General features: G+C 36.3%; 1 protein-coding gene and 1 non-coding gene across 3 annotated transcripts; one reads left to right on the forward strand and one right to left on the reverse strand.

The window, feature by feature from the left end:
• Positions 1–14,309: 14,309 nt before the first annotated feature.
• LOC140865047 (uncharacterized) lies at positions 14,310–46,125 on the reverse strand. Of its 2 annotated transcripts, none has more exons than XM_073269546.1 (9): positions 45,991–46,125; positions 45,479–45,559; positions 45,165–45,214; positions 44,846–44,923; positions 44,663–44,720; positions 44,537–44,586; positions 14,638–14,746; positions 14,506–14,567; positions 14,310–14,367 (listed from the first exon to the last, which is right to left on the reverse strand). In XM_073269546.1, the coding sequence occupies exons 1-9, from the start codon at positions 46,072–46,074 to the stop codon at positions 14,325–14,327; spliced, it is 615 nt and encodes a 204-aa protein (XP_073125647.1). In that variant the 5' UTR covers positions 46,075–46,125; the 3' UTR covers positions 14,310–14,324. The 2 variants fall into 2 exon arrangements, with proteins under 2 accessions (XP_073125647.1, XP_073125646.1); XM_073269545.1 differs by lacking the exons at positions 14,310–14,367; positions 14,506–14,567; positions 14,638–14,746 and adding exons at positions 43,713–43,991; positions 44,130–44,191; positions 44,269–44,377.
• Positions 46,126–60,578: 14,453 nt separating this feature from the next.
• Positions 60,579–60,685, forward strand: LOC140870100 (small nucleolar RNA R71). Its single transcript, XR_012147080.1, has one exon. It is a non-coding gene; the product is annotated as a small nucleolar RNA R71 (small nucleolar RNA).
• Positions 60,686–72,089: the final 11,404 nt, after the last annotated feature.

Here is a 72,089-nt window from a genome sequence, read left to right on the forward strand (position 1 = left end):
AATTTCAAGTCACAAATTCTAATCTCTCCCCAACCATCCACTATTTAACCAAATATATATAATATTCTTCCTTATTTTTAATTATAATGATATCATATTATTATCATTCATTTGTGTATGACCAATAACAATATTATGCTGCATGTTTACTAGCGGCAAAGGTTTCATTGTCATAAAAATAAATAAATAAATAACAATATAGGATCGAATGTTTACCGTTTTACTAAAAATTATAGTTGGTGGTAATAGTGCAACTCAAATATTTTAAATCGACAGCAGCGCAAGAGTCATAGTTCAATCACTACTCATCATATATAATTATTGCACCTCAACAACAATCTTTTTCATGTAATTTACATCTTATTATTGTGTCTCTTTTAACTGATGCATAAATCAACTATCTATTTTCCATAACAACACAAATTAAACACTCTTCTGCTTGTTCATGAGTAGTGCCGCTAGCAAAGACACCAACAAAGGAAGATCAACATATATAGATATTGTTAAATAGAAATTGGATTTGCAACCATGAAAAAAAAGGACAAGCAATACGAATGAGGTGGATCACTTACAATTAGCTAGGATTTGTTACTTGTTAACGAATCAAGTCGGCTCAAAAAATATTTACTTACTATGTGAAATTATTGAATCAAATACAAAATTGAACATGGTTGAAATTTAATTTCTTTGAGTTGAAATCAAACTCAAATTACTTTGTTCGATAGTTCATATATCGCACAAGATCTTTAATATTTTCTTATTAATATAATCACAAAATAAATTTATATTTCAAAATTTTCAAGTATTTATTTTCGAGCAATAATTTAAATAACTTGCGAACATGTTCAAATATTTCGAACATAACATGAACTTGAGCTCTAATTTGAACTGAATTTAGCAAAAAAATATTAAACTATTTTAACTTCAAATTGAGTTTGAGTTTGAGTTCGAATATATCTAATTCGAGATTTAAAATTTTCTTCATATTCAAATATACAATATAAAATGAGATTGTGAAAAAAAAAAATGAATATTTTAAAATCATATTTTTTTCACCAAATTTCTCTGTGAAATATTGAAGATACACACTTCTTATCTATAAAATTTTAATAGAACCCCAACTCTTATAGTCTTATACTATAGACTTGATATTCTAACCTAATATTGTAAAAAAAAATGGTTGTTTATATGTCATAATAAGTTAATAACGCATGTTCAATAACTTGTGGTGACAAAGGTTAAATGTGAAATTATTAGAAAAATGTTGTTGGGGTTCCTATTAAAATTTTACAAGGGAAATTGTATATTTTCAATAGATTACAGGAATGTTTGATGCAAGAAACTCTTTTAAATCATGAATAGACAGACCTTTCAATCACAATTTCAAATTTCATAAAGGAAAATACAAAATCCCCCATTTATTCAAATGTGCACCATTTTAAAAAATTAATAATAATAATATTTTTTATAATGAGTCGATCAAACCAAAAATTCATTTCAAAAAATTGATCTATATAATATCATAACCTTTTTTGTTATTTGATAAATGGTTTCAAATAACAATCACAAGACAAGAGTTCGATCTAGGATCATTTTGTTTGAAGAAATTTCCTTTTGAATAAATAATTTTATATAATTTCGATGTTGACTTCCAATGTGCATTCCAAAACTTATTTATTTATGATATGATTAACATGTGTGTTATAAAATGGTGCACATAATATTTTGAATATTATGTCAAAACGTTATTTACACTTTTTTTTAAACTACGTGATTTAGACTTCACTCTTTATTAAATTAAATGCACTTCGTATTTAATATTTGTATCATAAATTGGCACTGATAGCTTTAATAATTAATAATTGATTGTTAATATTTTTAGTAAATTTATTAATTTTCTTCATTCCTAAAATAATTACACTAATCAGTACTCAAAAGTTTATGATCTTGAAGTTGTCACTTTTCTTTTCTTATTGCACAAAATAAATATTTAAAATACTATAATTAAATTAATCGTTACTTTTATTGCATACTAATTTATTTATTGTTTTTAAATTTTTCTAAACAAGCCTTACTACGTACACGTACGGTACATCCATACATTTCTACTATTTTATTTATTGTATAGAGTGATTTCAAATCATATAGAATCACAAATGAGACATCTTCAACTTTGTAGAATACAAAAAATTCCAACAAACTCATTAAGATGATCAAAATTTGCAAACACCAAAAAGGAGACAAATTTACTTTTACTATAAATAGCTTGTAGTAAAAATATCATAAATATTTCACCTTTTATCCAAATGAGATGAATCATATGTTCAAACTCATCTACACAAAATTCGCAACATGTTTGATGTTTTATGGAAAGTCCAATTCGGTCGTTTAAGTCATCAAACATGTCAATTAAAGAAGGGTTATGGCTTGAACCATGAAGGAGACAACAAGTTGCCAACTTGACTATTAATCCTATTTGATATTTATGGAGTCTTGGAATCTTGCTCTCATTTGGCATATAAATACAGGCGTTGTACTAGTTTTGAAGGTGGAAGAGTGTGAAGTTCCTCATTTGTAAAATAATTATTGATCACAAATTCTAAATTCGATAAACACCATCCATATTCCAACAAAAAACCAAAAACCCGTATTACATCGACAAACATCAAAATCAAAATTAATTTGTCAACTTATTATAAAAGCTCCCAAAAACGTCAATTTTCCGATCCTATTTCTAAAAGAACACATAAAAATGGTTCAAAATAGGAACAATAGTGAAGAATTAAAGAAAAATGAACAATATTCAAACGAAAAAAATGAATAAGGATTTACAAAACTCCAACACCTAGAGAACCTGAGAAGACGACTTTCGTACTTGAAGCAGAATCCACATCTCGCCAAGTTGAGAAAAAATAGTTCTAAGTATTTTTTGTGGCGCCGATGTAAGATTTTTGGGAGTTTGTTAGATTTACTTTACTCTCATTGAAGAGGAGTAGTTGGAGCGATAAATTTGGGCATTAATCTCAAGCCAAAAAAACCCAAAAAATAAGTAATTTTAAGATACTTCAAGGGTAATTTTGTTCGAAACTAAAAAGTTTTTTCATTTATCTATCTATCAAAAATCTTATCAAACACAATATTATTTTATCATTATATATTATTTTCTATCTCAATCATTATTTTTATCATTTATGTATTAATCATTCAATAATCTCATCAACCGAACCAAACGTAGCCTTAATGTCAAGGTGAAAAAGTTTCATTATTGGTCAAGTAAGATTGTTTATATTTTGTATATTCTTCTTTTATCTATTTTTCTTTTTACTAATTAATCTTTATTTAATTGTAGATATAATTTTGAATGATTTATTGCTATCTATTTACATTAAATATTTGGTACCTTAAAAGTGGTTACCTTGATTTGTTGTTTAATATAATACAATAAATACTACATTATTATATACTATAAATATATATATATATCTAATTATAATTAAATTATATATTTTTTTTAGGCGATAGCGTGGCTCTACCGATTGTTCTAAATGAAATATATAATTTAATTAACTTAACACTAGCATTTACTTTATCGCACCTAACATTTATTTTATTACATCTAACATATTAAGTCAGATATTTTATTTTGACGATAGCGTGTCTCTGTCGCTTGTTCTAAATGAAATATTGTGGTTTAATCTAACATTTACTTTTATGTTAATATTTTTGCATTTATATATATAATTATGGTACCATATATTAAATATCGGTTAATTTGGTATTTATATGGTGGAAACTATATTATATGATATATTTGTTTAAATATTTAATTGTTCTAATTGTACTATGGTTATTTCAGTTTTATTTATTTATTTTTGTTAAAAAATCTTAAATAAACCAATAATAAACCTTTGAGTCTTGACAATTTTATAATTTGTGTACTTTAAATTTTATAGTATTTCCCAGAGCCGGCCCTGGTGCAGGGCCTACCAGGGCTTCTGCCCAGGGCCCAAATATTTTGAAAAAAAAATGAGGCACAAAAGTTTTAAGAATATATATATATATATATATATATCAAATAAAATAATTTTAAAATTAGTCTATAAATATATATATATCAAATAAAATAATTTTAAAATAAGTCCATTACTCCTAAAATTTATATTTTCAAAATCTTTTTTGTCAATCAAAATCTAACTTTATATCTATAAAAAAAATTTCACTCCATGAACTTTTCGTGAATAGAAAAAATCTTGCGACACTTAAGTTTATATATTTACAATCTCACGAAAATCTTTCTTCTTATTGGTTTAGGTTTGTTAATTTTTTATTATTTTTATTTAGTGCTTTGTGGAGTAATCATTTTTTTAAATCTATTATGTTCTTTAATTAATTTCTTAGACATAATTTTGAGTGATTTTTTTATGGTTTGATTAAATTGTTGTGTATTTTTTGAACTTTGATGGAAATTTTTTGTTCCTTAATTAACAAAATTTTATTTACGGATCACAATAACTCAAGATAGACTAAATGGATAATTTTTTTTATGAATTGCAAAGAAAATTCTGGAAAATATTGAATGATGATATAATTGATGATTTTTCCTTTAAAAGTGCATAAAAAAGATACATTAAATGAGTTGGTTGTGTTGTATTTTTTTAGGTATATATAATATTATGAATGATGTAAAAGTTTTTTATTTTGGATGAATTTGGAAGAAAATTTATTGATCGAAAGATAAACTTGGGGAATAATTGATAGGCTCGCCCAGGGCCTCGAGATAACAAGAACCGGCTCTGGTCTTTCTATATATAATCTATAATTGTTAAATTTAAACTAAAAACATCTTCTCTGTGGATCGATCTCGTACTTACAAATATATTACTTGCAGACAACCTACACTTGAGTGAATTACAATTTAAATAGTAGCAACTAGCAATCTAAAAGAATAAAATATTTGTTTTATAAAAAAATGGTTATAATCAGACACTCTGTCTTTAGCCTTCAATTTCGGCATAGTAAAATTTCATCTGTTAAAAATAATTTAATTTAATAAAATATTGTTTAATATTTATGTGTGTATGCCTCCTCCATTTGCAAGACAACAACATCGAGGCAGGCAAAACCAAATTCTTAATTAATAAATAATTATAATGATACTTAATAAATCAATTGAATTTCCAACATATTTTGCTTGTTATAACTAAATGTGTAAACGAATTAATCGAGCCGGTTCGCAAATTTTTCTAGTCGACTCGGTAAATATTTGATTTTATTAATATAATATAATTATAATATATATATATATATATTTCGAACATTTTCGAACATTCGAGATTTTTGAACCATAATATCCAAGCAATAATTCGAATAGTTCAAAAATAGGTTCGAATATTTCGAGCCGAACTCGAACTCAAACTTTATTTCTAGCCGAGCTCAAGCCAAAATATTTAAAATTTTCGAGTTTCGAATCGAGCTCAAAATCGAATATACTTAATTCGAGTCGAATTCGAGCCTTAATTTTTTACTATTATTTAAATCGATTCAGTTAATTTGTACCTCTAATCATTTATATGAACTCAGCGGTCAAAAAATAACAGGTAGGAGAAAAATGCAGTTTATTATGGTCAACTCAAATGTCCAGTCATTGCTTAAACACTTCCAATAATAGCATGCAACCGTTACCAAGTTCTTTGACAATTTGGGCGTCTGTCGGTTATTTGTTTTGGACCCAATTAAATTGGTCCAAGCCCATTAAGGTAGATTGACCCACATCAATTGTCTCAATTAATTTTAATGAGTCTAACAACCTGCAAGCAAGAGGAAATCGTGGCTGGGGTCGGAATCAAAAATAAAGAATTGGCTATATCAAAAAAAAAAAAAAAAAGAATTGGCAGCTTTAAAAAGCCTTGCAAATTTCAAATCTTTATTTTTCATATCATTCCAGTAGATTTTGCTTAGGCTTCTTGCAATTTAATTTCATTTTCCTGCAAAGTATAGTATTTTCATGTTTATTAGGATTTCTCTTGATTTTGTATTTACATAAATCACGTTAGGAATAATAATTATATTATTTTAGAATATACATAGATATTTTTGAAACAATTTGATGCAAAATATAGTTATTTATACAAATTTAAAGAATCAAAAAGTATATTAATAGCAATACGATAATTCGTATTTGAATTAATAAAATTATATACAGTAACTAACAGTCTAAATATGAATAAAATGTTTATTTTATTAAAAAGGTTATAATCAGACACCTTAGCTTTAGGCATCAATTCTGGCATGGTAAAATTCCATCTGTCAAAAATAACTTAATTTAATGGAATATTGTTTAATGTGTATGCATGTGTATCCATTTGCAAGACAACAACATCAACGCACGCAAACCAAATTCTCGCGTTCCAAAAGATGCCAACAAAAAGGGGTTTTTATTTAATAACTTGATTGTAAATATTTTCATTTCTCACATAATTGGATTTCGTTTTACATCTATAGAAATCTCCCCAGATTATAACTTGCAGTAACCCAGATTCCATTTTAAGATAATAATATGTTAAATATGATTAAGGGTTAGTAATTAATTGATTCTAGAGTTTAATTTGGGCTTTTGACTTTGAGCCGGATCGGAAGCTCCGAACCCAGATCAGAAGCTCCGATCCCAGCCACTTCGGAAGCTCAGCGGAAGCACCGAGATCGGAAGCTCCGATCCTGGAACGGACGTTCCGATCTCCAGCTGCCAGCAATGCTCGATGACTCAGCCGCGAGTTTTGACAAGTGTTGAACGTAGAGCAGATCGGAAGCTCCGATCGCCCGATCGGAAGTTCCGATCCCGACGTGTCACACATGCACGCAGTGAGCTGGATCGGAAGCTCCGATCCTGAAATCGGAAGTTCCGATCCTGGCCGAGAATTTTGCCTATAAATAGGGCTTCTCAGATTCATTTCTAAATACGAATTCCCGAGTTTCTTTCTTCAGTTATATAGTGTGAGATATACACTTGAGGACCCTATCGGTTATAATAGAGGTTCTGGAATAACCAAGGTGTGGTTATAGTCATCTGGGACTAGCGACTTCAAAGGGCTAACTATGGACGAAGATATGGTCCGGGAATCTATTTAAGTTTTGGGAGTACTTATTAGCTTAGTTAAGGCTTATAGAATTTATGTAGTGATACGGTGAACTTTTGAATATAGGCTTGGAACCTAAGATCTTATTATACTTGAACTAGCCTAGAGGTACGTACACATTGACTGAGATTGTCAGCGAGTATACATGTTTATATGTTGCATTTATTTGGCATTATTATATGGCATGATATATGATTTACCGCTTTTTATATTCATATGTCATGTGCATATACACATTGAGTCTATACCTTGTTATACCTGACTATAGAGTCGCTCAGCTCTATACTCGATAGTCTGTCACTAAGAGTACCGCGATGGCGGGGGCGTTTATGTCTGTCTACTCTGGTGTACTAGACGAGTGTGGTTGCACCCAGAGGTTGATCCGTGCGGTGGCAGCACTCATGTGGCGCCGATTCTGAGCATGACTTTTCAGATGACCCTGTACCAGTCATCATGTTGCATGCATTATACACATATGTTTACTCATGTCTATGTACTGGGCGTTAGCGCTCACGTCCTAGTTGTTATCTTGGACACCCTATTCCATGAGGCAGGTCGCAGGATGGACAGAGCTGGTAGTTCAAGGCAGGACTAGGGAGCAGGAGCCTTGAGGATTTTATACAGCAGGATTCGATATAGCTGTATAATGTTTACTGTTTAAAGATTTCGATTTGGTTGTATCACTACATATTTAAGCCTGGATTATGTTACTAAGCTGATATGTAAATTATGGTTTTGTTTCCGCATATTTTACTCTGTTAAGTTATTTTGCTGTATTAAGTTTAATGCATGCTATTAGTTGCCAGTTAGTAGGTGATACCATGCAGGGTCACTACATTTTTGGTATCAGAGCATGCTTAGATTTTGGGATTAGTACTTGGGATTTAGTTTATTCTTGAGTAATTCTTGCGCATTTGGGATTTTAATGTGCAATTTTTTTTCAGGATATGGCTGACGAGAGTCACAGTAGTGTTGGCCAGGGAGGTGGTCATCATCATCGTCATCACCGCCATCATGATGATCGACATCGTCATCATGAGGGTAGACGTCGCTACTCTATCAATAAGTTCATGCAAATAGGACCGAACCCTTGGTGGGAGGTGAGAATCCTGAACAAGCTAGAAGTTGGATGTCTAAACTCGAGAGTACTTTTCGTGCTTTTGATTGTACTGAGGATCAAAAATTGGAAGTTCTAGAATTTGTTCTAGAAGATCGAGCACGTTTTTGGTGGGATGCCAAAGCTGCTCAGGCACGTACTGAGAGAGGACAGGTGACTTGGGGGGATTTCTATCGAGAGTTCCAGAAATTGTATTTTTCTCCGGCTGTTCGCCAAGCACGATCTATGGAGTTGCTTACTCTGAGGCAAGGATCAATGACTATTGATCAATATCAGCAATGATTTCTTGATCTGCTACCTTTCAGTCCTCATATCAATGAGAGTGATGCGTCGAAGTATGATATCTTTCTACAAGGTTTGAACCAAGATATCTACTCACAGGTTGTCGTCTGTGATGACCCGGTATCTTTTGAGACTTTGGTGAACCATTGCCGTCTTGTGGAGACTAGCAACAGGCGGGCACAGTTGATGATGCCAGCACAGCCTAGTGGATCTTTTGAGCCTCGAGCTCAATCTGTTGTGCAATCTGGACCTACGTCTTCTTCTACTCCTACTACTTCATCTGGATCTCGTGGTTCATGAGGTATGTTCCGTTTTGGGAAGAAGAAGAAGAAGGAGGAATTTTGTAGCCATTGTGGAGGGAAGCATCCTGCAGCTTCATGTCGGAGAGCTACTGGTGCTTGTTATATTTGCGGTCAGCAGGGACATCTGCGGAGAGATTGTCCTCAGCGCATGGGTTCTGCTAGTGGATCGGGATCACAGGTTGAATCTCAGGCTTCTATTGTTCCACGTCAGCAGCCAGCACCATAGAGTTCTTCTGGTTATCGTCCCCAGACTCAAGGGCAGGTGTTTGCTCTGTCTCAGGAGCAGGCTACAGAGGAAAGCGATCGCATGTTGGCAGGTACCTTCATGTTATGTGGTATTCCTGCACTTGTATTAATTGATACTGAAGCATCGCATTCCTTTATTTCTAGTCGCTTTGTTAAGAGACATAGATTACCTTATGTATCATTAGATATTGATTTAGTTGTATCTATTCCGTTGGAGCAAGAGATAGTAACTAAGCGTCTAGTGATGGGTTGCCTTCTGGAGTTTGAGGGTAATGTGTTAACAGCTAATTTGATGATATTAGCGATGGCAGATTTTGACTGTATCTTAGGAATAGATATGCTGACTTTGTATCACGCTACTGTGGATTGTTATCAGCGTCTGGTACAGTTTCATCCGGATGAGGGTGATAGCTGGTATTTTTATGGTGAGGGTGCGCGACCTACGATGCCACTTGTTTCGGCTCTGAAGGCATGTCATGTCTTGGACAGGTGGGGAGGGCTACCTCATCTATGCAGTTGATATGTCCACGAGTAGTATGGGTATTGATCAGTTACCGGTTGTCAGCGAGTTTCCTGATGTATTCCCTGATGAGATTCCTGGTTTTCCTCCAGTGCGAGAGGTTGAATTTGGTATTGATTTAGTACCAGGAACTAAGCCTATATCCCGAGCACCTTATCGTCTGACACCTTCAGAGATGAGGAAATTGAAACAGCAGTTACAGGATCTACTTGATAAGGGATATATTCGTCCGAGTGTTTCTCCGTGGGGAGCACCTGTTTTATTTGTCAAGAAGAAGGATGAATCGATGCAATTATGTATTGATTACAGGCAGTTGAATCGTGTTACCATCAAGAATAAGTATCCTTTGCCACGGATTGATGATCTGTTCGATCAACTACAGGGTACTTCTGTTTACTCGAAGATAGATCTGAGATATGGATACCATCAAATGCGGGTACGAGACTCAGATATATCTATGACTGCTTTCAGGACCAGATACGAGCATTATGAATTTTTGGTAATACCATTCGGTTTAATGAATGCACCGGCAGTCTTCATGAATCTGATGAATCAGATATTTCGAGAGTATCTGGATAGATTTGTCATCGTCTTCATTGATGATATTCTTGTCTATTCTCATGACAAGGATGAGCATGCACAACATCTAAGGATTGTTTTACAGACGTTACAAGATAAGCAGCTGTATGCAAAATTAAGCAAGTGTGAATTCTGGCTTGATCGGGTAGTGTTTCTCGGTCATGTGATTTCTAATGAAGGGATATCTGTTGATCCTAGTAAGATAGAGACAGTGCTGAACTGGTCTCGTCCGACGACGGTTGCTGAGATTCGTAGTTTCTTGGGTCTAGCTGGATATTACCGTCGGTTCATCGAGAATTTTGCACAGTTGGCAAGGCCTTTGACACAGCTTACACGGAAAGATGTTGCCTTCATATGGTCCTCGGATTGTAAGGAGTCATTTCACGAGCTGCGTGGACGTCTTACTACTGCACCTGTGCTAGCTCTACCTTCTGGATCAGGAGGTTATGTTGTCTATACTGATGCCTCTGGTCAGGGGTTAGGATGTGTTCTGACACAGCATGGACATGTTATTACCTATGCTTCTCGACAGTTGAAGACGCATGAGAGTAATTATCCAGTACATGATCTCGAGTTAGCCGCCATTGTATTTGCGCTCAAGATTTGGAGGCATTATCTTTATGGCGAGAAATTTGAGATATTCACGGATCACAAGAGTTTGAAGTATTTATTCACTCAGGCGGAGTTGAATATGCGACAGAGACGCTGGATGGATCTTCTGAAGGATTATGATTGTGAAATTAAATATCATCCAGGTTCTGTTAATCTTACTGCTGATGCCATGAGTCGGCAGGTGAGACTTTCTGCACTTCAGACTAGTGAAATATCTCATATGATTCAAGAGTGTTATTCATTGAGTTTTACGCTCAAGCACAAGAAAGGGAGAAATGGGATTCGATTGTATACTATTCTATCTGAGCCAGCATTGTATTCTCGGATCAGAGATGCTCAGATATCTGATGTTAAGACTCAGCGTTTGGCACGTTTAGCCAATGGAGTTAATACATCTGGATTCCATTTTCAGGCAGATGGTTTATTGTGCTTATCTAATCGATTGGTTGTACCTAATGTTGCGGAGCTCAGGAACGATATTCTATCTTAAGCTCACAGGAGTCGCTTATCAGTTCATCCTGGAAGCATGAAAATGTACAAGGACTTGCGAACTAGATTCTGGTGGAAATGGATGAAGAGGAGTGTGTATCAATTTGTTTCGAGATGTTTGGTTTGTCAACAGGTCAAGGCTGAACATCGATGACCAGGTGGATTACTGCAGAATCTTGAGATTCCCGAATGGAAGTGGGAGCACGTGACTATGGACTTTGTTACCCACTTACCTATGACTACACGTCAGTGTGATGCTATCTGGGTCGTTGTTGACCGTTTAACGAAATCAGCACATTTCATTCCTTATAACCGGGAGTATTCTTATGATTGCATGGCACGTTTATACATCCAGGAGATAGTGCGATTACATGGAATTCCAGTGAGCATAGTCAGTGATAGAGATCCGCGATTTACCTCACGTTTTTGGGGTAGTTTTCAGGAGGCATTGGGTACCACTCTGAGTTTGAGCACTACATATCATCCGAAGACTGACGGGCAGTCAGAGCGGACGATTTGTACGCTAGAGGATATGCTACTTTCTTCTGTCATGGATTTTGTCTTATCTTGGCAGGATCAGTTACCTTTGATCGAATTTGCCTACAATAACAGTTATCATTGTATTGATATGGCACCTTTCGAGGCATTGTACGGTCGACGGTGTCGTACTCCGTTATTCTGGGATGAAGTCGGGGAACGACAAGTCGAGGGTCCTGAATTGGTGCAGCAGATTGTAGACAAGGTAGATTTAATCAAGCATAGGATCAAAGTTGCTCAAAATAGACAAGCCAGTTATGCTAATATTCGCCGCAGGCCACTTCAGTTTGAGCCTGGTAAATATGTGTTTCTCCGAGTATCACCTTTCAGGAAGGTGATGAGATTTGGCGTGAAAGGCAAGTTGTCTCCTCGTTTCATTGGGCCTTTCCAAATACTGGAAAAGATCGGAGATGTTGCATATCGTTTGGCTTTACCGCCAAATCTTTCCAGTATACATAATGTTTTTCATGTGTCGTTGCTTCGACAGTATATAGCTGATGAATCTCATGTGATTCAGTCTACTGATATTCAGCTAGAGCCAGATCTGTCTTTTGTTGAACGACCAATCCGTATCCTAGACAGGAAGGAGAAAGTTCTTCGGAACAAGACTATACCACTTGTGATGGTACAGTGGCAGCCTCGAGGCGTTGAAGAAGCAACTTGGGAAACTGAGAGTCGTATGCAAGCAGAATATCCTGAGTTGTTTGCTTTGTACTTTTGATTTACCATGTAAGATGTAATTACAGTTGTTGTAATAAAACATGGTTTGATGTTTCATATTGTTATCTTGATTTGTCTTTAGATGTTATTTCGCGGACGAAATATCTAAAGGTGGGGAGAATGTAGTAACTCAGATTCTATTTTAAGATAATAATATGTTAAACATGATTAAGGGTTAGTAATTAACTGATTCCGGAGTTTAATTTGGGCTTTTGACTTTGGGCCGGATCGGAAGCTCCGAACCCAGATCGAAAGCTCCGATCCCAGCCACTTCGGAAGCTCAGCGCAAGCACCGAGATCGGAAGCTTCGATCCTGGAACGGACGTTCCGATCTCCAGCTGCCAGCAATGCTCGATGACTCAGCCGCGAGTTTTGACAAGTGTTGAACGTAGAGCAGATCGGAAGCTCCGATCGCCCAATCGGATGTTCCGATCCCGACGTGTCGCACATGCACGTAGTGAGATGGATCGGAAGCTCCGATCCTGAAATCGAAAGTTCCGATCCTGGCCGAGAATTTTGCCTATAAATAGGGCTTCTCAGATTCATTTCTAAATACGAATTCCCGAGTTTCTTTCTTCAGTTATATAGTGTGAGATATACACTTAAGGGCCCTATCGGTTATAATAGAGGTTCTGGAATAACCAAGGTGTGGTTATAGTCATCCGGGACTAGCGACTTCAAAGGGCTAACTACGGACGAAGGTATGGTCCGGAAATCTATTTAAGTTTTGGGAGTACTTATTAGCTTAGTTAAGACTTATAGAATTTATGTAGTGATACGGTGAACTTTTGAATATAGGCTTGGAACCTAGGATCTTATTATACTTGACCTAGCCTAGAGGTATGTACACATTGACTGAGATTGCCAGCGACTATAAATGTTTATATGTTGCATTTATTTGGCATTATTATATGACATGATATATGATTTACCGCTTTCTATATTCATATGTCATGTGCATATACACGTTGAGCCTATACCTTATTATACCTGACTATAGAGCCGCTTAGCTCTATACTCGATAGTCTGTCACTGAGAGTATCGCGACGGCGGGGGCATTTATGTCTGTCTACTCTGGTGTACTTGACGAGTGTGGTTGCACCCAGAGGTTGATCCGTACGGTGGCAGCACTCATGTGGCGCCTGTTCTGAGCATGACTTTTCAGATGACCCTGTACCAGTCATCATGTTGCATGCATTATATACATATGTTTACTCATGTAAATGTACTGGGCGTTAGCACTCACGTCCTAGTTGTTATCTTGGACACCCTATTCCATGGGGCAGGTCGCAGGATGGACGGAGCTGGTAGTTCAAGGCAGGACTAGGGAGCAGGAGCCTTGAGGATTTTATACAGCAGGATTCGATATAGCTGTATAATGTTTACTGTTTAAAGATTTCTATTTGGTTGTATCACTACAGATTTAAGCCTGGATTATGTTACTAAGCTGATATGTAAATTATGGTTTTATTTTCGCATATTTTACTCTGTTAAGTTATTTTGCTGTATTAAGTTTAATGCATACTATTGTTTCCAGTTAGTAGGTGATACCATGCAGGGTCACTACATAACTTGTGGAGAGACCGGAGCCACACTTGTGGCCACCTGGGCTGTAGTCCAGGCGGCCCGAAATTTTTTCAGATTTTTGTATATATAAATTTAGAAAAATTTTGGATTAATTTAGTATTAGTCCGGGTAGCTCAATTAAAAATATTAAAAGATTTGAAAGCTTAAAGTTTTAGCCCGGATAGACCAGGAATCCTGGCTCCGCCATTATGTGGACATGCTTATTCCACATGTGAAATCCCACCACCTGTGTCTGCCCTTGTTCTGCAGAAATATCCAACAAAAGATTGTTTTGTTACAAGTTAAAAATGGACCAAATCCAACCAAAGACGATGGTAGGTCGTCCTAAATCCATCCTAGAAGACAAACAAAAAATCACAACAAAGTTCCACGAAAACTTACTTGTTATCAAAAGGATTTGGCATGAGTTCGTAGACAATTGTTGCGACCACATCTCTCTTCAGCTGCACAAAAATGGGATTCAAAAGAGAAATGGATGTTATATGGACCTTTTTTTTTTCCATGCAAAAATACCTGAGTCGCTTCTCCTTTCAACCCAATGTAATGTATTTGAGTTGTATCACCACCAAAGTTATCCGAAAAATGTAAAGTGATGTTTTCCACGCCTTGAAATCTTGAATATCTGATTCGATGCATCAATACAACAGCGAAAAGTCAAAATTGATGACAAATGATCCTCATTGTACTTCAGGATTATGTTTAAAAAAATGCTGAAATCATGTTAATGAGGTAGTTAAAAAGCATAGACACTCCCCTGAAAAGCTAGCAGAAGTAAATTTACCTTGTCTGATACTCTAAACAAATAAGTTATTCAAGTAAACTACTATGAGTACATTCCATTCAAAAAAGTAAAATGAATGCGGACCTGCACATGTTGCATGCTTTGAGCATCTGAAAAGTCAATACCATCCCGATTGATAAATCTGCATTTAAAAGAACATTAAGGTGTCAAAAAAGTGGGTCAGGTTCAGGGACATCAACGTGTAAGAGTTAAAAAGTAACTCGGGAAGCTATGATCCCGCGATTCTCTACTACAGTACATCATAATATATAAAATCTGTCAGCTTAACCACCTAATCAGGAATTGATACAAAAACAGATGTTGCTTGCACGAACTCACACTCACATTTTTGAAGGGCTGGTCCCATCAGCACCACCAACAATGGAAATGCTCTTAATCTTAACATCTGCTGTAAATCTAAAAACAAGATTTAGCGAAGACGAAGATTAATAAAAATTTAAGCAAAATTAAATTAGCAAGTGCTAGCTACAAGTAGAAAAAGTAAATATAGATCAAGCCAACAACGCAAAGGACGATGAAAAGATCAAAATAATAGATAAATCCGCCATGTCAAAACTCTGTTAGGCACTTTGTTATTCTGTCTTATTGGCTCCATGGTTTAGTTTCTTAGTTAAAAAATAAAAGGAGATATTAACAATGTCTTGTCTAGGATAACTGATATCAACACTTACAGAATAAATACAATCAACTCCGGATCGCCATCGTTGCTTTCCAGGTGACCATGTTATGGTTTAAATCTGCATAAAAATCATCGAAGGGATAGGTTTTATGAGAGTGATAAATGTTGGAACACGTTCTCGGATCTGTCAGATCTGATACCCGGAGCAGCGGAAGTTTAAAAATTTTATTTTCTGATCTAGAACGATTCCAGATCATGGGTTTATAAATCCTAACGATTAAAACAAATAAGTAAAATAAAACGCAGTTAAATTTTACCTCTCAAGTCTCAACTTGAGGTTATGGACTCCAACAGATTTCTCTGCTCTTCTTGTAAATCCCAGGAACTGATGACTCGCTCGATCAACTCCTGAATCAGGTCCACGAACAAAATTCTTAATCTCTCTGATAGACTGCACTAGAAAGCTATCAGAAGTTTCTACGAAGAGAATTTAACAGATCTGATCTGTTAAACCATACTGCAATTTTCGAAAATTGCAGACTGGATTTTCGAACACAAAGGGGAGAGGGGGCGGCCGAAACCCTAGGGAGAGAAAGCTCTCTAGGTTTCGAAAATTATGAATTGTTGTGTCTAATTTCTGTACTGCAATAACTTATTTATAATGTGGGCTGCTAATAGCTTAGGGCCCATTAGTCATAAGTTCAAGTCTGACAAGCAAAGCCCGCATGTTCAGAAATTAATATAAAATTCATCATGACTCAAATTGATAAACCAATTTCACCAATGTGTACAGAAACCTTTTTTGCATATTTTAAATTCAAGATAAATTTTCTGAATCCGAATTCAGTGATTTCCAAAAATGACATCCCTATGTCATTTTAGGAAATCTCACTCTCTCTACTCTTTAATAAGAAGTCCTACTTCTCATTTGCTAAATTTAACTCATTAAATTTAATTATCTCAACGGGGATTAGAAAACTATTACTTGCGTAACCCTCAATGGTTCAGGGATACAGCTAGCCATGGGCCCACAACTCCTTGTGACTCGGAACAACAATTTTCGACTTGCCCATCGAATCATGGTAAGAGCGCCTAGCAACATCGCCCCATGATTCCTTAGGTATCACTAATAGTGCCTGCAAGAACCAGTAGGTTTTGGTTAGCGTACAGTACGGTCCCTTCATCCATATATCCCGATCGAATCAACAACCATTGGTATATTGAGAGTCGTTCGAGATTCGATAACTATGCAATACATCTTGAAGATCAAATAGTGACATCGCATGTGCAACTAGGAAACCAAGTAACCTAAAGCACATCATGTACTCTGGCCAGAGATTTTTCACACTAATATCTCCTCAGATCGCATAGGATATCCACACTCGCAAGCGTGTGGTGAATCCTTGACAACAAAGCATCGACTCCTATATGTGTCGTAACTGTACCCAATCTCGACACCTGTTGACCCTCATAGAATCGGTAAACGAGTCAAAGTACAGTACTAGCATATATAGTCTCCATGATGTTTCAAGTAGTAAGGACTAATGGTGTACAGCCAAAACCGCGGACTTATCCACTCAATTAGTGAAAACCACTTAGAAAGTCCAGATAGGATAGTTCGATCATCCATCAAATGAATATTCATTTGCATTCTTCGAACATCTCTATGTTCCATACCAATGAAACGTGGTACTTGGCATCGCAAATGCTAGTCTCAATCTCGAGAGATCCTTATCCTTATTTGCGGACGGCTCAATTGACTAGGAACTGTTTAGAATATACAGTGATTATAAGATGTGTTTCATGACAGTCATTCAAATCTACTATCACATCTTACATGCACTCTAGTATACTCAAGGTCTTTATCTAAACATCGTATAGTACGTCACAACATAATAATATGATAAAAGATAAAGCAAAAGCCAATATAAAAGTGTAAATTATATTAAACAAAGATTGTTTACATATAGAGTCATAAAGGCCCTTAGCCACAAGTTGGCTAACAGGGCACCCACTATTTCAATAAAATGAACAAGGATGGCAAGTAATTTTGAAAGTATAAGCCTTCATGGTGCCATATTTTAAAATCATATTCAAGAACAACAAACTAGTCTTCTATCATTAGAGAAGATGCCCGAGTTTATGCAATTTTCTAGATCAAAAACATAATCTTGATTCTACTGGCATACATGACCTTTTTTGGAATTGTGTTGAAACATTGGTGTGTTTGCAGATTGGCCAACCCGAATACATATAATACGATTTGCAATAAGTTTTGTATTGAAATAATAATAATAATAATAATAATAATAATAAATCATGATACTCATTATTTGAATTTCATGACAGGAAGTTCAAATTTTTTTAAACTTGATGGCTTAATGTTCAGTAATCAGCTTTATGATATCTACTGAACGATTTTACCACTGTGTTTCTTGTGTTGAATTTGCGATGGATATTTATGTCTCAACTAATAAGCATATGATTCTTCTTCAAGACCACACAGGTTGATAATCTCAATGGTGTGTGAGTCTATCCTTGCAAGTGGAGATGTCTTCCTCGAGAGATCGTATTCGAGATTCTTTTACGTCTTCCAGCTCAAGTTATACATGATGTTATGAGGCGTGTTTACGATGAGTGTGTTGGATCTCGGATCTCTATCGTACCCAAAACGCAGCGAAAGTTTAAATTTAATTTTGACGTTCAAAATTTTCTTGGACACTCGTATGGTTTAAATAAATGTACGTAGGGAGTTAAGAGATTTATACCTATCAATCTTAAAAGATTGACGATGGCTCCAACTATTTCGAAAATAGCTCTTGTTGTAAATCCCTACGAACAATCAACTGGATTTTTCCTCCTTTCTTCAAATCAGGTCCACGACCGGATTTCCTGTTCCTCTTCTAATTCGCACTTAAAAGAAGAAGAAATTTAACGAAGAGAAAAGGAAGAATATGACTGGCCGAAGAGAGCAGAACCAGAGAGGAGAGAGCTTCGAACAGAAGAGCATTACAGAGAAGAAACCATTTCTCCTCTTCTTAAATGTCTCAACCCCAATCAATTGAAATATTGATTGGGGTGAGTAAATGAGTTGTCGGGAGACAACTCATTTATTTCCTTTCTTTTATTTTTATTTTTTTTAAATTATAATAATATAATATATTATTATAAACATAAGGTCCCACGTTCATAAATATATATATTTATATATATCCGTATATATATATCGTATATATATATATATATATATATATATATATATATATATATATATATATATATTGAGTGAGTCCTTAAAAATTCGAGTCCAACTCGGAAAAATTAATTAAACCCTTTTAATTAATTTTGCTCTCAAATTTCTATAAGCCTTTATAAACCATTTATAAAGCTTATCTATCGATCCAGTCAAATTTGTTTAACATAAATTCAACTCTTTGAATTTATTATCTCAACGGAAACAGGGAAACCAGTACTTGTGTAACCCTCAATGGTTCAGGGATACAACTAGCTGTAGGTCCAGGCTTACCCTTATTAGCCTCATTCTATGCATCAACTCCTTGATCATAAAATGTCAGAACTCATTTCTGATATAACCCATCGAATCATGGTAAGAGCGTTAAGTAGCACCGCCCCATGATTCACTAGGTATCACTGATAGTGCCTGAAATAACCAGTCGATTATGGTTAACGTACAGTACAGTCCCTTCATCTCATATATCCCGATCGAAACTGCAACCATTGGTTCATCGAGGGTTGCATGTGAATTTCGATAACGATGTGATGTTTTTTAGAATATATAGTGGCATTGCATGTGTAACTGGGTAAACATTTTACTTTACTACACATCTTACACTCTGGCCAGAGATTACATGCACTATTATCTCACTTGATCACATAGGATATCTACACCCGTAGGTGAGCGGTGAATCATCGACTACAATGCACTGGCTCCTACATGTGTAGCAACTGTACCCAACCTCGCCACCTGATGACCCTCATGGAGTCGGTAAATGAGTCAAAGTAAAGTCCTAGCATGTAGAACCTCAGTGTTGTCCCGGGTCGTAAGGACTAATGGTGTATAACCATAACCACGGACTTATCCACTCGATGAATGATAACCACTTGGGAAGTCCGAGGGAGGGTAGTTCAGTGAACTCATCGTATGAGCACCAATCTGTATGATTGAACATCTCTATGTCCATACCAATGAAACATGGTACACATCATCACAGATTCTAGTCTCGAGCTCGAGCGATCCTTATCCTTATTTTGGACGGCCCAATCGACTAGGAACTTTATTTAGAATATACAGTAATTAATAATATGTGTTTCATGATTGTCATCATATGTACAACCTCATATCTTACTATAGTATATTCAAGGTCTTTATCTATGCAACTTGCATGGGTATACAGATAAAAAAAATTCCAGATAAAAGATTAATTATATTAAAATAAAGATTGTTATTATACTTGAGTCAATAAAATCTCTGACCAACATTTGGCTTGTAGGGCATCTACTCTAACAATCTCCCTCTTGCCCTAAAGCCAACTACTAATTAGTTTTAATCCCATTGTTTCGCGATGCTTCTCAAACAATGGTCCTGGCAAGGGCTTTTTTAGTGGATCAGCAAATTATCTGTAGAGGCAACTCTCTCGATTGATATGTCTCCTCTTCCCACAATCTCCCGAATGATGTGGAATTTCCTCAGTATGTGTTTGGATCGCTGATGAGACATTGGTTCCTTTGCCTGAGCAATGGAACCAGTGTTGTCACAGTACACCGGGACTGAATTAACTCCATTTGGAATAACGCCCAACTCTTGGACAAAATTCCTCATCCAAACTGCCTCTTTGGCTACAGCAGATGCTGCTATGTATTCAGCCTCAGTGGTGGAATCCGCAACTGTATCTTGCTTGGAACTCTTCCAAGAGACAGCAGCACCATTAAGCATGAATACAAAACCAGAATTCAATTTCGAATCATCCACGTCACATTGGATGCTAGAATCAGTATAGTCTTCCAATTTTAATTCTCCACCCCCATAAACCATGAACAAATTCTTAGTCCTTCTCAAGTACTTAAGAATATCTTTCACGGCTTTCCAATGCAATGGACCAGGGTTAGCCTGATATCTGCTTGCAACACTCAGAGCATATGATATATCAGGACGCGTTGATATCATACCATACATGATACTACCAATTGTTGATGCATAGGGAACACGTGTCATCATCTCTATCTCTTCATCAGTCTTAGGACACATTGATTTAGATAGAGTAACACCATGACACATTGGTAAGTATCCTCTCTTGGACTCTTCCATAGAGAATCTTTTAAGTATGCTATCAATATACGTGACTTGGGTGAGCCCCAGCATCTTCTTTTCGATCTATCTCTATAGATTTGTATTCCCAATACATAGGATGCTTCACCCATATTTTTCATGGAGAATTTACTTGCTAACCATACTTTAGTTGATTGCAATAATCCTATATCATTCCCAATTAGGAGGATATCATCAACGTAAAGTACTAGGAATGTCACTGCATTCCCACTAACTTTCTTGTACACACATGGTTCCTCAGGATTTTTAACAAAAACAAACTCTTTGATAGTGTTATCAAATCTGAGATTCCAACTCCTAGATGCCTGCTTGAGACCGTAGATCGATCTCTGAAATTTGCATACCTTATGCTCACTTCCCACTGATGTGAAACCCTCAGGTTGAGACATATAGATCTCTTCTTTAATGCCTCCATTGAGGAATGCTGTTTTTACATCCATCAGCCATATTTCATAGTCATACCATGCAGCTATGGCTAGCAATATTCTAATTGACTTGAACATAGCGACTGGTGAAAAGGTTTCCTCATAGTCAACTCCTTGTCTTTGAGTATAGCCTTTTGCCACTAGTCTTGCTTTTAAGGTCAATACCTTCCCATCCGCCCCAAGTTTTCTCTTGTAAATCCATTTGCATCCTATGGGAACAATTCTCTCAGGTGGATCTACTAAAGTCCATACTTGGTTTGAATACATGGAGTCCATTTCGGACTGCATAGCTTCAAGCCATTTAGATGATTCAGCATCAGATATTGCTTCTTTGAAGTTTCGTGGATCGCATCCATCATTAGGCTCATCATGGCCTTGTTCATGAAGAAGCGTATATCTTGCAGGCGGTCTGATTATTCTTTCAGATCTTCTAGGTATGTGTGACTCAACTACTGGCTGTTGGAGATTGGGTTCAACTTCTACATGTTGGAAAACTGGCGAGTTCCCAGACCAATTACGATTGATACCCGGTGCAGCGGAAGTTTAAAAATTTTTCATGGAACGTTTCCATGGTATGGGTATCAACCGTTCATCGATTGAATTACGTGTGTGTAAAATTTAAATAACAATTAAATAAATTTTACCTCAAATCTCGCAACGAGATTAATGGACACCAACAGAACAATTCTGCTCTTGTTGTCTCTCCCTGGAACCGATGAACGCCTTCAATCAGGTCCACGAACAGAGGTTTAATCCCTCTGATAGATTGCACTAGAAAATCTATCAGAAGTTTTCTGCGAAGAGAATACACGAATTTGATTCGTTATTCCTTACTGCGATTCAAAATCACAGACCGGAATTTTCTCTGACAGAGTAGGGAGGGGGCGGCCAAAAACGTTTTTGAGAGGCTAGGGTTTTCGAAAAATTGCTCTCAAAATAATGACCTGTTGTGTGTAATTTCTGTACTGAAATAACTTATTTATAATGCAGGCCACTAACACCTTAGGGCCCATTAGTCATAAGCTGGGGCCCGACAAGCAAAGCCCGCTCGTTCAGAAATTAATATAAAATTCATCGTGACTCCGATTGATGAAACGATTTCACCAATGTGCACAGAAACCATTTCTGCACGTTTTAAAGTCAAAATAAATTTTCCTGAATCCGAATTCAGTGGTTTCCAAAAATGTCCATCCCTATGTCATTTTAGGAAATCCTACTCCCTTACTCTTATTTAAGAAGTCCAACTCCTTAGTTCATTAAATTTAACTCTTTAAATTTAACTATCTCAACGGGGATTAAAACTCCATTACACTGTGTGACCCTCAATGGTTCAGGGATACAGCTAGCCGTGGGCTCACAACTCCTTGTGACTCGGAACAACACTTTCCGACTTGCCCAACGAATCATGGTAAAGCGCCTAGCAACATCGCCCCATGATTCCCTAGGTATCACTGATAGTGCCTACAAGAACCAGTAGATTTTGGTTAGCGTACAGTACGGTCCCTTCATCCATATATCCCGATCGAATCAACAACCATTGGTATATCGAGAGTCGCTCAAGATTCGATAACTATGCAATGCATCTTGAAGATCAAATTAGTGACATCGCATGTGCTACTAAGAAACCATTTCTTAAATCACATCAAGTACTCTGGCCAGAGATTTGTCACACTAATATCTCCTCAGATCGCATAGGATATCCACACTCGCAAGTATGTGGTGAATCCTTGACAACAATGCATTGACTCCTATATGTGTCGTAACTGTACCCAATCTCGACACCTGATGACCCCTTCAGAGTCGGTAAACGAGTCAAAGCACAGTACTAGCATATAGAGTCTCCATGATGTTTCAAGTCGTAAGGACTAATGGTGTACAACCAAAACCGCGGACTTTATCCACTCGATAAGTGATAACCACTTGGAAAGTCCGGATAGGGTAGTTCGACTATTCATCCTATGAATATCCATTTGCATGCTTCGAACATCTCCATGTTCCCTACCAATGAAACGTGGTACTCAGCATCGCAAATGCTAGTCTCAAACTCGAGCGATCCTTATCCTTATTATCGGACGGCTCAATCGACTAGGAACGGTTTTTATACAGTGACTATAAGATGTATTTCATGATAGACATCTCCATGTTCTACCACATCTTACATACACTATAGTATATTCAAGGTCTTTATCAAAACAACAATAGTATATCCAAATATAACAATATGAAGTAATATAAAGTCATTGCCATAAAAGTGTAAATAATATTAAACAAAAGATTGTTTATACAAAGAGTCAACAAAGCCCATAGCCACACAGTTGGCTCACTGGGCACCCACTCTTACAATCTCCCACTTGCCCTATAGCCAACTAGTCATACTACGTAGACCCATTGCTTCGCGATGTTTGTCAAACAATGGTCCTGGCAAAGGCTTAGTAAGTGGATCAGCGATATTGTCTGCAGAGGCCACTCGTTCGACACTGATGTCTCCTCTTTCCACAATCTCCCGGATTATGTGGTATTTCCTCAGTACGTGTTTGGATCTTTGATGAGACCTTGGTTCCTTTGCTTGAGCAACGGCACCCGTGTTGTCGCAGTACACCGGGACTGGACCAACAAATTCAGGAATGACGCCCAACTCTTGGACGAAATTCCTCATCCAAACGGCCTCTTTAGCAGCAGCTGATGCTGCAATGTATTCAGCCTCAGTGGTGGAATCCGCTGTGGTGTCCTGCTTGGAACTCTTCCAAGAGACAGCACCGCCATTGAGCATGAACACAAATCCAGAGGTTGACTTCGAGTCATCCACATCACTTTGGAAGCTAGAGTCGGTATAGCCTTCCAGTTTGAGTTCTCGTCCTCCATAAACCATGAACATATTCTTAGTCCTTCGCAAGTACTTAAGAATGTCCTTCACGGCTTTCCAATGCATCTGACCAGGATTAGACTGATATCTGCTCGTGACACTCAGAGCAAATGCTACATCCGGTCTGGTAGATATCATCCCATACATGATACTACCTATAGCTGACGCATATGGTACATGTGTCATATTCTCTATCTCTGCATCAGTCTTGGGACACATAGACTTGGATAGAGAAACTCCATGACACATGGGTAGATGTCCTCTCTTGGACCCATCCATTGAAAACCGTTTCAATATGGTATCGATGTAGGTTGATTGAGTGAGTCCTATCATTCTCTTAGATCTATCCCTATAGATCTGTATCCCAAGAATGTAGGATGCCTCACCCAAATCCTTCATCGAAAATCTACCTGATAACCATATCTTTGTTGACTGCAACATCCCTACATCATTCCCAATGAGTAGGATGTCATCAACATAAAGTACTAAGAATGTCACCGCATCCTTAACTACTTTTTTGTACACGCAAGGTTCCTCCGGGTTCTTGATGAAACCAAAGTCTTTAATTGTTTCATCAAATTTCTGGTTCCAACTTCTTGATGCTTGTTTTAGACCATAAATTGATCTCTGAAGCTTGCATACCTTATGCTCGCTTCCTATGGATGTGTACCCCTCAGGCTGCTTCATATAGATTTCTTCCTTAATGTCTCCATTAAGAAAAGCAGTCTTCACATCCATTTGCCATATCTCATAGTCATACCATGCAGCTATGGCAATAAGGATTCTTATGGACTTGAACATAGCAACTGGTGAAAAGGTTTCATCATAGTCAACTCCTTGCCTTTGAGTATAACCTTTCGCCACCAATCGCGCCTTGTAGGTCAATACCTTACCATCAGGCCCAAGCTTTCTTTTGTAGATCCATTTACACCCTATTGGAACAATTCCATCGGGAGGATCCACTAAAGTCCAGACTTGGTTAGTATGCATCGAATCCAATTCTGACTGCATAGCTTCAAGCCATAAATTCGAATCCGCATCAGAAATTGCTTCCTTGAAGCTTCTTGGATCACATCCAATGTCGGGTTCATCTTGACCCTCTTCAAGAAGAAGACCATATCGAACTGGAGGTCTAGAAGTCCTCTCGGATCTTCTAGGTGCAGGCGTGTCCAGCAATGGTTCCTGAGGTGTGGGATCGTTATTTTGTATTTCGGGTTCTTCTCGAACTTCTTCGAGTTCCATCATCTCGCCTTTCTTATCCAATAAGAACTCCTTCTCCAAGAAGGTGGCATTCCGCGAAACAAACACCTTTGTTTCAGCAGGATAATAGAAATAATATCCGATTGAATTCTTCGGATACCCCACAAAATAACACAAGCTGGATCGACTATCCAACTTATCTCCCACTGTCCGCTTCACGTAAGCAGGACATCCCCAAATCCTCAAGTACGAATACTTAGGAGCTTTGCCATTCCATAACTCGTATGGTGTTTTGTCCACTGCTTTAGTGTGGACGTTGTTCAACAACAATACCGCCGTTTCAAGCGCATAGCCCCAAAACGAAGGTGGAAGCTCAGTGAAGCTCATCATGGATCGAACCATGTCCAACAAAGTTCGATTACGACGCTCCGATACACCATTAAGCTGTGGTGTCATAGGAGGAGTCCACTGAGAGAGAATCCCATTCTCTTTCAGATAGTCCAAAAACTCGGTACTCAAGTATTCTCCACCTCGATCCGATCGAAGTGCTTTAATACTTTTACCTAGCTTGTTTTCTACTTCAGCCTTGAATTCTTTGAACTTTTCAAATGCTTCAGACTTATATTTCATTAAATATAAATACCCATACCTTGAATAATCGTCAGTAAAGGTAATGAAGTAGGTGTGGCCATATTGAGTCCCAACTCTAAATGGTCCACAAACATCTGTATGGATCAAATCCAACAGATTTTGACTACGTTCAGGCTTCCCCTTAAAAGGAGATTTAGTCATTTTCCCTTTTAGGCAGGATTCACAACTAGGTAGAGAGTTAATATCAGACATATCAAACATGCCCTCTCCCACTAGCTTGTTCATCCTCCTTGAGGAAATATGACCTAGTCTAGCGTGCCAAAGGTTTGCCGGGTTTTGACTATCGATTTTCCTTTTGTTTGTTGTCGCCGGTTTGTCAATACAATTTACTGGAACGTCTTTTAGTTTTAAATTGTATAGATCGTTTTCAAGTTGTCCATTTCCAATTAAACATTCATTCTTGTAAATACTGCAAATCCCATTCACAAAATTACAAGAATAACCATCTCTATCAAGCATAGAAATAGAAATAATGTTTTTAATTAAATCTGGCACAAATAAAACATCTCTCAACAATAATTTAAAACCATTCTGCAAAATCAAACAAACATCTCCAATGGCCGTAGCTTCAACTCTGGAACCATTCCCGAGCCTCAGCTGGGTCTCACCCATTCTAAGCCTGCGACTTCTTGTCATCACCTGCAAATCATTGCAAATGTGAGAACCACATCCGGTATCCAATACCCAAGAAGTTGTATTAAGTGACATGTTTATTTCGATATAGAACATACCCTTTGCAGTTCCCAACTGCTCAAGATACTCCTTGCAGTTGCGCTTCCAATGACCCGGCTTCTTGCAGTAATGGCAAACATCCTTGGATTTTCCATCGTTTGAAGCCTTTGTCTTTTGCTTCTTCTCGGGTTCCACTTTCTTGGGTGGGGCAGAACGTTTCTTGCCCTTCATACTTGGCCCCTTCTTAGCAGAAGATGAGGAGCCCACCAAGAAAGCTGGCTTATCCTTCTTAAGTGTGGATTCATATGTAACGAGCATATTGACCATCTCTTCAAGGGTGGCCTCTATCTTGTTCATATTAAAATTTATCACGAATCCATCAAATGAAGAAGGAAGAGATAGAAGCAGCAAGTCCACATTGAGTTCATGCTCCAACACCAAATCAAGGGTCGCTAACTTCTGTATGAGCCAAATCACTCGTACCCCATGATCACGGACCGAAGTCCCTTCACGCATGCGGCACGTCATCAACTCCTTAACAGTAGAGAACCTTTCAGCCCTCGACTGAGCCCCAAAAAGTTCCTTGAGTTGCGTGTGAATGTCAGCAGCATTCACCGTGTCCTCAAATCGCCTCTGGAGTTCATCAGACATCGAGGCTTGCATATAGCATTTGGTCTTGATGTCATGGTCACACCATGCATCAAGTTTGGCCAATTCCTCCGGACTTATGTCAGCTGGTGCTTCCTTCGGAGGTGCTTTCTCTAACACGTAGAGCATTTTCTCCGAAGTTAAGACAATCTTCAACTTTCGGAACCATTCCGTATAGTTGGCGCCAGTCAGCTTGTTTTGTTCGAGGATCGAGAATAAAGGATTTCGCGAATTCATTGTATGAAATACTGAAAAGGAAAAACAGACATATATCAATGATTGTTTAACAATTTACTAAGACATAAAATAGGCGAATTTAATTTTATGAATCTCACTCCCACTATTTTAACGATTTCACCACCCTCTAGTGAAAACGGGAAACTTTTTCCTTAGTGAGAACATGGAGTCCAATTGACAAACTTATGGTCCCGAATAATATCAGCCAACCATAATTCTCAAAAGGTAGAGCCCAATTGCTTCCAAAGCAACCCCCATGTATTTACCTCATGTCCAATAAGGGCCCAATAATATGACGCCGTTTAAAGTGACATGTCAAGATGACCCATCAATATTAAGTTGTGATGGACGGTCGCCATGTGGATCCCCCAATAATATGAGCCGATCCCATGGGAGTTCCACCCAACTTACAACATTTGTCGATCCAATGTACAGCTTTCCGACGAACGGGCCCCCCCAATAATATGAGCCGGACCGTATCCGCGGGTAGCATCACATACATTGACCGTTGATGGAAGGTAGGAACATTTAAACAATATTTAAATTTCCTTTATTTATCTTGATATAAATTTTAAATCATATTTAAAATGAGGGATTTTATTTATAAAAATATTTGTCTCATCATTTTAATTTATTGCATGCATTGCCGGATTCACGCAATTTATGTCTAAACATGCATACAATCATAATATCACATATTATATAGGATGATCGATTCCATTTCTAATTGACCCGTGGTTGCCAATCACGGGTCTTAGTCCAATCCTAGGTAATATGCAGTATGCAAATGCAATCCTATTACATATGCTTCCAATTTACATTTCTTCAGTCTTCATTGTCTGCTGGGCCCACCATCTTCAAATCTTGATCTCCCACTAAATCTAATGTATTTACAATTAAATAACAATGACAAGTAGGGGATACATTTTTAGGGGGTGGGAACGGGCTATAAACCAAGCCCACTTTTATTACATATGACATTCATATCGGGCCATAAACCAGGCCCATTAATAAAACCAACAACAATAAAGACAAAATGTAAATTCCTAACATACACCTACAAAATTGGTCATGGCAATCGATCATCCTTATCCAATAACATTTAATTCAAAATTAATTTATTGGATAACATGCTGTGGCAATTCAAATTTAAACAAGATAAAATCATATTTTATATATAAAATCACATTTCACATATAAAATCATATTTTATCTCCATATCAAATAAAATCATATTTTATCTATAAAATCCAATTTTACAAATAAAATCATATTTTATCTAATATATCATAAGATCATATCTTATCATCAATTGTACCAAAATAATTGATTTCAAAATTCAATTTACGGATAAAATATTAAAATTTTCCAAAAATTCAAATTTATCCAAAATCAATTTTAAAATTTACGGACTCGAACAATTCGATCCGAAATCTCGTGAACCAATCAAAAACAATTTTTGACCGGACCAAAAATAAAATTTTAAATATTAAAATTAATAAAAATTAAAAATTAATTTTTCCCGCGGGCCACCCGGGACACTCCCGGGTTGGCCCGCACCCGGGGCGTGGGCCGGGGGCAGCCCGGCTGCCCCCTTAGGGCAGCGCCTGGCGCCGCCTGGGCGGCGCCGAGCGCCGCCCTGCGCAGCGCCCAGCGCTGCCCTGGGCGGCGCCGTGCGCCGCCCTGGGCGGCGACGGTCGCCGCCTTGGGCGGCGCTGTGCGCCCCCTTTGGGCGGCGCCGTGCGCCGCCCGGGGCAGCAACAATTGCTGCCCCACCGGGCAGCGATCCAATCGCTGCCCGGGTTTTGCCCCGAAAAAAATTTTTTTATTAAAAATATTTATTTTGTTTCATAAACCGAGACTCAAAAATTTTGTACAATTGATTATTCAATCGATTGATCTGAGCAACCTGGCTCTGATACCACTGTTGGAAAACTGGCGAGTTCCCAGACCAATTACGATTGATACCCGGTGCAGCGGAAGTTTAAAAATTTTTCATGGAACGTTTCCATGGTATGGGTATCAACCGTTCATCGATTGAATTACGTGTGTGTAAAATTTAAATAACAATTAAATAAATTTTACCTCAAATCTCGCAACGAGATTAATGGACACCAACAGAACAATTCTGCTCTTGTTGTCTCTCCCTGGAACCGATGAACGCCTTCAATCAGGTCCACGAACAGAGGTTTAATCCCTCTGATAGATTGCACTAGAAAATCTATCAGAAGTTTTCTGCGAAGAGAATACACGAATTTGATTCGTTATTCCTTACTGCGATTCAAAATCACAGACCGGAATTTTCTCTGACAGAGTAGGGAGGGGGCGGCCAAAAACGTTTTTGAGAGGCTAGGGTTTTCGAAAAATTGCTCTCAAAATAATGACCTGTTGTGTGTAATTTCTGTACTGAAATAACTTATTTATAATGCAGGCCACTAACACCTTAGGGCCCATTAGTCATAAGCTGGGGCCCGACAAGCAAAGCCCGCTCGTTCAGAAATTAATATAAAATTCATCGTGACTCCGATTGATGAAACGATTTCACCAATGTGCACAGAAACCATTTCTGCACGTTTTAAAGTCAAAATAAATTTTCCTGAATCCGAATTCAGTGGTTTCCAAAAATGTCCATCCCTATGTCATTTTAGGAAATCCTACTCCCTTACTCTTATTTAAGAAGTCCAACTCCTTAGTTCATTAAATTTAACTCTTTAAATTTAACTATCTCAACGGGGATTAAAACTCCATTACACTGTGTGACCCTCAATGGTTCAGGGATACAGCTAGCCGTGGGCTCACAACTCCTTGTGACTCGGAACAACACTTTCCGACTTGCCCAACGAATCATGGTAAAGCGCCTAGCAACATCGCCCCATGATTCCCTAGGTATCACTGATAGTGCCTACAAGAACCAGTAGATTTTGGTTAGCGTACAGTACGGTCCCTTCATCCATATATCCCGATCGAATCAACAACCATTGGTATATCGAGAGTCGCTCAAGATTCGATAACTATGCAATGCATCTTGAAGATCAAATTAGTGACATCGCATGTGCTACTAAGAAACCATTTCTTAAATCACATCAAGTACTCTGGCCAGAGATTTGTCACACTAATATCTCCTCAGATCGCATAGGATATCCACACTCGCAAGTATGTGGTGAATCCTTGACAACAATGCATTGACTCCTATATGTGTCGTAACTGTACCCAATCTCGACACCTGATGACCCCTTCAGAGTCGGTAAACGAGTCAAAGCACAGTACTAGCATATAGAGTCTCCATGATGTTTCAAGTCGTAAGGACTAATGGTGTACAACCAAAACCGCGGACTTTATCCACTCGATAAGTGATAACCACTTGGAAAGTCCGGATAGGGTAGTTCGACTATTCATCCTATGAATATCCATTTGCATGCTTCGAACATCTCCATGTTCCCTACCAATGAAACGTGGTACTCAGCATCGCAAATGCTAGTCTCAAACTCGAGCGATCCTTATCCTTATTATCGGACGGCTCAATCGACTAGGAACGGTTTTAGAATATACAGTGACTATAAGATGTATTTCATGATAGACATCTCCATGTTCTACCACATCTTACATACACTATAGTATATTCAAGGTCTTTATCAAAACAACAATAGTATATCCAAATATAACAATATGAAGTAATATAAAGTCATTGCCATAAAAGTGTAAATAATATTAAACAAAAGATTGTTTATACAAAGAGTCAACAAAGCCCATAGCCACACAGTTGGCTCACTGGGCACCCACTCTTACACTACAGTCGTGGTCGTATCTCGAATTTCCTCGAGTTCTATCATTTTGCCTTTTCTATCTAATAGAAACTCCTTCTCCAAGAAGGTGGCATTTCTAGAAACAAACACATTTGCTTCTTTTGGATGATAGAAATAATATACAACAGAGTTCTTTGGATATCCCACGAAGTAGCACAAAATGGATCTACTATCCAATTTGTCTCCCACTATCTGCTTCACATAAGCAGGACATCCCCATATTCTTAGATAAGAATATTTGGGAACCTTTCCCATCCATATCTCATATGATGTTTTATCTACTGCCTTCGTATGGACATTATTCAACAACATTGCCGCAGTTTCAAGCGCAAAGCCCCAAAACGATCTAGGCAATTCAGTGAATCCCATCATAGATTGAATCATGTCCATCAAAGTTTGATTTCGTCTTTCAGAAACACCATTCAATTGTGGCGTTCCTGGTGGAGTCCACTGTAAGAGAATCCCATTCTCTTTAAGATAGTTCAAAAATTCAGTACTCAAGTATTCTCCACCTCGATCAGATCGGAGTGTTTTAATACTTTTACCCAATTGTTTCTCTACTTCACATCTGAATTCTTTGAACTTTTCAAATGCTTCAAACTTGTATTTCATCAAATACACATACTCATACCTCGAAAAATCATCAGTAAAGGTAATGAAGTAGGACTTCCCATATTTAGTGCTAACATTTAGCGGGCCACATACGTCTGTGTGGATCAAATCCAAAAGACCATGTGCACGTTCTACATTCCCATTAAAGGGAGTCTTGGTCATTTTTTTCTTCAGACAAGATTCACAAGTAGGTAGAGAGTTTATATCTGACATGTCGAACATGCCCTCTCCCACTAACTTGTGCATCCTTCTTTGAGAAATATGACCTAGTCTAGCGTGCCATATATGTGCAGGGTTTTGACTATCTTGTCTTCTTTTGTTTGTTGTTATTGTTTGGACATTGTTTAATGGAATATCTTCTAATTTTAAGTTATAGAGATCTTTTTGTAATTCACCAGTTCCAATCAAACATTCATTCTTATATATAGTGCAAACACCTTTTGCAAAAATACAAGAATAACCATCTCTATCAAGCATAGAAATAGAAATAATGTTTTTAACCAAATCAGAAACATACAAAACATCTCTCAAAAGCAACTTAAAATCATTGTTTAATATTAAAATAATATCTCCTTTGGCCTTGGCAATAACCCTTGCTCCATTTCCAAGTCTTAGAAAGGTCTCACCTTCTCTAAGTTTCTTGCTTCTTGTCATCACCTGCAAATCATTGCATAGATGAGAACCACATCCGGTATCCAATACCCAAGAAGAAGAATTCATTGAGATATTAATTTCAATATAAAACATACCATGGCCAGAACGCTTCTGGGCAAGATATTCAGTGCAATTACGCCTCCAATGTCCAGGCTTGTTGCAGTGGAAACAGACTTGTTCTGATTTATTTGGCCTTTTGGGCCCTAGAGCAGGTTTCTTGTATGGCTTCTTATTAGGCTTGTTCTTAACTGCAGGGACAGAATGCTTCTTTCCCTTGTTTTGGGCTCCCTTTTTCGTCCCAGACGACGAGCCCAAAAGTAGAACAGGTTTTTCTTTCTTGATTATGGCCTCATAATTAACAAGCATATTGACCAACTCTTCAAGGGTGGCCTCTATCTTGTTCATATTAAAATTAACCACAAATCCGTCGAACGAGGAAGGTAAAGACAACAAAAGAATATCAGTCGAGAGCTCATGAGGCATAACCATATCGAGTCCCACTAATTTCTCAACTAACCCAATCATCATAACACCATGCTCATGGACCGAAGCCCCTTCTCGCAAGCGTGTAGTCATAAGTTCTTTCACAGTTGCGTGTCTTTCTGATCGAGTTTGAACACCGTATAACTCTTTCAGATGAAAGTGAATGTCAGCAGCATTCGCAGCATCCTCGAACCGCATTTGCAGTTCATTCGACATAGAAGCCAGGATGTAGCTCTTAGCTTGGAGATCATGGTCCCACCATTTCTCAAGCTTGGCTAACTCAGTCTCACTGATGTTAGGAGCTGCTTCCTTCGGTGGCTTCTTTTCAAGAACATACGCAATCCTCTCAGAGTTCAGAACAATCTTTAGATTTCTTAGCCAGTCTTGATAATTAGGTCCGGTTAGCTTGTTTTATTCGAGAATAGCAGAAAGTGGATTGCGTGTCGACATCTTAAACATACTGAAATTGAAAACAGATAATCGTTACTAATTATTTTAAAATAATTATAAGATATAAAATATGGACTTTAATTTTATAAATTTCCTCCCACTATTTTTACATTTTCACCACCCTCTGATGAAAACGGGAAATCGTATTTCCTTAGTGAGCACGTAGAGTCCAATCTAGACAACTATGATCCCGAATAATATCATCCAATCATAATTTCTAAAAGGTAGAGCCCAATTGCATCCTCATGCAACCTCTACGTATTTCGTCTCACTCTTGATAAGAACCCAATAATATGACGTCGTTTATCTTCGAGTGTCAAGCCGACCCATCAATGTTGAATCGTAGTGGACAGTCGCCATGAGTTCCCTCAATAATATAAGCCGAAGTCATGGGAGTTCCACCCAATTCACATCACCTATGTCAGTGGAAGTCAAAGCTTTCCGGCGTCCAGGTCTCCCCAATAATATGAGCCAGACACTGACCGCGGGTAGCGTTCATCATTCAACCACCGTTGATGGAAGACAAGAATAAATTAAACTCTTTTAATTTTTAATTTTATGGCTTGATATAAATTTTGAATCATATTCAAAATGAGGGATTTTAATTTTGAAATTGTCTCATCATTTTATTTAAAATCCTGTGCCATGATTTTGTATGTTTGCCGGATTCATGCAACTATATTATCGAATAATATACATACATGCATATTACTATATATCGCATATATCATAATATGACAATTAAATAAAGATGATCGATTGCCAATACTATTTGATCCATGCGAGCCAAACATGGATCAAGGTCCAAATCCTAGGTAAATGCAGGGATGCAAATGCAACTTATTACATAAGCTTCCAATATTTTACATGTCGTCTTCTTGATCATCGGGTCCAGCATCTTCTAATCTTGATCTCCCACTATTACAAATATTTACATTTGAATAGCCATGACACATAAGGAATACATATCAAGGGATGGGAACGAGCCATAAACCAGGCTCACTTTAATTTTATCAAATAAAATTATACAAGTTGAGACATGAAAAATATCCTAGCATACACCTAGCACATTGGTTATGGCTCTCGATCATCCTTCATGCATATAATATCACATATTATATAACTAATCAATTTCATGTATCTTGTAATTTTATCACTAACCGCCACAATTATTAAATGAATTAACAAATTAAATAAACTCCTTTATTTAATTTCTAATTAATTCAATAATAATTGATTTTCTTGTAAAACTCATTTTACTATAAATAATTAAAATCACATTCTAATTATTTATTTCATAAGAATATATTTTATAAAATCACATCGGATCCGAAACTCTTTTCGAAAAATATGTATATGTGTAAGGCTGCCCGAAATATTTTCAGACTTACCCCTACACCTACTGACCGAACACTGCCCGAGTTAAATTCGGACAGTCAACAATTGGGCACTGTTTCGGCAATCATGCTTTGCATTTAATGCAAAGCATGATTACTATTATATATATATATATATATATATATGTATATATATATATATATGTTTATATATACATGTATATATATATAATAATATATATAATAACAATAATGCATATATATATCTATATATGTATATATATATATCGTAATAAATATATACATATATCTATACATATATATGATAATAATAATATATATCCTTATATATATTATTATAATATATATCTATATACGTACATATATATATACCGTAATATATATATACATACATATATCTATATATTTTATAATATATATCTATATACGTACATATATATATATATCGTAATATATATATACATACATATATCTATATATATATATTTTAAATTCTATAAAATTAAATTTTATGATGAAGCGATTTTGTAATATTTTCTTATGCGGTTAGAAATTAAAATTACTTAACATGAAATAAACCATACGATATAGAGAACCTGGCTCTGATACCAATTTTTGATCTCGGATCTCTATCGTACCCAAAACGCAGTGGAATTTTAAATTTAATTTTGACGTTCAAAATTTTTTTGGACACTCGTATGGTTTAAATAAATGTACGTAGGGAGTTAAGAGATTTATACCTATCAATCTTAAAAGATTAACGATGGCTCCAACTATTTCGAAAATAGCTCTTGTTGTAAATCCCTACGAACAATCAACTGGATTTTTCCTCCTTTCTTCAAATCAGGTCCACGACCGGATTTCCTGTTCCTCTTCTAATTCGCACTTAAAAGAAGAAGAAATTTAACGAAGAAAAAATGAAGAATATATATGACTGGCCGAAGAGAGCAGAACCAGAGAGGAGAGAGCTTCGAACAGAAGAGCATTACAGAGAAGAAACCATTTCTTCTCTTCTTAAATGCCTCAACCCCAATCAATTGAAATAATGATTGGGGTGAGTAAATGAGTTGTCGGGAGACAACTCATTTATTTTCTTTCTTTTCTTTCTTTTTTTTTAAAATTATAATAATATAATATATTATTATAAACATAAGGTCCCACGTTCATAAATATATATATTTATATATATCAGTATATATATATCGTGTATATATATATATATATATATATTGAGTGAGTCCTTAAAAATTCGAGTCCAACTCGGAAAAATTAATTAAACCCTTTTAATTAATTTTGCTCTCAAAATTTCTATAAGCCTTTATAAATCATTTATAAAGCTTATCTATCGATTCAGTCAAATTTGTTTAACATAAATTCAACTATTTGAATTTATTATCTCAACGGGAACAGGGAAACCAGTATTTGTGTAACCCTCAATGGTTCAGGGATACAACTACAGGGATACAACTAGCTGTGGGTCCAGGCTTACCCTTATTAGCCTCATTCTATGCATCAACTCCTTGATCATAAAATTTCAGAACTCATTTCTGATTTAACCCATCGAATCATGGTAAGAGCATTAAGTAGCACCGCCCCATGATTCTCTAGGTATCACTGATAGTGCCTACAATAACCAGTCTATTATGGTTAACATACAGTATAGTCCCTTCATCTCATATATCCCGATCGAAACTACAACCATTGGTTCATCGAGGGTTGCATGTGAATTTTGATAACGATGTGATGTCTTTTAGAATATATAGTGGCATTGCATGTGTAACTGGGTAAACATTTTACTCTACTACACATCTTACACTCTGGCCAGAGATTACATGCAATATTATCTCACTTGATCACATAGGATATCCACACCCGTAGGTGAGCGGTGAATCCCCGACTACAATGCACTGGCTCTTACATGTGTCGCAACTGTACCCAACCTCGCCACCTGATGACCCTCATGGAGTCGGTAAACGAGTCAAAGTAAAGTCCTAGCATGTAGAGCCTCAGTGTTGTCCCGGGTCGTAAGGACTAATGGTGTACAACCATAACCACGGACTTATCCACTCGATGAATGATAACCACTTGGGAAGTCCGAGGGAGGGTAGTTCAGTGAACTCATCGTATGAGCACCAATCTGTATGATTGAACATCTCTATGTCCATACCAATGAAACGTGGTACACATCATCACAGATTCTAGTCTCGAGCTCGAGCGATCCTTATCCTTATTTTGGACGGCCCAATCGACTAGGATAATTATTTAGAATATACAGTAATTAATAATATGTGTTTCATGATTGTCATCATATGTACAACCTCATATCTTACTATAGTATATTCAAGGTCTTTATTTATGCAACTTGCATGGGTATACAGATAAAGAAAATGTCAGATAAAAGATTAATTATATTAAAATAAAGATTGTTATTATACTCGAGTCAATAAAATCTCTGACCAACATTTGGCTTGCAGGGCATCTACTCTAACAGAGTGAAAGTTAATGATTAGTACGAAAGATCTTATTTACAATTATCTTTGGAATTCAACACCTGAAATCTTAATCATGGAAAATAAAAAGACCGTGACTGGGATTTATGTTGAAATGCGATAGGGTTGTCTCGAGACGTGCAAGTTTAACTGCAGGGATCCTTATTTTCATGGGAGAAGTGTTAATGGTCTAGTGTTGGCCATCCCCAAGAGGAAGAAAGGAGACAAAGCGGCTCTTTATATCATCAATCCCTTGACAGAACAACGGGAAGATGTTCCATACGACGATCTTTACGTAACTAGGACAACTTTAGCATTAGATGAGGCTTCCATGAAGTGTAAAGCAGTGCGTTCATTTCGTCCCAACTCGCCACCGCATTGTGTATCTGTGCTAACAATTGGAGTTGATAATGATTGGAGGTACCTTGACATGAAACACGTATCAAAGCCAGGGCGAGAATCCTTGAAATCTCCTCCATTTACGACTCGTGGCTATGTGCATTGGATGGGCAACTCCTCTGTTTTGACATTGAATGTAGAGACTGAAATCATTCATGAATTTCCTATAGGATTGAGGAATTTTTCGAATATGATTCTCTAGCAACGGGTCGTAATCTATCCTGTTATAATATGTCCAAACAGCCACAGTCAGGCGAATATCTGTTGGAAGTTATCGAAATGAATTCAGAAACTGGAGAGTGGACGAAGTTGCTTAGCTCTGATTTGAAACCTCTGAGTGACAGATTCGAAGGCTTGAAATCAATCAGACTCTTTGGTGTATTAGGTGGTGGGGAGGTGTTTCTCTTCGTTTCTAAGAAACTTTGCGCAGCTTATAATGTTTGGACAAGAGAAATTCAGTCGTTTGAGTTAGAAAAAAAAGCAGAAAAATATGTTTCAAAAGCTCATGTGAACAGCATGATTTGGTACAAATGATATCTTAAGCTCGGATTAAATGGTAGGTCCATTGAAATCCGTCGTTTATTTATCAAGTCTACCAATTCTCCATCCGACGTTAAGTGTTTTTTCTTTATCTTTTCATTATCATGTTTAGTAATTAAGTTGCTGCTTAATTTTTTGTTTGCTTTTAGGAATTATAATTTTTTTTGTAAAATAAAATAAGATTTGTATGGTTTGATCGTAAATTTAATTTCAGTACGTTACTGAAGTCATTATATTTATTGATAGTTAAATTTATGTTCGAAGGATTATGAAAAAAATTTCTAATTGTAACAGACATAATTATCTTTGATATAGTTACTTCTTCATGTGACAAAACGGACCCACCTTTAAGTAGAGTGGGCTGGTTATTTTTAAGCGATTTAAGTAAACATCAACTCAATCCACGTATTTTAGAAACAATAATCCTTGCGAGTCCAAAAATGAAACCCGATGAGTGCTTTTGTCAATATTGACGGGTTAATAAAATGACACTTAATTCATTCAAAGAGAGTAAAACATATTAGTTAATTTTTCTTGAGACTTTCATATCCCCAAATTTGTAGACCTGACACTTGTTTCACACGCTGCACCATAGGCCACTGACTTATAATGAATGCACAAGCGAGTGGTGAGAATTACAATTTTCTATTCATAATTGATTGTGTTGTATTGTTGAGTTTCAATTGGAAGCATGAGTCTACTATCAAAACTGAGGTCTGAGTATACTTATTCTATGACGGTGAAAAATAAACAACACTCTGCAAAAGAGTGTCTAACCAGAGATGAATCTATGCTGCACCGGAGAAATACTCTCGCTCAATTTGTATATGATATTTGCATGAACATCTAAGTGTAAAGCAAAAAAGTTACCGACTCACATCACATGTTTTCAACGTAGTCTCACCCGTGCAATGCATAGACTTGAAGCTCAAACCCAAAATCCTGAACTTCATTCACAGACCTACAGGATTCAACACTAATTAATTAATTATTGGCAGAAGTATCTTCATCTTCTTCCTTGGGCAACTTATTAAGATCTCTTGTTCGTTGAATTCCCCGTCCGATGGCGTCTCTGGTGACCTCCAAGAGCTTGGCCAGATGGGAACTTGTGGAAACAAATCTTACATGTATGATCATCATCACCAACCACTGCATGAATAATATTACTGGAAGCTGCAGTTTGTTGATGATAAGTACTGCATGTATTGGTGATATTCTTAGGTCGTCTAAGATCAATGGCGTCGCATATTGTGATCTTGAACTTGTTGTGACTGGATTTGTGGCCTCCCTCGTGAAAGTATTGCTGCACAAACTGCAAACGTATAGTATTCTTGATAATATTCATCATCATCTCCGATTCTCCTTTAATGCATTGGAGCTCCTTTATGATTGGTTGGCCATAAAACAAAAAGGAACGGGTGGCAAGGAAAATAATGCAATTGAAAGAACACCTAAAGAATGGAAAAAGCCGTAAGCTAACTTCTTGAAATGTAATGTTGACACAACATTCTTCACTGAAACCAGAAGTATGGGATGATAGTGAAAGGGCTATGTGAGGTGAAGGAGGGAGAAGCAATGGGATCCGTGGAATGAAATTCAATCGAGTAATATTTGAGATGGATGCTCAAATAGTTGTTCTGAATTTGGAGCTATAATAGAGGATTGTCCGCGTATTTTGCACATGAACCAAGTTTTTCTATTGCTTTTATTAGTCGGTTAGCCAACGGGATTTCGGAATCCCGATTTTATGCTAATCCTTGTTATTGGTCGAGTCCACCAGAAGCTCTTATTTATCAATAAAATGATTCTTATTTTTTTTAAAAAAATAAATAAATAATAAAAAATTTACTTTAAATAAATTTTATTTTGAGTTAAGTTTTATTCGAGTTTTCATAGTACACCACCAATCGATTCAATAATAATCAACAATAATTGTAATTAGAGTCTTGAAACGGGTAAGACCTCGTCCGGCCAGCACGCTCCTGCCGTGAAAATTGACGAGTTGAGTTGTGGTTTTATTGTTCCATTTGGAGGCGGCCCGGCACGTCAATTTTTTTAAAAAAAATATAAATTTGATTTTTTAAAATTATTGGCATAAAAACAATTAATTTTAAATAATGTTTTTTTTTTGAAAATTTAAAGCTAGTATTTGATATATTTGTAATATCTTACATTATTATTTTTTATGATTAAATATCCATTTATATTATTTGATTATGTAACTTTTTATCCAAAATATAATAGTAACATTAAATTTTATATGATTTGTTAATTGTGACATATATTATTTGTTATTGTGTAATATTATTGATATATTTTTTTCAATCTCAAATAATAGTTTTTTTTGTATTTTTGTAGTATTTTTATTTTTTAAAAAAATTATTGGTAGCCTGCAACCCCCGGCAGAGTAGATTGAGATTTTTATGACCCGTTTGGAAGCAAGTCTAAAGAAGCCGACCCAAACGAGCCGTGAGTCATGGTGGGGCGGGTCGACTTGTCTGACAACTCTAATTGTTGGTGACAGGTTATCGTTCCAAACAGGGGCGGACCTATATGAGGGACTAGACTGGCCTCGGCCCATATAAGTCATGTATATAAGCTCATTTGTATAAGCATTACATATTTTGAGCAATTTGGGCCTATTATTATCCACTTAAAACTTACCAATTATTTTTATTTTTCTGGGCTCAAACTTTTACTATCTTGACTTCGGGTTAGTTTATGCTACACCGGGAGTGTTTCTCCCCCTATTTCAATATCATTAGATCACGTGGAACCCATATATTTTTATGGAAATTGATATATGTCTTGATGATCCAATGGTTGATATTTGACCACATTATAGGGAGAGAGTACTCCAGGTGCAGCATAGAATAATCCCTTGACTTCCTAGTTTTTAAATTTGGGCTTAATTTGTTTGTATTTAAGTCTTCTAATTTTTGTAAAAACTATAGTATGTTGAAAATTGATGGCAAAATAGCATATTATAAAACATTTTATTATAATTAAAATAGAACTATTTAATTTATCTAACAATGACTACATAATATATATAAAAAAAATTAGTTTCTTATGAACAAATATCTATTTAATTAATATTATAATTACATATTGGCCTTTACTATTTGAAATAATAGATAAATTCATTTTTAAATTATATATGTGATGTAGTTAGAAACGAACATTAGTTAAATTTAAAAAAATTTATCTTATCTTATAAAATAATATAAACGGGATATTTTTCACGCAACTCAAAAGAAAAAATTTCAATCTTTTATAAAATTTTACACAATTGTTTTTTAAAAACAAAATTTAATTATTAAAAAAATATAATGTTTACAAGTACATGTAAAGAATAGTCATAGCTTTGAATTGGTTTGATCTGGTGGCTGTAGGAAGCTTTTTCTAACTCTCAGCTTTGAAGCTTTGATCTTGTGCTTTTGAGTGAGTTAGATATTGAAGACTATTAATTTATGTTTTCTCTTGAATGATATGTGCAGTCGTTGCTTACTTTCTGGTTCTTCATCATCATGTATGTATAGCCTTCAGAAAGTAGTCAGTGGGCCGCCGACAGGTACCCTAAATTTACTTTCAAATCTTGACTTTTTGGATCTCGTCACTAACGTTCATATCTTCATTTATTTCCTTAGTATTTTAGCACGACGACTTCTTGAAGACAGTGGCAATTGATCTTGTTCTGTATGAGAGTCAATTTGATTTGGTTTACTTTGATTGATCTGGTCTTCCAAGAGTTTGATCTGTTCAATATGCCTTGTTCTTCTTGAGGATGACTTTTTAATCTGTGCTTGTAAATTCGATCTGTGAATATATATGAGATCAGTTTTGTCTAAGTCTCCGTAACTTTGATATGGCCTCGTGTCATTGATTTGTTTTCCATGTGTTTTGATCTGGAAGCGTATTCCATTTATCTGATCTGCTTTCTTTTGTATTCGGTTAAGAATATCTTAGAAAAGATTTATTCTTGGTTTCGTTTGATATGTTTTGTTTTATTTAATCACCAAAACTTTGATTTAACCACCAACACAACTCGATAAATATTTGATTTTATTAATATAATTATATTATAAATATATATATTTCGAACCTTTTGGGACATTTCGTGAGTTTTGAAGCATAATATCCAAGCAATATATAGTTTGAATAGTTCATGAATAGGTTCGAATATTTCGAGTCGAACTTGAACTTAAACTTCATTTCAAGTCGACAAGCTCGAACCAAAATATTTAAAATTTTCAAATTTCGAATAGAGCTCAAACTCGAATATACTTAATTCAAACTGAATTCGAATCTTAATTTTTTTTTCTATTATTCGACTCGATTAAATTTGTTTGCACCTCTAATCATAACTAGCACCAATTAATCAGTTTGTTTATCTTAGCTAATTTCTATGAACTCAGTGGTCAAAAAATAACAGCTAGGAGAGAAATGCAATTGGTCGACTCAAATGTCCAGTCATAAGCACTTCCAATAACAGCATGCAACGGTTATCAAGTTCTTTGCCAATTTGAGCTTCTGTCGGGTATTTGTTTTGGACCCAATTAAATTGGTCCAAGCCCATTAAGGTAGATTGACTCACATCAATTATCCCAATTAATTTTAATGGGTCCAACAACGTACAAGCAAGAGGAAATCGTGGGTGGAGATCAAATAAAGAATTGGAGAAGAAAGGAAACACCTCAGACAGTTAAAAAACCTTGCAAATTTCAAATCTTTATTTTTCATGTCATTCCAGTAGATTTTTCTTAGGTTTCTTGCAATTTAATTTCATTTTCCTGCAAATTTTAATATTAATTTCATGTTTATTATGATTTCTATTGATTTTGTATTTACATAAATCACGTTAGGAATTATAAATTATATTATTTTAGAATACACAGATTTTTTTGAAACAATTTGATGCAAAATATAGTTATTTATACAAATTTAAAGAATCAAAAAAGTATATTGATAGCAATACGATAATTCGTATCAAACCATTTAATAAAACTTCAACCCCTTATAGTAATTGTAACTGATTTGATAATTTATGTCTGTAGACTAAAATACCCTTCAATTTTATTTATTGATAAAAATAATTGAATGACAATATGATAATTTACATGACCTATTTTAAATTCAACTTCTCACCCTAAGCCCATGTTCTCTCCACTTTTCTCACAACCTTTTATTTTCTATATATTAAATTTCACACAACGTGTGTATGTATTTTGAATTAATGAGAATTTATACACTAACTAACAGTCCAAATATGAATAAAACATTTATTTTATTAAAAACGGTTATAATCAGACACCTTAGCTTTAGGCATCAATTCTGGCATGGTAAAATTTCATTTGTCAAAAATAACTTATTTAATAAAATAGTGTTTAATATGTATGTATGTGCATCCATTTGCAAGACAACAATATCAAGGCAGGCAAACCAAATTCTCGCGTACCAAAAGATGCTAAAAAAGGGGGTTTTTATTTAATAACTTGATTGTAAATATTTTCATATCTCTCCTAATTGGATTGAGTTTCACATCTCTCTCCAGATAACTTGTGGACTTATCTTATTCCACATGTGAAATCCCACCACCTGTGTCTGCCCTAGTTCTGCAGAAACATCCAACAAAAGATTGTTTTGTTAAAAGTTAAAAATGGACCAAATCCAACCAAAGACGATGGGTGGTCTTCCTAAATTCATCCTAGAAGACAAACAAAAAATCGCAACAAAGTTCCATGAAAACTTACTTGTGATCCGAAGGATTTGGCATGAGTTCGTAGACAATTGTTGCGACCACATCTCTCTTCAGCTGCACAAAAATGGGATTCAAAAGAGAAATGGATGTTATATGGACTGTTTTTTTTTTTTTTTTGCATATAGTAATACCTGAGTTGCTTCTCCTTTCAACCCAATGTAATGTATTTGAGTTGTATCACCACCAAAGTTATCCGGGAAATGTAAAGTGATGTTTCCCATGCCTTGAAATCTTGAATATCTGATTCGATGCATCAATACAACGGCGAAAAGTCAAAATCGATGACAAATGATCCTCGTTGTATTTCAGGATTATGTTTACAAGAAATGTAGAAATCATGTTAATGAGTTAGTTAAAAAGTATAGACGAGTTGCCCCAGAAAAGCAGAAGTAAATTTACCTTGTCTGATACTCTAAAACTCCTTGCAAGTTTTCTGTCAAGTCCCACTCCTACGGTAAACAAATAAGTTATTCAAGTAAACTCCTATGAGTACATTCCATTCAAAAAAGTAAAATGAATGCGGACCTGAACAGGTTGCATGCTTTGAGCATCTGAAAAGTCAATACCATCCCGATTGATAAATCTGCATTTAAAAGAACAATAAGGTGCCAAAAAAGTGGGTCAGGTTCAGGGACATCAACATGTAAGTCAGCTTAACCACCTAATCAGGAATTGATACAAAAAAAGATGTTGGTTGCACGAACTCACGCTCTCATTTTTGAAGGGCTGGTCCCATCAGTACCACCAACAATGGAAATGCTCTTAATCTTTACATCTGATGTAAATCTAAAAACAAAATTTAGCGCAGACGAAGATTAATAAAAATTTAAGCAAAATTAACTTAGCAAGTGCTACAAGTAGAAGGATGATGAAAAGATCGAAATAATAGATAAAGCCGCCATGTCAAAACTTTCTGTTAGGCACTTTGTTCTTTTGTCTTATTGGCTCCATGGTTTAGTTTCCTAGTTAAAAAATAAAAGTAGATATTAACAATGTCTTGTCTAGGATAACTGATATCAACACTTACGGAATAAATACAATCAACTCCGGATCGCCGTCGTTGCTTTCCAGGTGACCCTGTTATGGTTTAAATCAGCATAAAAATCATCGAAGGGATAGGTTTTATGAGAGCGATAAAATGCACAAGGATGGCAAGTAATTTTGAAAGTATAAGCCTTCATGGTGCCATCTTTTAAAATCATATTCAAGAACAACAAACTAGTACTCTGTCATAAGAGAAGATGCCCGAGTTCATGCAGTTTTCTAGATCAAAAACATAATCTTGATACTACTGGCATACATGAGGGAAGGAAATACAGAGATGATTGTAACTTGATGTACCTCAGAAGAATTAAGACGCTGCTCCCAAGCCCTGAATACCGACTTGACACTTCCAGAAACAGCTTCATTCAATGCAGAAACCTTTGGGGCAGTAAAACTATTCGTTAATTCCGTGCTTAAAAATGTGACAACTAATTATTCTTTGATACAAAACAGGATTATGACATCGATCTAAAAGATAGGAACACTATAAAAGTCCATGAAATATAGCTATTAACACAGGGGTATATCCAGAAGCAAAAGTTACAAACAGACAGCATAAGTGTCCTCACACAATCCCCCTTTCAACATTCTCATTTCTCATCTTGTAATATTATTGCCTCGATCAAACCCGGGTCCATTTATTAACATTTAGCACGAACTTTAGGGTACTACTGCATTCCTAATGTAATAGGCATGCTAGGTATCATTAAAACCCACAGAAATATGAACTTTTAGAGTGTGACAGCAGATCAAAGAAATCAATAAAGGGAACAAACCATAAAAGAAAGAGATTGTGATGGAATTGGAACCTTAGATAAATCCACATGTTTGTAAAGAGACCATTCGGAGGAGCAATCGTGCTCCGAGCAGCTGTGATCGTGCAAGCATGCCATTTTTTTTCCGATTGATTGTGTGTGTTAGGGCAAACAGATTTTCAATTGTGCTTCACTGGGAATATAATATATACATACACACGGACAATGTTGAAGTATAATTAGAGGTGTTAAAACGGGCCAGCGGGGCGGGCCATCCCACAATCCGTTGTAACCCATCATTAGGCGGGGCGGGACGGCCCACCTTTTAAACGGGTTGGGAAAATATCAACTCAACCCAATTATTTTAGGTGGCGGGGCGGGCCAACCCGACGGGTTCACGTGTAAATTGACGGGTTTTTATGGGCCAACCCGCAACCCACCACAACCCCCCTTTAGGCGGGGCGGTGCGGGTCGGTCCATCTTTTAGGCAGGTTGAAAAATTGTCAACCCAACTAATCAATTTTGTATGGCGGAGCGGGCCAATCCGACAGACTTAACCCATTTTGACACTTCTAAGTATAATATAATTTGTTCCGAACATTTATTTTGTCAGCAGTTGAGAGATAAAATCTGATCTTTATTTTCATTTAACATTTGATAATGAGCTGAATATTTTTCTTTAATAATCTTTTTTTTTTTTGAAAGAATATTTTTCTTTAATAATCAATAAACATATTTAATGGGTCAAATTTTATAATTGTCTATACGCATTCTTGAATCTTAAAGTTAAATTAAAATTTCTATGGCAACTTTTTTACGATTTTGTATTTTTATAATCCAAATTTGAATAAAGCAATAAAACGTAATATTTTAAAATAAAAAATAATAAGTATTATTTGTGGACGATATCTAACTCGTAAATTTGACATATATAAGATGCTTTAAAGAGAGTTTTTTGGTTCCAATAATGACTTATTTTCCTCAATAATTATGTATTCTGCCATATTTTTCCTTCCCCCTTAAACCTAATTAGAGGTGGGCAATCTGGTCAGGTAGTTCGGGCCCGATCCGACCCGACCCGACCCAAATCCGATCGGGTATTTCAAGGGGTAGTAAAGTGATACCTGAAATACTTGATCGGGCACCTGTAAGGCACGAAAATATTAAGTTTTTAATTACGGAATTTAAGATTTAAATTCCGAATAAAAGTGAAAAGATGAATTTAAGAATTTATGAAAATTAGAGATTTCAAGTTCGGGTCAGAAATATTTAATTTGAGGATTTTTTGGATTTTAAGATTTTAATATCCGGAATTCTTAAATTAAAAGATTAAAAATATTTGAATTGATATTTATGCAATTTAAGATGTGAATTCCAAGATGATAAATATCAAAGATTGAATTTGAGGATGACATCCGAGCAAGAGCCAATTTGAAAATATTGAATAGTTCAAGGACTAAAATGCGATAAGTTTCGAAATGATTTAATTTTAATCCGAGAATATTTAATTTGAGAATATTTAGAGTTTAGAATTAATTTCTAATATTCTTAAATTATTTAGGATTGAAATTGAATTAAATCGCTTGTCCGGGGACTGAATTACAATTAGGCCAAAGTTCAGGAACCAAAATGCAAATTCCTTGCAACTTGGCCATAAAAACGTGACAAAGGGATCAGAATGTTCAGAATTGAACGAGAGAGAAGAAACAAACGAAGGGTTAAGCCATTTTTGTCCCTTCAAGTCCCGATTAAATTCAATCCGCCCGGTAGAATTTCCGATTGAACATATATTTGCGATCACAGCTCCGAGTGCTACGTTTTGACGTAAGTTTTATGAAATTCTACCATGTTTGAATTTTATGATGTTGTTAGAATTAAGATTTGATTGTATAAACATGTTTTAACATATATGACGATAGCATATCTAAGACGGATTGAAAAAAGATCGTCGTTTGAACATGTTTTAGAATTTAGAAAGATTTTTCAGAAATCTGATTTTTAGGGGATGACATTCACGTTTTATGCTGCTGGAATTGATGATGTTTTGTTGTTAAGATGATGATCATATTGATGTTTAAGCTTTTGAAAAGACCGAAATCGTACCGTTACGCCGCTGGTTCAAGATTTTGAATTGTTATGCATTCTAAATGCCTAGAGCTCATCTTCAAGTTTATTGTAGATGAATTGAATATGAGATTGAGTATAGAATGTAGATATAATGAGATTTGGAATCAAAAGATTTATCGGACTCGAATAGTTGCGACGTCGGTTTGAATTCCGATTGTATTAACAAGATTTGAACTATATAAGTTTTAAATAAACATCGATTCAGATTGGATATTGATGTTTAGCTATGTTATAAACCATTTCAGATTTGAAGTGAAGATTATCGAAGTTGAATCGACGAGTTCAAGTTCGAATGACTTGAAGTGTTTAAAGTTGAATCAAGAATACCTTCAAGTAGCACTGATTGAAATGAGCAGATTGTATGACCGATTTGGCTAGCTTTGAGATGATCAGCATTTGCAAGACTGTGCAATGATTCAAGATGTTTGAATCCCGATCACAGGTATGAATAGACATTAAGAAGATGGGCAGAATAACTCGAGATTGTTTTTGAATATCGAGTTGCCTAAAATCACATACCTGCATGTTTTTAATATATGTTATTGTTTACGTTTACATAGATAGGATAGATTATTCAAGATAGCTATCTTCTTGAATTTCCCAGAATATTTATGTAAATGTTTACTTGTATTCTTTGATTTATATTATGTTCTGTATTGAACATGTTTTACGTATTCTATGTGATGCTTATAGATTTGTCGGTATCGTTGAGTGATTATATGCTCATATGATTATATGATTGATGTGTTCAAGGTGTTTTATAGCATTTAATGCATACAGAACATGTTGCATTTATCTTGAACTCTAGCCTGAAAAGCACAGAGGGCAGAATGGCCTAGAGTGCAGATGACGTTTGGAGAACTGTAGTGAGTGGCATGGAATGTAGATTTACTTCCAGAGTCAGATGACTCATGACACGGAATATAGATTTATTTTTCCAGAGCTAGATGACTCACTATAGTTGCACCAAAGTCAGGGAATTGAGAGATTTAACACCACCTCGATTAGGAAAGTTGGTGGTCGGTTAAAGATTTTATTTCCCCGGGATCCCAGAACTATGATTTATTGATATCAGATTTGATAGCCTATTTCTTGGCACATGCATTGCATTTATGCATTAACCTAGAGATTTCTATGGTTTAGAATATGCATTTATAAATGCTAGCATTTTATTTGACATTCATGATTTGAATGAGTTATATGCTTAAATAATGTATATGCATGTTATTCATACTGAGAATTATTCTCACCGGAGTTATCCGGCTGTTGCTTTGTTTGTATGTGTGCATTGCATCAGGTTGAGGCAGGATCAATGATCGACGGAATACTAACACTTAAATTTTCTTTAAAAATCTCTCAAATCCAGTCGATAATAATCGCAAGTGCATGATTCAAGTTATAATAAAATGTACTGAGTACGAGTATCGTCCTCAGGGACTAACAATAGTAATTTGTCTCGTTGATTTTCAACTACACAAAGTATCTCAAATTTGATTTCGGAATTATCTAACATTTAAAATTAATTAAGAACTCAACGTAAATAAAAGTGAATTTCACAACCAAACAATCAATTCTCAGACTGAAGAACACCAATTCAAAATGATTTTGTTGGAATTTCGGTTCACCTTTCCCCTAATTGAACTGGACGATTGGAATTTAATTTATTCTTATAAATTTGACAGAAATTCCTGTAACATTGACACTCTCTCTCGAGGTGATGTCAAACTAATCAAATCAGTGAAATAATTAAATCTCTTTAATTATTTATCATGACTGATTGTTTTGCGTTCTATGAATTCTACAACTTTCAACTTGGTGGTCTATGGCTATCAACATGTACTAAATATCATATCTCTATGCATATTTTAAGTCCATGGATTCTATCATTCGTCCTAATTAGGAACCTATCTCTCGATAGCAATTCACAATTTATGAATCTATGTTAAGGGTAGCTAATCATCAACATAGAAAGAAAAACATGATAAAATCAATTATAAACATAAATCAAATCTCAATACGTCCGGTGATTCAATCAATCTACAGTGTTTCGGGGTTAGGATCCCCTCGATTCCAACAAAATAAAAACTTAGCTACTGGAATTCATTACAAAAATTCAATCTCAAAAGTGTTTAACATAAAAATTCAGAAGAGAAGAAAAGAAAAACTCCCAACAGAGAAGAGAAATCTTGAATTGCTCAGCCGCCGTCTGCCTCCTGATGTGCGTCCGTCTCTCCCCTCAAAAACTAAGGAAAGAATTGTATTTAAAGTCCCCAAGAATCCTTCCCGAAATAAACTCTCTAAAAGAAAATAAAATTTCACGTCAGCGCATCGCGCCCGAGCGGTAGAAAATTACCGCGCGTGCGCTTGAAAATTTGGCTACTCCTGTTTCCCAAGTTCGTGGTTGCGCCCGCGCGGTAGAAAATTGCCGCGCGGGCGCCATGCCTTTCTGCCAGCTACTGTTTTACAAATGATGAGTGCGCCCGCGCGGTAGAAAATTGCCGCGCAGGCGCCTCGTCTTTTTCAAGAAATGTGCTTTTCTTCTTGCGCTATCCTCACCGCCTCAATTGTGCATCACCTTCTCACCAAATATCAGCATTTCTTGGTGATTTCCTGCAATAAAAATAAATAAACCAGAGGAGTGACTACAAAAAAACTTTAAAACAATAAACGAAACAAGAATGGTAAAAACAGACACAACGAAAACGAAACTAATGCAAAACAAACACAAAACAAGCAAAAATAACGCACAAAAACGACTCCTATCAACCTCCCCAAACTAACCTTTTGTTCGCCCTCGAACAAAATAGGTGACAACTAACAAGCAGACACAACAAAATGACAAAACAAGTAAGTAAAATCAATCTCATCAAGCCTCAGAATTTCTTTCAAAAGAAAAACAGTCCAATCATATCCACATATGCTGACCTAAAAAAAAATTTAACTCGCAAACCTTGCAAATTTCAAAATCTCGCAAGTCCATTTTTGGAATACTCTACTCCGAATTCAATTCACACATTCTAGGATCATAAGAACTTTTTCAGTTATAATAGGATCAAGACTTTGGGAGAATTCAATGATACACACTCTACTGACTGGTATAACTCAATGAAAAATAGTGTGTGTTTGTTTTAATCAAGAATCCATATTCATTAACCGTGTCTATCAATAGTCCATAAGCAAAATTCTTACAACCCCTCTCCACTAGTATATTGGGCGACTGTGACTCGTTCAATAGGTCTTATCTGGCTTATAATGTCAGGCTAGGTTAATGGCTCCAAATGAAGGAAAAGAATTCAAAGAGGGAGTAATCGATGATCTATTTTCTCAATTCCACTTCTTTCTATTCACATTCATCATCTCTTTTCACTTCATTGATCTCCAGAAATTTTCTTCACTTGCCTTCTACCAACAACACTTTTTCTCTTTCACCACAATTTTTTCTTTCTTGTTTTCAACTACCCTTTTGTTTTGAGTCAGCATTCACACTATTTTCTTTTTCACATTATGCAATTGGAGCACCTTTAGAAATAATCTACATTCAATTTACTCCCCACAAGGTAGGAATGAGTGTTTAAGCTATGGGTAGTAGTTGTAAGATATTAAATAATGTCAATGGGGTCTACCACACGTTTTCACGTATGTCATTCATTTTTTTTTATTAAGTTCGAATTAGGTACTAGGGACATAATAAATCAAGGGTGGTTTGAAAGGCACAAACAAAATTCAGAAAAAATTGCCTATATCACTCCTAAGTCACAGTATACCCGTATTGCACCTCGAGGGGTGTTCGAACTTGTTCTAGACACATTTCAATTCACAGTCAACTCAAACAGATCTCAATCACTGCAGCACAGAAAATCATCACTGGTAAGTGATGATTACACCAAAACAAAAATAAGATCATGCACCTTTCGTGCTCATGTAAATGTGAAGGTTCAACTTGGCATCTAGGGTAATTCACGAAAAAAATTTAAGCCTGTTGGAAAACGGTGTTCAGATCAATCAGAATTGATACCCGGTGCAGCGGAAGTTTTAAAATTTTATATGGAACGATTCCATATCACGAGTATCAAAACTTTACGATTAAATTGTGTGTGTAAAAATTAAATAACAATTAAATTTTTACCTTGAATCTCGAAACGAGATTATGGACACCAACAGATAACTCTGCTCTTGTTGTATATCCCAGGAACTGATGGACGAACAATTCTTCAATCAGGTCCACGAACAGAAGTTTAATCCCTCTGATAGATTGCACTAGAAAATCTATCAGAAGTTTCTACGAAGAGAATTAACGAATTTGATCCGTTAAACCAGACTGCAAATTCGAAATTCACAGGCTGGAATTTTCGACAGAGAGAGGAGGGGGGCGGCGGCCACTAGAGAGAAAACAGCTAGGGTTTTTGAAAATTTTGCCTTCTGTTATGTAATTTCTGTACTGCAATAACTTATTTATAATGTGGGCTGCTAACAGCTTAGGGCCCATTAGTCATAAGTTCAAGCCTGACAAGCAAAGCCCGCATGTTCAGAAATTAATATAAAATTCATCTTGACTCAGATTGATAAACCAATTTTACCAATGTGCAAAGAAACCATTTCTGCATCTTTTAAAGTCAAGATAAATTTTCTGAATCCGAATTCAGTGATTTCCAAAAATGCCCATCCCTATGTCATTTTAGGAAATCTTACTCTTCTACTCTGATATAAGAAGTCCCACTTTTTTATTCACTAAATTTAACTCTTTAAATTTAATTATCTCAACGGGGATTAAAAATCCATTACTTGTGTGACCCTCAATGGTTCAGGGATACAGCTAGCCATGGGCTCACAACTCCTTGTGACTCGAAACAACAATTTCCGACTTGCCCATCGAATCATGGCAAGAGAGCCTAGCAACATCGCCCCATGATTCCCTAGGTATCACTGATAGTGCCTGCAAGAACCAATAGATTTTGGTTAGCGTACAGTACAGTCCCTTCATCCATATATCCCGATCGAATCAACAACCATTGGTAAATCGAGAGTCGTTCGAGATTCGATAACTATGCAATGCATCTTGAAGATCAAATAGTGACATCGCATGTGCTACTAAGAAACCATTTCTTAAAACACATCATGTACTCTGGCCAAAGATTCGTCACACTAATATCTCCTCAGATTGCATAGGATATCCACACTAGCAAGTATGTGGTGAATCCTTGACAACAAAGCATCGACTCCTATATGTGTCGTAACTGTACCCAATCCCGACACCTGATGACCCCAATAGAGTTGGTAAAAGATTCAAAGTACAGTACTAGCATATAGAGTCTCAATGATGTTTCAAGTAGTAAGGACTAATGGTGTACAACCAAAACCGCGGACTTTATCCACTCGATAAGTGATAACCACTTGGAAAGTCCGAATAGGGTAGTTCGATCATTCATCATATAAATATCCATTTGCATGCTTCGAACATCTCTATGTTCCATACCAATGAAACGTGGTACTCGGCATCGCAAATGATAGTTTCAATCTCGAGCGATCCTTATCCTTATTAACGGACGGCTCAATCGACTAGGAACTGTTTAGAATATACAGTGACTATAAGATGTGTTTCATGATAGCCATCCCCATGTGCCACCACATCTTACATACACTATAGTATATTCAAGGTCTTCATCTAAACATCTTATAGTATGTCACAACATAATAATATGATAAAAGATAAAGTAAACGCCATTATAAAAGTGTAAATTATATTAAACAAAAGATTGTTTATACATAGAGTCATAAAAGCCCTTAGCCACAAGTTGGCTCACCGGGCACCCACTCTTTCAAAGCCCAAAGATCAAATAAATTGCCTCAATCATATCCAAGTTTGTATGTTTTGAATTCAGATTGAAGTACATCTCACAGAGTGTTTTGAGACCTATTCATCGACTTGGTTATACTAGTTCAAGACGATTTGTCAAATAAAGAAGATAGTCATGGACTTAAGCAAAAACGATAATATAATTTTTTCTTCATCATTGGCTTTTTTGATTTTCATTCACAACACTTGCAACCACAGTACAAACGACTCGAACGAACAAAAATAAGAACACAAAATGAAAACACAAAAGACAACACAACCTCCCCAAACTAAAGATGATCATTGTCCCCAATGCTACTTAACACCACCACACCTAAAAAACAAACAAAAGAAAAGTAAAAACAAAAAGCACTAAAAACTCCCCTGGTACTAATCAGACTCTTCCTCATCAAGATCTTCGGGCAGATCCCGAACCGGTGGAGCATATTGGAATTGGAACGGTGGAGGATATGGCGGTGGTACCGGATAAGCGGCAGGGTCCATCCCAGCATTTGCGAGCAGTCCTCGCATCATGGCGTTGGTGGATTCATTGTGAGCGGCGTTCACCTCTTGGCATTTTTCCATGTGTTGCACCCAAGCCAAAATCTCGCTTAATGTGTCGTTCATGGTGCGGCGAGCAGGGGGTGGCTTAAGCACATTCCTTGATGATTGACCGGGTCCAGAGCTGGCCTGGCTAGGAGGTTGAAACTCTCAGAGGCGGAATGAATGTTTTGCTTTCAAAATTGTGTTATCCACTGCCTGCATTGGGTGCAACCATTCTTCGTCGTCCCTGTATGGGACACCAGCTTGCACACACAGTAAAGAAACAATGGTCGAAAAAAAAATTGAAATGTTGGACGTGCGAATGGACGTGTACAACTCTCGGTTGATAATTCGTCCAACATTAAGCGGCCATTACTTGTGCAGGGCATACAGCAGCACCGCCCTGCTCATTGTGACATCATGGGTGTGGGACATCGGCATCAACCTGTGAGTCAGAAAAGCATACCACAAGGCCGGTTCCAGCCGCAAATATTTTTCCTTAAAAGATATAAATTTTACCGAATCCTTCCACACATTGCCATCATAGCACAGGACATTCGAGATTTCATTATAATCCGGGTTAGCCTTAAATGCCTGAAATTGGCTATCATCTACATCCGGAGTTTTCAATAATTCATTAATAGCAGTGGGACTTAAGGAAACCATCTTACCCCGCACGAAAACTGTGCTATCGGTACGCTCGGCGGCATTGGCATAAAATTCACGGACCAGCGGGACTAACGCCGCGAGAGGTTGGCGGAAAAACTCGGCCCATCCTCGAGCCACGATGCCAAGGGAGGCGGTGCGGCTTTCAGAGAGATCGATTCCCCTCTCTTCAATTGGATTCCTTGCAGCCTTGGCCTCCTCATACCTCGCCTTGGCTTCTTCCGAAATAAATTTTCCCTCTATGATTTTGGATGGGTTGGCCCTAGAGGTAGCAAACTTCTGTTTCTTGGGTGCCATGTCAATAAAGATGAGAAATTGAGTGCTGAACCTGTGAAATTGAGAGAAGAAATATAGTAATAGAATGTGAGAGAGAGATGGCGGCGGGAGGGATTAGGGTTAGAAGGAAAAAGGGAAGGGGAAGTAAAGAAAGAATGAAGGGGATCGGGCATTTAAAATCTGAGTCTGCGCGATGCGCCCGCGCAGTAAGAAAGTGCCGCGTGGGCGCACACCCCTTTTTTAAAAAATTTTGAGACAATGGGTTTGGGTGCGCGGGCGGCAGAAAACTGCCGCGCGAGCGCACCCCCTCTTTCAAAAATTTTGCGGGACAGTGGCTTTGGGTGCGCGGGCGGCAGAAAACTGCCGCGCGAGCTCACCCCCTCGTTTTGAAAATTTTTCAGAGACAGTACTCAAACTCGAGAAATAAAAGGAATTAACTTAAAAAGTTCTAACACTTACTAAAATGAACAAAAATGCATATAAATAAAAAAAAGTAGAATGTAGTTCTCAATTTAAAGTCGAGAGCTTGACTTTTCATCCTCCCCAAACTAGTCTTGATCAGTCAATGTGGTGATGACTGGCATGGAATCCACATCACCCCCCACATAGTGTTTTAACCTTTGAGCATTGACCATGAACGACTCGTTACGGGCATCTTTGATCTCTATGGCCCCCGATGGGTACACCCTTGTGATTTTATAGGGCCCAGACCATCTAGAATTCAGTTTTTTGGGAAATAGTCTTAACCGGGAGTTAAACAAAAACACAGCATCTCCTTCCTTGAAGTCCCGCTGTCGAATGCGCCTGTCATGTATTCTCTTGGTTCGTTCCTTGTACGAAACCGCCATGTCATATGCACTGTCGCGGAATTCCTCCAGTTGATTAAGCTCTAGCAATCTTTTTTTCACCTGCAGCAGCAAATTCGTAGTTTAGAGTCTTAATAGCCCAATATGCTCTATGCTCTAATTCAACAGGTAAATGGCATGCCTTTCCAAACAACAATATATAAGGGGAGGTGCCTATAGGTGTTTTAAATGCTGTCCTATAGGCCCATAAGGCATCATCAAGTCGAAGTGCCCAATCCTTCCGATTAGTACTCACACTTTTCTCCAAAATCTGTTTGATCTCTCGATTTGATACTTCCACTTGGCCACTGGTCTGGGGATGATATGGGGTAGAGACTTTATGCTTGACACCATATTTTTTTAAGAGTTTGTCAAAAAGTTTATTGCAAAAGTGGGTGCCACCATCACTAATTATTGCACGGGGTGTACCAAACCGATTAAAAATGTTTTTCTTCAAAAATTTCAGTACAACCTGTGCATCATTTGTTGCAAAAGCTTCGGCCTCTACCCATTTTGAAACATAATCGACTGCGACCAAAATGTATTTTTTTGTCAAAGAAAGTGAAAATGGTCCCATAAAGTCGATTCCCCAAACATCAAATATCTCACACTCAATGATATTATGTAAAGTCATTTCATTTCGGTTAGAGATATTACCTGTCCGCTGACATCTATCACAAGCTAAGACAAACAAGCGTGCATCAAAGGTTGGGCTAATAGAACCCATATTCAAGTACCTTTGCTGCAGTCTTGATTGGCCCAGCATGGCCACCTACCTCACGATCATGACAATGACTAAGGATGCTTTGCATTTCTCCTTCCGCCACACATCTCCGAATCATTGAGTCAGCACATATTTTAAACAAAAATGGTTCCTCCCAAAAGTAGTTCTTGACATCCGATAAAAAAATTTTCTTCTGATGGAAAGATAGATTATGTGGGAGTGTGCTTGTGACCAGAAAATTAGCAAAATGTGCATACCATGGTGAACTCTCTATGACGAAAAGTTTTTCATCAGGGAACCAATCATCTATGTCCTCTAATTCATTTTGTGCATCATCAGGAATGCATTCTAATCTAGACAGATGATCAGCTACTACGTTTTCAACACCTTTCTTATCCCTGATCTCTAAATCAAATTCTTGCAAAAGTAAGATCCACCTAATCAGTCTAGGTTTTGCATCTTTCTTTGCCAACAAGTGCTTAATAGCAGAGTGATCTGTGTAAACTGTGATTTTTGAAAGTACAAGGTACGAATGAAATTTGTCCAGTGCAAATACTACAGCTAACAACTCCTTTTCAGTGGTGGCATAATTTAGCTGAGCTTCATTAAGAGTCTTACTAGCGTAGTAGATAGTTCGAAATACCTTGTCTATTCGTTGGCCGAGTACCGCACCAACAGTAGAGTCACTGGCATCGCACATTACCTCAAATGGAAGATCCCAGTTTGGCGATGTCAGTACTGGCGCAGTCACCAGTCTTTCTCTCAACACCTCAAAGGCCTGCAAACAATTTGAATCAAAATCAAAAAGGGCATCTTTCATTAGCAAAGAAGACAGAGGTTTGGCAAATTTTGAAAAGTCCTTAATAAATCGCCGATAAAAACCAGCATGTCCTAAGAAACTTCTAACTCCCTTGACTGTCGTGGGTGGCGGCAAATTTTGAATAACGTGCACCTTGGCCCTGTCCACCTTGATCCCCTGTTCAGAAATTCAGTGACCCAAAACTATACCTTCTGTCACCATGAAATGAAACTTCTCCCAGTTCAGCACCAAATTTGTCTCCTCGCATCTCATTAAAACAGAATTCAAGTTATGCAGACATGCATCAAAAGATTGACCGAAAATAGAGAAATCATCCATGAAAATTTCTAAAAAAATTTCGACCATATCATGAAAAATGGCAGTCATGCATCTCTGAAAAGTAGCAGGAGCGTTACACAATCCGAAAGGCATACGTCTATAGGAAAACGTACCATATGGGCAGGTGAAAGTCGTTTTATCCTGGTCTTCAGGTGCAATTGCTATTTGATTGTATCCTGAGTACCCATCTAAAAAACAGTAAAACTCATACCCAGCCAATCTCTCTAGCATTTGATCAATGAACGGGAGAGGAAAATGATCCTTACGGGTCGCGTCATTTAATTTTCTATAGTCTATGCACACACGCCAACCTGTAACTGTCCTAGTAGGTATTAATTCATTATTCTCATTCTTTATGACAGTTATCCCCCCTTTCTTTGGTACACACTGCACTGGACTCACCCATGGACTATCAGAAATAGGATAAATGATACCTGCGTCCAACAGTTTGATCGTCTCAGCTTTTACAACTTCCTGCATCTTCGGGTTTAGTCTCCTCTGTGGTTGGACTAATGGGTTGATGCTCTCTTCCATTAAGATCTTGTGCATGCATATGGACGGATTTATTTCTTTGATATCTGCCACTTTCCAAGCAAATACACTCTTGTGATTCTTGAGCACATCCATTAGCCTGGCCTCCATCTCACCTGTCAAAGAAGAAGAAATTATGACAGGTAAATTATCATTCTCACCTAAAAATACATATTTGAGATGGGTAGGCAATGGTTTCAATTCCAAAGTGGGTGGTTCCTCAATGCTTGGTTTCTGAAGGACTAAATCCTTCCGGTTGCCAAGATCTTCAAGTCTAAGCTTTCCACCTCTTCTCCATGACTGGTTGTCATTCAAATATGCAGTCATACCTTCAATTTCATCACTGAAATCGTCCACATGCTCAGATATAAGTGCAGTTTCTAATAGTTCCTGAAAAGTATCCTGCACATAATCAAATAACAGTGAATCCACTACATCTAGTTGAAAACATTCTTCATTATTCTGAGAAAATTTTAAAGCATTAAAAACATCAAACGAAATTTTCTCTTCTCCCACTCTCAAAAGCAACTCTCCCTTCTGGACATCTATTAGTGCCTTTCCTGTTGCCAGGAAAGGTCTACCCAAAATGAGTGGCATGTCCAAATCCTCTTCCATATCTAACACTACAAAGTCCACGGGGAAGATGAATTTGTCCACTTTTACAAGTACGTCCTCGATTATGCCCCGTGGATATTTGATGGACATGTCCGCCAGTTGTAACGACATTCTGGTGGACTTTGGTTCTCCCAAGCTCAATTTCCTAAACACAGAGTAAGACATTAGATTTATACTCGCACCCAAATCACACAAAGCCTTATGAAATTGAACATCATTAATTACACAAGGTATAAAGAAACTCTCTGGATCCTTTTGCTTTAGTGGGATTTTATTCTACACCAGTGCCGAGCAGTTTTCCGTCAGACTTATCATCGCATGCTCCTCCAATTTCCTCTTGTTAGAGAGGATCTCCTTCAAAAATTTCACATAACTTGGCATTTGCATCAGTGCATCAGCGAAGGGTATATTGATATTCAATTTCTTAAACACTTCTAAGAATTATCAAACTAAGAGTCTAGCTTGGCCTTCTTAAGAGCTGCAGGAAAATGTGGTGGCACAACAATTTTTGATTGTGAAGTGGGTGGGGGTGTTAAGATAGACGACTTGCCTGAAGTTTTTTCTTATGTAACTGTTTCTGGCTCTTTCTCGCTTTTTGGTTCAGGCTCGACCGTCTTTCCACTCCTTAATTCAATTGCTTTCACCTGTTCCTTCGGATTCTTCTCAGTGTCACTTGGCAAAGTACCCTGATCTCTGCTGGAAATTGATTTGGCCAATTGCCCTATTTGATTCTCCAGATTCTTTATCGATGCATCTTGATTCTGCATGCGGGTTTCAGTAGATGATATAAACTTCTGCATCATCTGCTCCAAGCTTGATTTCTCCTCTTGAGGCTGCCTGCTGTAGTTCTGATTTCCATATGCTTTATTATTCTGTCCACCCCACGAGAAATTTGGATGCTGTCTCCACCCTGGATTGTATGAATTCGAAAATGGGTCATTCCTTGGGCGATTTTGATTTCCCATGTGACTTGCCATAACTCCCTCCGGTTGAGAAAATGTTTGACAGTCTTTCGTGAAATGCTCTACATCACATTTTTCACACCACACTTCTTGTACTCGCATCACAGAGTTTCCCACGCTTAGTTCCTCAATCCTTTTGTTCATGACTTCAAGTTGAGCAGCCATTGATGTGAATGCATCAATTTGATGAATTCCAGTAGATTTCTGGGCTGCACCCCTTTCAGATTGAGGATGATAGCTACTAGATGCCATTTCCTTGATTAATTCAAAGCCATCCTCTGACGATTTTCGCACAAGATTTCCACCTGCAGCTGCATCTAACATGGTACGATTTGAGTGAGAAAGACCATAATAAAAATTTTGTACCACAAGACCCTCTGGTAATTGGTGGTGTGGACATCTCCGCAGTAGATCCTTGTAGCGCTCCCATGCTTCGTAAAACGTTTCCTGTTCTCCTTGGGAAAAAGTTGTGATATCAGCTCTCAGCTTCATTGACTTAGATGGTGGAAAGTATTTGGTGAGGAAAGACTTCGCCAAATCATCCCAAGTTGTGATGGAACCTGCAGGTAAATTCGTTAGCCATGCTTTCGCCTTGTCTCGCAGTGAAAAAGGAAATAAACGCAACCGAATAGCGTCATCAGAAACTCCCTGTATCTTGAATGTATCACAAATTTCCAGAAAATTTGTGATGTGTACATATGGTTCATCAATGACACTCCCACCAAATTGAAGTGTGTTCTGAATCATTTGAAGAATGGCCGGCTTTATCTCAAAGTGATTAGCTGCTACAGTTGGCCGGATGATACTTGGTCTAGCACCTTCAATGTTTGGCAAGGCAAGATCCATCATGGATCTGTAAACTGGTTGTTCCTGTTCATGTTCTTCTTCCATTTCTTGTTGTTGTTGTTGCCTTCTTCTCCTATGAAAAGTTCTCTCGATTTCTAAATCAAAAGGCAATAGTTCCTCAGGTGAGTGTTGCATGTACTGCAAGAGAATCCTGCAATCCACAGATGGAAATGATTGATTAAAATTGTAATAGAGAAAAATCAAATAAAACAAATTAAAATCTATTTAGTCCCCGGCAACGGCGCCAAAAACTTGATCGACGGAATACTAACACTTAAATTTTCTTTAAAAATCTCTCAAATCCAGTCGATAATAATCGCAAGTGCACGATTCAAGTTATAATAAAATGTACTGAGTACGAGTATCGTCCTCAGGGACTAACAATACTAATTTGTCTCGTTGATTTTCAACTACACAAAGTATCTCAAATTTGATTTTGGAATTATCTAACATTTAAAATTAATTAAGAACTCAACGTAAATAAAAGTGGATTTCACAACCAAACAATCAATTCTCAGACTGAAGAACACCAATTCAAAATGATTTTGTTGGAATTTCGGTTCACCTTTCCCCTAATTGAACTGGACGATTGGAATTTAATTTATTCTTATAAATTTGACAGAAATTCCTGTAACATTGACACTCTCTCTCGAGGTGATGTCAAACTAATCAAATCAGTGAAATAATTAAATCTCTTTAATTATTTATCATGACTGATTGCTTCTGGTGGTCTATGGCTATCAACATGTACTAAATACCATATCTCTATGCATATTTTAAGTCCATGGATTTTATCATTCGTCCTAATTAGGAACCTATCTCTCGATAGCAATTCACAATTTACGAATCTATGTTAAGGGTAGCTAATCATCAATATAGAAAGAAAAACATGATAAAATCAATTATAAACATAAATCAAATCTCAATACGTCCGGTGATTCAATCACTCTACAGTGTTTCGGGGTTAGGATCCCCTCGATTCCAACAAAATAAAAACTTAGCTACTGGAATTCATTACAAAAATTCAATCTCAAAAGTGTTTAACATAAAAATTCAGAAGAGAAGAAAAGAAAAACTCCCAACGGAGAAGAGAAATCTTGAATTGCTCAGCCGCCGTCTGCCTCCTGATGTGCGTCCGTCTCTCCCCTCAAAAACTAAGGAAAGAATTTTATTTAAAGTCCCCAAGAATCCTTCCCAAAATAAACTCTCTAAAAAAAAATAAAACTTCACGTCAGCGCATCGCGCCCGAGCGGTAGAAAATTACCGTGCAGGCGCCTGAAAATTTGGCTACTCCTGTTTCCCAAGTTCGTGGTTGCGCCCGCGCGGTAGAAAATTGTCGCACGGGCGCCATGCCTTTCTGCCAGCTACTGTTTTACAAATGATGAGTGCGCCCGCGCGGTAGAAAATTGCCGTGCGGGCGCCTCGTCTTTTTCCAGAAATGTTCTTTTCTTCTTGCGCTATCCTCACCGCCTCAATTGTGCATCACCTTCTCACCAAGTATCAGCATTTCTTGGTGATTTCCTGCAATAAAAATAAATAAATCAGAGGAGTGACTACAAAAAAACTTTAAAACAATAAACGAAACAAGAATGGTAAAAACAGACACAACGAAAATGAAACTAATGCAAAACAAACACAAAACAAGCAAAAATAACGCACAAAAACGACTCCTATCAATCAAGCTAGAGTTGGCTTGGATAACTTGAGAAGAGAGATAACATGTGGTGATTCGGGTTTTAAGCAACTGATATGTATTGTATATAAACATGTTAGAAGACAAGGAATCTTGTACATGTGTCTGTAAATCCTAGTGTATATTCAAGAATGGATGTATTTGAATGTTAGGATTAATTTGCCAATGCATGTATAGGATTTAGCAGCTTGTTAAAGAGTATACTTGTGCATGTTCCTTGGTTGACAATAAGAGTGTTTCCTATAGATTTTCTGGAAATACAGCTCGCTCGATCGGTAGGATTTCACCGATCGAGCGAGGCCTTTATTTTGCAAAACAGAGGGTTAAGATTTTATGCCCGCTCGATCGGTAAAGTTTCACCGATCGAGCGAGGACAAATATGTTCAGACCCGAGAGCAGGATATTCTTGCTCGCTCAATCGGGCAAGTTTACCAGATCGAGCGAGGTGCTAAGAATTTTTTTAAAAAAAAATTTGTTTAACTCTTGGTTTGAATATTCTTTTATTGTTCGATTAATTGTTTATTAATCGTTAATTGCCCTAAGATAAGATTAGCAACCCGGGTCCCCACAACAGGTTGTATCAGAGCGTAAAGTCTTGGACTAAGATAGAAGTTGAGCGGGGTAGATTGAGTCGCATGCATTTATAGTATTGCATGATTATGCTTTACTTGCTTTACAGAATTGTATGCGACGATGATTGTTTGATTGAACACTGCTTGCTTTATCGATATGCGAATTACATGCTTATATGCTGATATGTATGCATGATTTCTTGAATTCATCAGAATAAATGAATTCGTTGCAAGCATGTGTTATGTGAAAAGCATGAGAATTTGCAAGCATGTGTTCTATTCAGAAGCATGAGATTATATGTATGTTATAATGACATTGTATGTTATAATCTCTTCCATATATATTGCTTCTGTTATTGAATAAGACAGATGATGCAGAGAGTATGAGAACCTCAGACAGAATAGAACCGCAGATAGAACAGAACAGTGTTGAGGTAAGTTTTTGAGCCGATTGCACTGAGGAGTATGTTAGTTGAACAACTCCAAAGCTATTGATCATCAACTCAGAAAGATACAGAATATGCTATGTCTAGAAAGGAGTTGATTTGAAGAGCTGGATCAGTTGTTCAAGAGAAGCATATTCAGATGAACAGAGAACCAGCCTGATTCTATATCAACTCCAGGACTTAGCAAGAAATTGGTGAAGTTGCCAGACGAAGTACTGAAATTGTTTGGCAGGTAAGTAAACAGAATTGTTTCTTTCCGTATATGCTAAAGATGATAGAACAGTATAGACGCATAAGTTGATTTCAAGCCAGTAAGAGAAGAACGAAATCATGAACCGGTAGTACGAGGCAGAGTTGAATTTTTATTCATGCCTCTGTAATTGTGGAAACACTATGATCATTACCTCCACTACAACTTCCATAGCAGTTTAGCTATGAAGCAAGAGATAGTGGCAACAACAGCAAAGATTGAAAGGCTCAAGTTGTATCAGATAAGAATATTACAGGTAAGTGAGTTAATTCTAGTTAACCGCTTATATCATAGCATACATGCATAGATCAGTGATTTGTTATGCTATAATCCGTATCTGATGAGCCTTTATTTAATAGTATTTGCTGAGATTTTGCCTTTGAGTAGAAGAAATGCATTTGAATGATTAGACCGAGACGATGAAATACAGACTTGAAGAAATAAGATTGAATATGCTAATATCAAACTTAAGATATTAAGCTAGAATGCATTATAGATATTAATGCAATACCTGAGTATCAGATAAGAATTGATTGATTCTGTGCAGTGATTAAGTTAGATCATCAATAGCAATGAGTAGAGATCTATTTGATATGAGTTGCAGAAATAAATTTCTATTATGTCGGTACTGTTTATATCACGATGATCATGGAAGAATGTCAGTAGAAGTCTAGTCGATATATTGAACTAGTACAGAATTAACCTAGAATTGACAGATATGTCAATGGTTAGAATGTACAGAAATAGTTCAATGACATATTCGACTTTTCTACGACATGAATGCAGTTCTATATAGAGTGTTGTCTAGTACAATGGTATTACTTGAACTGAAGAACTTCAGAAACAGTTAGCAGATTTAGTATAAAAGAGTTATGTAGTACCGAAATGATGATTAATTCTATGAAAATATGTTAAGTCGAAAAGATGATATTCGACTATTGTCAGCTAAGAATTAATAAATGAACTCATGTCAATAGAGAATAAGAAAAATCAGTTACAGTTGAGCTTTCTCTTCAATGTTGCTAAAGCTATTACATCATAGAAATCGTGATTCTTGAATTTCTTGATATCGATTCTGAGGTTTTTGTATTCGACCTCGATCGAGTTTGATGGACTCTTATTTTTTTTTACTAGAGTCTGATTTGATTCCTTCTTCTTGATTTTTATGATGCAAGTGATATGGTATCACTTAGCAGATTTTATCATTCAGAATATGTAATTTTGGATGATCTTGATTTGAGCAAATTCCTGTAAGCTGAGATTTGAGAATTTTGATTATTTGATGTATTTATTCAGTGCATCTTGAAGTATTTGGCTCGTAACTGATAGAAATTCAGATTCAGAATACTAGCAAGATTTCTGGGTTTTAGCTAATTGCTGGATTTATTGGGTACAGATCTATACTTGTTGAATGTTTATGCTTGGCAGATACTTAAACAATCAGAATTGTTGTGATCCAAGATAAACTCGAATTAGTTTGGACAGATAAAAGCAACAGATTGATTGAAAATGCTAGATTAAGATAAGAGATAAGACAATAGAGCAAAATAGATAATTTTTGCGGTGAATAATCGTTTGATTATGTCAGATATTCTAGATATGGAATATCAGATTCTGAAAGAGGCATATGACAATATATTTAATATTTATTCAGTTGTCTAAACATGTATGACTTACATGTAGTTATTACTTGGAAATCAGTATTGGTGAAATAACTGAAAGCAGATACGACAGAATTGACATGACCAAGACTAAAATTCCAGTAAAAGAAGCAGAAAATAAGAACGCAAGTGGTTTATGTAACAGATTAGTTACATACGAGTTGAAATCAGATCAACTTTGTGAACAATTTTGGTTCGAATCTACTCGAATCGTCATGATTTTGCGATTTAGAGTGTAGTAGATTTCGACAGATTCATGAATATGTTGTATTAGATATGATACAAACATAAAAAGATACTGATTATGCATTTATCAAGATGATCAGATTACAGGAATTCTTGAAATCTATTGTCGAGATAGAGACTTTAGATTTGTTTTCTAGATTGTGGCATTGATTGTCAGATGTTCTGAGTGTTTGGTTGTATGAGATTTCATTATACCATCCTCTGATTAGTGGATTATCAGATGTGATTATCCAGATTTCCGAGGATATTCTCAGAACGATAGCACTAGATTCGGTACTAATTGATTGATTATTTGCCACTTGATTACTATGATTCCTGTGACAGCTATTTTATAGAGATAAAGACAGTATTTTGATGATTGATTGATCAGAAACACAGAATTGTCTTTATATTGAAACAATCTTACAGAAATATCAGCTATCAGACCAGATATGAGTCAAGAAACAATAGAGAATGTGAAGATTGCTTTGAACAGAATAAGAATCGAGCAGCATTAACAGAGCTAGTAGATGAGTAACAGATAGAGAGTTGAAGCCTGAACAGAATGATCAGTTAATAATTTTTTTTCCGAGCATCATTAGGTTCAGAAAGAGATTTTAGAATTGATTCCTGTGAGTATTTGATCTAGCTAGTTGATTAATACTCAATCGTGAATTGTCAGATAGATGAATTGTTATCCATATGCATTGGCTGAAGAATATCAGCTAGAATATGTATGTGCATTCAATTCAGATACAACAGAAGTCGATAAGATTGTAAGCAAGACAGACTAACTGATGTAGAATTAGATCACGAGAAAGAGCAACTTAGATATAAGTTGACTCAGTGATTATATGTATTGCAGAAGCAATCAGAAAGAAGATTAAGATACAATAGAAGAGAAGATATCAGAATAGATATCGAAAGCTCAGACAATTGAAGTCCGTATTACTTCAGTCAGCTATACAACTTATGAGAATCAGCAGTAAGATTGAATGCGATTTCGAGGACGAAATCATTCCTTAGAGGGGAGGAATTGTAAGGCCCGAAAATATTAAGTTCTTAATTACGGGATTTAAGATTTAAATTCCGAATAAAAGTGAAAAGATGAATTTAAAAATTTATGAAAATTAGAGATTTCAAGTTCGGGTCAGAAATATTTAATTTGAGGATTTTTTGGATTTTAAGATTTTAATATCCGGAATTATTAAATTAAAAGATTAAAAATATTTGAATTGATATTTATGGAATTTAAGATGTGAATTCCAAGATGATAAATATCAAAGATTGAATTTGAGGATGACATCCGAGCAAGGGCCAATTTGAAAATATTGAATAGTTCAAGGACTAAAATGCGATAAGTTCCGAAATGATTTAATTTTAATCTGAGAATATTTAATTTGAGAATATTTAGAGTTTAGAATTAAATTCTAATATTCTTAAATTATTTAGGATTGAAATTGAATTAAATCGCTTGTCCGGGGACTGAATTGCAATTAGGCCAAAGTTCAGGGACCAAAATGCAAATTCCTTGCAACTTGGCCATAAAAACGTGACAAAAGGATCAGAATGTTCAGAATTGAACGAGAGAGAAGAAACAAACGAAGGGTTAAGCCATTTTTGTCCCTTCAAGTCCCGATTAAATTCAATCCGCCCGGTAGAATTTCCGATTGAACATATATTTGCGATCACAGCTCTGAGTGCTACGTTTTAACGTAAGTTTTATGAAGTTCTACCATGTTTGAATTTTATGATGTTGTTAGAATTAAGATTTGATTGTATAAACATGTTTTAACATATACGACGATAGCATATCTAAGACGGATTGAGAAAAGATCGTCGTTTGAACATGTTTTAGAATTTAGAAAGATTTTTTAGAAATCTGATTTTTAGGGGATGACATTCACATGTTATGCTGCTGGAATTGATGATGTTTTGTTGTTAAGATGATGATCATATTGATGTTTAAGCTTTTGGAAAGACCGAAATCATACCGTTACGCCGCTGGTTCAAGATTTTGAATTGTTATGCATTCTAAATGCCTAGAGCTCATCTTCAAGTTTATTGTAGATGAATTGAATATGAGATTGAGTTTAGAATGTAGATATAATGAGATTTGGAATCGAAAAATTTATCGGACTCGAATAGTTACGACGTCGGTTTGAATTCCGATTGTATTAGCAAGATTTGAACTATATAAGCTTTAAAGAAACATCGATTCAGATTGGATATTGATGTTTAGCTATGTTATAAACCCTTTCAGATTTGAAGTGAAGATTATCGAAGTTGAATCGATGAGTTCAAGTTCGAATGACTTGAAGTGTTTAAAGTTGAATCAAGAATACCTTCAAGTAGCACTGATTGAAATGAGCAGATTGTATGACCGATTTGGCTAGCTTTTAGATGATCAGCATTTGCAAGACTGTGCAATGATTCAAGATGTTTGAATCCCGATCACAGGTATGAATACACATTAAGAAGATGGGCAGAATAACTCGAGATTGTTTTTGAATATCGAGTTGCCTAAAATCACATACCTGCATGTTTTTAATATATGTTATTGTTTACGTTTACATAGATAGGATAGATTATTCAAGATAGCTATCTTCTTGAATTTCCCAGAATATTTATGTAAATGTTTACTTGTATTCTTTGATTTATATTATGTTCTGTATTGAACATGTTTTACGTATTCTATGTGATGCTTACAGATTTGTCGGTATCGTTGAGTGATTATATGCTCATATGATTATATGATTGATGTGTTCAAGGTGTTTTATAGCATTTAATGCATACAGAACATGTTGCATTCATCTTGAACTCTAGCCTGAAAAGCACAGAGGGTAGAATGGCCTAGAGTGCATATGACATTTGGAGAACTGTAGTGAGTGGCATGGAATGTAGATTTACTTCCAGAGTCAGATGACTCATGGCACGGAATATAGATTTATTTTTCCAGAGCTAGATGACTCACTATAGTTGCACCAAAGTCAGGGGAATTGAGAGATTTAACACCACCTCGATTGGGAAAGTTGGTGGTCGGTTAAAGATTTTATTTCCCCGGGATCCCAGAACTACGATTTATTGATATCAGATTTGATAGCCTATTTCTTGGCACATGCATTGCATTTATGCATTAACCTAGAGATTTCTATGGTTTAGAATATGCGTTTATAAATGCTAGCATGTTATTTGACGTTCATGATTTGAATTAGTTATATGCTTAAATAATGTATATGCATGTTATTCATACTGAGAATTATTCTCACCGAAGTTATCCGGCTGTTGCTTTGTTTGTATGTGTGCATTGCATCAGGTTGGGGCAGGATCAAGCTAGAGTTGGCTTGGATAGCTTGAGAAGAGAGATAGCATGTGGTGATTTGGGTTTTAAGCAGCTGATATGTATTGTATATAAACATGTTAGAATACAAGGAATCTTGTACATGTGTCTGTAAATCCTAGTGTATATTCAAGAATGGATATATTTGAATGTTAGGATTAATTTGTCAATGCATGCATAGGATTTAGCAGCTTGTTAAAGAGTATACTTATGCATGTTCCTTGGTTGACAATAAGAGTGTTTCCTACAGATTTTCTGGAAATACAGCTCGCTCGATCGGTAGGATTTCACCGATCGAGCGAGGCCTTTATTTTGCAAAACAGAGGGTTGAGATTTTATGCCCGCTCGATCGGTAAAGTTTCACCGATCGAGCGAGGCCAAATATGTTCAGACCCGAGAGCAGGATATTCTTGCTCGCTCGATCGGGCAAGTTTACCCGATCGAGCGAGGTGCTAAGATTTTAAAAAAAAATGTGTTTAGCTCTTGGTTTGAATATTCTTTTATTGTTCGATTAATTGTTTATTAATCGTTAATTTCCCTAAGATGAGATTAGCAACCCGGGTCCCCACAGCACCCGACTTGTAATACCCGAAAAATCAATAAATCCACTAAAGAGTATCAAAGAGAATTTAATGAATTTAATTTTGTTTAAATTAAATGAGTTTATTTTATTTAATAAATTATTTAATAATTATGTTTAAAAGATTTCGTGCTATATGTATTGCATGAGATTTTATATTTCAAAGTTGAGTTTTTGGGGTTTTAAAATATGTGTTTAATGTTGTATTAAATGATTTAATATTATATAATTTATCTGATGTTTAACGGTTGCAAAAGTTAGCTTTTGATATTTTTCAGGTATGAGTTAATTTCCGTGACGAAGAGAAACGAGACTAGCCCATGAGCAAAGTTTAAGAAAAGTTACATACATTATGTTTTATGTGTATTTTATTTTAAAAGTATTGCATGATATTTAATTTAAAATTTTAGGAAAGAAATATTTTAAATTTTTTTTTTTTTAAATTTGATGGGCCAGACATCCAGCTATGGATTTTTTTTTTTAAAAGATGGAGTCAGGACTTAACGGAGTAAAAAGATTGGCGTCAAATCTCTTCTCCCTCTCTTCCCTTCACGCCAACAGCCGCCCACCCTAGGTTTTAGAATCTCCCTTTCAAGATTTCAAGGATCTCGTATGGTTTGATCGTAAGAAGGCTAGGATCATGTTCCCAGAGTGCGGATTTCCATACCAATCAAAGAAAATGCAAGTTTTAAACGCTTTTGAAATCACCAATCGAGAATATACAAATTTTGTTTTGAAAAAGATGTATGTTGATGCGTAAGTTATGTATATTGCATTGATTCTATGAGTTTTTTTATGAGCATGATGTAGAATTGTAAAACGTGAATCATTCTTGATGTTTTGGTTAAAGATTTTTGAGAAAGATTTTGATGAGAAAATGATTCAAAAATGTTTAAATGTCAGATTTTTTGTGTAAGTATGATGTATGTTTTTTTAGTTTAAAGGTTTTGAAGGTTTTGTTTTTTTTTTAATCGAATCCTTTCAAGTTTTGAAGATTTGACATGTGTTAGGTTACACTGGATTAGTGACATCAGTTAAAATTTTGAGAATCAAGACTGGTTTACTAATCCAATTGATATGAGGCCAATTTTATTAGAAAGCTAATTCATATAACTACAATTTTCATGTTTTTAGTTTTGTCCAAATCCTTCTGGAAGAATGGCCAAAATCACCCCGAAGTGAGTTGGATGTACTTTAATTTTTTGCACTGACACATCTTGGTAGCGCAAGCATGACTTTTCATTGAAATATCCAATTAGGGTGACGCCAATGCCATTTGAAATCCAAGATATAGAACTACAACTTTTATGTTTACCATTTTTCCTACTTCAGGACACACAATAATGTTTAAGGCAGATCAATACACGTTTTTGCGTGTGCAGCAGTTGCCCCTGCCCTGGGCTGTGCTCAAGCGGCCATTTATTGTCGCTCGAGCCTAAGTCGTTCAGTCCCAAAATTTTACATGCATGTTTTTAAGTCCTAAATTCATGTTTATGATATCCTAAGGTGTTTTAAGTATTTTTAAGAGTTCATATACAAAAAGTTTTAAGTTTTTATGTCAAGAACGGATGGAACGATTTACGTGGATCGGTTTAGTTATGTATGCATTATATGCTAGTATGGTTTCACGAAAATTATGTTCATTATGAAAGAATGAAATTTTATGAATGTAAATATGATGTACTCATTTTTATTTAATTAGCACGCATGATTTTCAAGTATGAAAGCATTTTTAAGAGCATGACATGTTGAGTTTCAAGTTCTTTTCAAGGTTCATGATGACATGATGATTTCAAGATATTTTAAGTATGTTTCATGAACAATAAGAAGTTTTACGATATAAATATTTTATGATGATGTTTCATGAAGATGATGAAGTTATGAGAAAATGTTTATGACGATGATGTTAATGATGAGAAAGTTTATGATGATGTTTATGAAGACAAAGTATGATGAAGTTTACAAAGTTATGATGTTAAATGTTGTTATGTATGCATGAAAATATTTTGATTTCTTGTGTGGACTTGTGGTGGCAAATACGGGATTGGTGCCCTGGGATGAGCTTCGGAGAGGGTCTTTCCAAAAGAACGAAAGTTAAGTGGCACAAGGCCGAGATGGTACATACATTGGCACAAGGATGGTATATGTTGTACCAAAGTTTAAGCGGCACACGGCCGAGGCGGTATGCATATTGGTACAAGACTAGTATGGGTTACCAATTTATTATACATGTTGTACAATGACCGTGATTACGAGACCAAATGACTCTAATGGTTGTAG

This window comes from Henckelia pumila, chromosome 4, assembly GCF_033568475.1.
Source record: "Henckelia pumila isolate YLH828 chromosome 4, ASM3356847v2, whole genome shotgun sequence".
Classification (NCBI taxonomy): Eukaryota; Viridiplantae; Streptophyta; class Magnoliopsida; order Lamiales; family Gesneriaceae; genus Henckelia; species Henckelia pumila.

Bases quoted from the DNA above. Each gene is read 5' to 3' on its own strand.
- LOC140865047 (XM_073269546.1), bottom strand. From the start codon at position 46,074: ATGGCATGCTTGCACGATCACAGCTGCTCGGAGCACGATTGCTCCTCC. The intron at 44,587-44,662 runs GTCCGCATTCAT...TGTTTACCGTAG, and splicing joins AAAGCATGCAACCTGTTCAG to GAGTGGGACTTGACAGAAAA. The intron at 14,368-14,505 runs GTAAGTTTTCGT...ATATTTCTGCAG, and splicing joins CCAAATCCTTTTGATAACAA to AACAAGGGCAGACACAGGTG.